Below are 64103 nucleotides of genomic sequence, written 5' to 3' on the forward strand. Positions count from 1 at the left end.
CCAGGATCCAGTTTCAGAGGGAGGTTTTCAGTCCCAGGGTCCTTAGCTTAGTAATGAGCTTGGAAGGCACTATGGTGTTGAATGTTTGCTGTATAAGGACATCTTCAACAGACCCAACAATCTGTGTTAATTAAACTAGTTAGTTTTGAAATAGAGTACAAAATGGTTTGTTCTTTTTTAACGTTACATTGAAATGCCGGCATGATGCTCTGACTAAGCTATGATCAGAAAGTGGACATGTGCATATCGATGCATTATGAATATCTGAGTTTGCAGTGTTGGAAGATAGAATGTAATCTATTCTGGAGTAGGATTTATGTCGAGCAGAGTAAAAACGAAATTGTCTAGACATAGAAATATGTCAGTGAGATTAAAATCCCGGACCAGGTTGCTAAATGCCACCGACACGGGTGTGAAAGCCATTTGAGATTGGTGGCCAAAGTTAATAAAATGGCATTCATATCCGCACGTATGATCAGAGAAAAACCTGTAATATTTGCCACCAACACGGTAAGATAAAAAAATAAAAAATAAAAAAAGTAGGCTCATACTGGGTTGGAGCATATACTGATTGTGAAAGTCATTTTCCTACCTAAGATTGCAGTTCTGTTATATGATACAGTGCCTTGCAAAAGTATTCGGCCCCCTTGAACTTTGCGACCTTTTGCCACATTTCAGGCTTCAAACATAAAGATATAAAACTGTATTTTTTGTGAAGAATCAACAACAAGTGGGACACAATCATGAAGTGGAACGACATTTATTGGATATTTCAATCTTTTTTAACAAATCAAAAACTTAAAAATTGGGCGTGCAAAATTATTCAGCCCCCTTAAGTTAATACTTTGTAGCGCCACCTTTTGCTGCGATTACAGCTGTAAGTCGCTTGGGGTATGTCTCTATCAGTTTTGCACATCGAGAGACTGAAATCTTTTCCCATTCCTCCTTGCAAAACAGCTCGAGCTCAGTGAGGTTGGATGGAGAGCATTTGTGAACAGCAGTTTTCAGTTCTTTTCACAGATTCTCGATTGGATTCAGGTCTGGACTTTGACTTGGCCATTCTAACACCTGGATATGTTTATTTTTGAACCATTCCATTGTAGATTTTGCTTTATGTTTTGGATCATTGTCTTGTTGGAAGAGAAATCTCCGTCCCAGTCTCAGGTCTTTTGCAGACTCCATCAGGTTTTCTTCCAGAATGGTTCTGTATTTGGCTCTGTCCATCTTCCCATCAATTTTAACCATCTTCCCTGTCCCTGCTGAAGAAAAGCAGGCCCAAACCATGATGCTGCCACCACCATGTTTGACAGTGGGGATGGTGTGTTCAGGGTGATGAGCTGTGTTGCTTTTACGTCAAACATAACGTTTTGCATTGTTGCCAAAAAGTTCAATTTTGGTTTCATCTGACCAGAGCACCTTCTTCCACATGTTTGGTGTGTCTCCCAGGTGGCTTGTGGCAAACTTTAAACAACACTTTTTATGGATATCTTTTAAGAAATGGCTTTCTTCTTGCCACTCTTCCATAAAGGCCAGATTTGTGCAATATACGACTGATTGTTGTCCTATGGACAGAGTCTCCCACCTCAGCTGTAGATCTCTGCAGTTCATCCAGAGTGATCATGGGCCTCTTGGCTGCATCTCTGATCAGTCTTCTCCTTGTATGAGCTGAAAGTTTCGAGGGACGGCCAGGTCTTGGTAGATTTGCAGTGGTCTGATACTCCTTCCATTTCAATATTATCGCTTGCACAGTGCTCCTTGGGATGTTTAAAGCTTGGGAAAAATTTTTGTATCCAAATCCGGCTTTAAACTTCTTCACAACAGTATCTCGGACCTGCCTGGTGTGTTCCTTGTTCTTCATGATGCTCTCTGCGCTTTTAACGGACCTCTGAGACTATCACAGTGCAGGTGCATTGATACGGAGACTTGATTACACACAGGTGGATTGTATTTATCATCATTAGTCATTTAGGTCAACATTGGGTCATTCAGAGATCCTCACTGAACTTCTGGAGAGAGTTTGCTGCACTGAAAGTAAAGGGGCTGAATAATTTTGCACGCCCAATTTTTCAGTTTTTGATTTGTTAAAAAAGTTTGAAATATCCAATAAATGTCGTTCCACTTCACGATTGTGTCCCACTTGTTGTTGATTCTTCACAAAAAAATACAGTTTTATATCTTCATGTTTGAAGCCTGAAATGTGGCCAAAAGGTTGCAAAGTTCAAAGGGGCCGAATACTTTCGCAAGGCACTGTGTATGATTTCCTACTGTCAGCGCTACCATATTTTCCCAGAACAGTTCATGTTAAACTACGTCTCATGACAACAAGGGAGCTACGAGTTTTGGGATCTACAGAGGATGACACTGCAACATAATGCATTTTTGCAAATCTTTGGGCATCAGACTATTTTAGGTGGTACTCTTGAATAAATATAACACAAACGTTATGTCTACAAAAGTAATCTAAGCAGGCCGCTTGTTTATTTTGGCAATTCATCCCATTAACATTCCATCTTGCTAGCTGTAGTGTTGTTAAGTGATATATTAGAAAGTAATCTTGTGCATGAAATTTTAAGAAAAGCTAAAATAAATTGCCTAGTCGCCAGACTCCCACTCTAGAAGCACAATGTTTTGCTGAAGCTCACCACTCTCATTTTTGACTTGAGTTTTCGGAGTGTGTAATTGATGCCACCTCAGTCAAAGAGTACAAACCACAAGAAAACAAATCTATAAGAGAAATGGAGTGTACATGAAGAGCACGAAGATGTGTTGATGAGAAACGGATAAATTAATCAAATAGAATATGGAAATGTAATCAGCACTGTAAACTTCACATCAGTTGAGAACTCTTGGCTGCATACGTCTTTCACAAAGTGTTGATGCTGAGTCATACTGTCTGTCCTGTGTTTCCTTGTCTAGCCCCCATGGCCTCTGCTCTGAGTGCTCGCTACAGCCACCGGGCCGTGGTGATGATCGGGGGTCTACTGAGCTGTGTGGGGATGGTGGCTGGGGCTTACGCACAGAACCTGGTTCAACTTTACATCACTGTTGGGCTCCTAACCGGTAAGTGGTCTGACAGTATAGATACAAACACACATAGATCAGGTATGCAAATGATTTAGGACCCAAAAAGTGATAAAACATTTTTTTCCACTTTTTTTAGTTTTTAGTTTTTGTTGTGAATAACAAGTAGATAATACTTGATAAATAATCTCAATACTCCTTACTTTCTAAACCGCAATAGATAGAGAAAATAGTGTCCTAGGGCAGGGGGAGTTGGGCTCTTTGGTCTGCTCTTAAGGTTTATCATGACATGTAATGTTAATCTCAGTCTCCCCAGACAGGAATACATAGAACATGATAATTAACATTATTTATATATTTTTTGCCAAATTCCATTTTCTCAGATTCGTTATTCCAGGTTTGGGATTTTTCCCAATTTTTTTCTGTTTTTCACTCTCAACAACACACTTTTTAAAAATGGAAAAATAACCACATTTGATATTATAGGGCCACAAGAATGTTTACACTAAATCAGGAGACTACTTTTGAGGTCTGGGGAAAATCATATTTTTGGGGGGGGGGTAAAGGTGAAGTTGACCTTTAATTCAACTGTGCACCAGCTAGAGGGGCGGCAGGGTAGCCTAGTGGTTAGTGCGTTGGACTAATAACCGGAAGGTTGCAAGCTCAAATCCCCGAGCTGACAAGGTACAAATCTGTCGTTCTGCCCCTGAACAGGCAGTTAACCGATTGTTCCTAGGTCGTCATTGAAAATAAGAATTTGTTCTTAAGTGACTTGCCTAGTTAAATAAAGGTAAAATATTATTTATTTTTTAAAGAGACCATTGAGTTTGGCGCTAGATGTCTGTAGCGGTTCTTGTAGCGGTGTTTCATGTGATGGGAAGAGGTTGCAAAACAAATGCCCACCCAATGATACAAATACTCATGAAATCATTCTGCTAGGTAGGCCTAGTCAACATTTCATTGAGAAGGTTTTCGGGGAAAGCATTTTTAGAAGTGACTGTTTAGGCATGCTAACTGGCTACACAACATCACATAGGCACATTGGAACAGACATTACTTCTTCAGAAAGTTGAAGGAAATACGAATCATTGATGCATTCTGTTCATGATTTATGAGAATTGACTGCAATTTAACTATGTTTCTAATAAGTTCAACCCCCCAATCCCAATCTTTCCTTAAATTAATTATTTCTCCAGTCCCACATACAGTGCTGTGGTCTTTACTTGCCCTGTAGGTTTTGGTTATGCCCTGACCTGGACCCCCACAGTGACCATGGTGGGATGGTATTTTGAGAAGAGGAGGCCCATGGCCAACGCCTTGGCCAGCGCAGGAGAGTGCATCATCACCTTCCTGTTTACTCCACTGTTCCAGCTGCTGGTGGACCACTACTCCTGGAGGGGGGCCATGTTGGTGCTGGGGGGCCTGCAGCTCAACCTGTGTGTTTGTGGGATGTTACTGCGCCCCCTGAACACCCCCACTAAGCTGCCTCCCAAGGAGGACAGAGAGGAGGAAGGAGACTTGACGTTGGATGCCTTGCCCCAGACTAAATCCAGCTCTGAGGGGACAGTGGAGCGGACAGGCAAAGCCCAGAAGGCCAGAAAGGCTGAGCTATGGAGCAAAGTCCTGCGCTACGTGGACTACACACTCATCACCAACCCCCGCTTCATGGTCTACTCCATGTTCGGGGTGTTTGCTGCTTTGGGCTTTTTTGCCCCGGCCCTCTTCCTTGTGCCCTATGCCCGGAGCCAGGGAGTGGATGAGTATCAGGCGACTGCCCTCATGTCCATCTCAGCGGTTCTGGACCTGACGGGCCGGTTGTTCTTCGGTTGGGTGGCCAACCTGCATCTAGTGGAGATGGTGCAGCAGCTGACTGCCACTGTGATCTTGCTGGGTATAGTCCTGCTGCTGTGTCCCCTCGCCTCCTCCTTCCTTGAGCTGGCTGCCTTCAGTTCAGCCTATGGCCTGGTGTACGGGGCCACCGTCTCCATCCACATCACCGTGCTGGCTGAGGTGGTAGGCGTGCAGCGGCTGGGGAGTGCCCTCGGCTTCTTCATGCTCATCCGCAGCAGCGGTGGCCTCCTGGGGCCGCCCATCGCAGGTGAGCTCATCTGTCATTAGCTCAAGGGTATTCTCTATGACCTTGTCTCTGGTTGTGCAATTCCAAAAGGCATTTGCTTATAGAAAATGTAATCTTAAGTTATGAACCGTGTGATTACCGTGTGAACCATGTTCTGGTTTTAATTGAACATCACTTCATGTAGCTAACCATTGAGGGATTTGAGCTCTTCCTTCGAATGGTCATCCTCCAGTAGATGATGGCTTTTACTAACATTCCTATACAGAGATCCTATATTCAGAGACGGTGCACAAATATACAGTGGGGAGAACAAGTATTTGATACACTGCCGATTTTGAAGGTTTTCCCACTTACAAAGCATGTAGAGGTCTGTAATTTTTATCATAGGTACACTTCAACTGTGAGAGACGGAATCTAAAACAAAATCCAGAAAATCACATTGTATGATTTTTAAGTAATTAATTTGCATTTTATTGCATGACATAAGTATTTGATACATCAGAAAAGCAGAACTTAATATTTGGTACAGAAACCTTTGTTTGCAATTACAGAGATCATACGTTTCCTGTAGTTCTTGACCAGGTTTGCACACACTGCAGCAGGGATTTTGGCCCATTCCTCCATAAAGACCTTCTCCAGATCCTTTAGGTTTCGGGGCTGTTGCTGGGCAATACGGACTTTCAGCTCCCTCTAAAGATTTTCTACTGAGTTCAGGTCTGGAGACTGGCTAGGCCACACCAGGACCTTGAGATGCTGTTGCCCTGGCTGTGTGTTTCGGGTCGTTGTCATGCTGGAAGACCCAGCCACAACCCCTCTTCAATGCTCTTACTGAGGGAAGGAGGTTGTTGGCCAAGATCTCACGATACATGGCCCCATCCATCCTCCCCTCAATACGGTGCAGTCGTCCTGTCCCCTTTACAGAAAAGCATCCCCAAAGAATTATGTTTCCACCTCCATGCTTCACGGTTGGGATGGTGTTCTTGGGGTTGTACTCATCCTTCTTCTTCCTCCAAACACGGCGAGTGGAGTTTAGACCAAGAAGCTCTATTTTTGTCTCATCAGACCACATCACCTCCTCCCATTCCTCCTCTGGATCATCCAGATGGACATTGGCAAACTTCAGACGGGCCTGGACATGCGCTGGCTTGAGCAGGGGGACCTTGCGTGCACTGCAGGATTTTAATCCATGGCGGCGTAGTGTGTTACTAATGTTTTTTTTAGACTGTGGTCCCAGCTCTCTTCAGGTCATTGACCAGGTCCTGCCGTGTAGATCTGGGCTAATCCCTCACCTTCCTCATGATCATTGATGCCCCACGAGGTGAGATCTTGCATGGAGCCCCAGACCGAGGGTGATTGACCATCATCTTGAACTTCTTCCATTTTCTAATAATTGTGCCAACAGTTGTTGCCTTTTCACCAAGCTTCTTGCCTATTGTCCTGTAGCCCATCCCAGCCTTGTGCAGGTCTACAATTTTATCCCGTATGTCCTTACACAGCTCTCTGGTCTTGGCCATTGTAGAAAGGTTGGAGTCTGTTTGATTGAGTGTGTGGACAAGTGTCTTTTATACAGGTAACGAGTTCAAACAGGTGCAGTTAATACAGGTAATGAGTGGAGAACAGGAGGGATCCTTAAAGATAAACTAACAGGTCTGTGAGAGCCAGAATTCTTACTGGTTGGTAGTCGATCAAATACTTATGTCATGCAATAAAATGCAAATTAATTACTTAAAAATCATGCAATGTGATTTTCTGGATTTGTTTTAGATTCCGTCTCTCACAGTTGAAGTGTACCTATGATAAAAATTATAGACCTCTACATGCTTTGTAAGTAGGAAAACCTGCAAAATCGGCAGTGTGTCAAATACTTGTTCTCCCCACTGTATATCATTGTGCTTTACAGTTAATTTCATGGGCTATTGACCCCATAATAAATGTATTTCTCTGGGATACACTCCAGCTCTTTGTCTGAATGTAAAATTATGTTTCACAGGTCATGATTCTTCAAAGACCTTGTGAACAACAAAAATATAAATAGCAAACATACTCTTAAATGTTAACTCTGTTGGATCACAAACAAAAAACACACAATACAACATAGTGGAAGAATACCAACAGTATAATAGACGTGCCCCACTGCCTTCAGAAAGGCTCTGATAACCATAGCATTTGGGGTTGATTACTAAGGTGGTGATATTTTGCCCCTCTGGTCTAAACAATAGCAGTAAATATAGGCTGCCAAATCAGGTCTTGGCTTAGCACCACACAGCTCGGGGCATGCCAGAAAGTGTTTTGCCTCAGAGCACTTTCAACACTACATCAGGTGGAAAAACCTCTTATGTCAAACTCTGGCCCGGTCACCAAAGAAAAAACATGACTTTAACTGTGGCTATAGCTATTCCAGGAGACAATTAACTGAGTTTATAATTTTCCTGTCAGTAATAGAGAAGAGACGTGAGTTGTTGAAGTTGGAGAGGCTGGATTTCAGGAGGAAGGAATGTAGTTCTCACTGTATCATAACGATCCGTGTAAATCTGTGTAAATTAATGTAGGCCTGATCCAGTTTGTAAGGGGGAACCATATTGTTTCTCGGACAGAGTTCAGTTCCACCCAGTTGCCGGAAGTCCTTTCTCTCTCTCTTTCTCCATTACTCCTTCCTCAGATTAAACACTACTGCTGAGAGAGAGAGAGAGAGAGAGAGAGAGAGAGAGAGAGAGAGAGAGAGAGAGAGAGAGAGAGAGAGAGAGAGAGAGAGAGAGAGAGAGAGAGAGAGGGGGGGCTTAGCAGAGAGACTACAGCCCAGGGATCATTATCAACACAATTAAAGCTCTTTGGATTAGCACAGTATCAAAATATCAGATCACCAAATTCTGTTTCAAGTTCATTTACAAGGCTATTGAGATACAGAAAATGTAGTTAAATCAAAGTGTTATGTTGATTATCCCTTCCCTTATGTTCCGGGGAAATTTGACCTGGAACAGAGTTTGATATCACTAAAATACTATTTTAAGTAATTTGTCCACCAAATCAAACCAAATCAAATCGAAATATTTGTCACATACACATGGTTTGCAGATGTTAATGTGAGTGTAGCGAAATGCTTGTTCTTCTACTCCCTCTGCTGTTTCCTGAAGTCCACGATCATCTCCTTTGTTTTGTTGATGTTGAGTGTGAGGTTATTTACCTGACACCACACTCCGAGGGCCCTCACCTCCTCCCCGTAGGCCGTCTCGTCGTTGTTGGTAATCAAGCCTACCACTGTAGTGTCGTCTGCAAACTTGATGATTGAGTTGGAGGCTTGCATGGCCATGCAGTCATGGGTGAACAGGGAGTACAGGAGAGGGCTGAGAACACACCCTTGTGGGGCCCCAATTTGGAGGATTAGCGGGGTGGAGATGTTGTATCCTACCCTCACCACCTGGGGGCGGCCCGTCAGGGGTCTACAAACTGGATCAGGCCTACATTAATTTACACAGATTTACACGGATCGTTATGATACAGTGAGAACTACATTCCTTCCTCCTGAAATCCAGCGATAGAAATAATGGGGTGCAAAGGAGCAAAATAAATAAATAAATATAGTAGGGGGAGAGGTAGTTGTTTGGGCTAAATTATAGATGGGCTATGTACAGGTGCAGTAATCTGTGAGCTGCTCTGACAGCTGGTGCTTAAAGCTAGTGAGGGAGATAAGTGTTTCCAGTTTCAGAGATTTTTGTAGTTCGTTCCAGTCATTGGCAGCAGAGAACTGGAAGGAGAGGCAGCCAAAGGAAGAATTGGTTTTGGGAGTGACCAGAGAGATATACCTGCTGGAGCGCGTGCTACAGGTGGGTGCTGCTATGGTGACCAGTGAGCTGAGATAAGAGGGGACTTTACCTAGCAGGGTCTTGTAGATGACCTGGAGCCAGTGGGTTTGGCGACGAGTATGAAGCGAGGGCCAGCCAACGAGAGTGTACAGGTCGCAGTGGTGGGTACTATATGGGGCTTTGGTGACAAAACGGATGGCACTGTGAAAGACTGCATCCAATTTATTGAGTAGGATATTGGGGGGTATTGGCTATTTTGTAAATGACATCGCTGAAGTCGAGGATCAGTAGGATGGTCAGTTTTACAAGGGTATGTTTGGCAGCATGAGTGAAGGATGCTTTGTTGTAAAATAGGAAGCCAATTCTAGATTTAACTTTGGATTGGAGATGTTTGATGTGAGTCTGGATGGAGAGTTTACAGTCTAGCCAGACACCAAGGTATTTGTAGTTGTCCACATATTCTAAGTCAGAACTGTCCATAGTGATGTTGGACGGGCGGGCAGGTGCAGGCAGCGAACGGTTGAAGAGCATGCATTCAGTTTTACTTGTATTTAAGAGCAATTGGAGGCCACGGAAGGAGAGTTGTATGGCATTGAAGCTCGTCTGGAGGGTTGTTAAGACAGTGTCCAAAGAAGGGCCAGAAGTATACAGAATGGTGTTGTCTGCAGAGATGTGGATCAGAGACTCACCAGCAGCAAGAGCGACATCATTGATGTATACAGACAAGAGAATCGGTCCAAGAATTGAACCCTGTGGCACCCCCATAGAGACTGCCAGAGGCCTGGACAACAGGCCCTCCGATTTGACACACTGAACTCTATCAGATAAGTAGTTGGTGAACCAGGCGAGGCAATCATTTGAGAAACCGAGTCTGCCGATGAGGATGTGGTGATTGACATAGGTATTCCTCTTGTCCAGATGGGTTAGGGTAGTGTGCAGTGTGATTGTGATTGCCTTGTCTGTGGACCTATTGGGGCAGTAAGCAAATTGTAGTGGGTCTAGGGTGTCAGGTAGGGTGGAGGTGATATGGTCCTTGACTAGTCTTTCGAAGCACTTCATGATGACGGAACTGAGTGCTACGGGGCGATAGTATTTTAGCTCAGTTACCTTTGCTTTCTTGGCGACAGAAATAATGGTGGCCCTCTTGAAGCATGTGGGAACAGCAGATTGGGATAAGGATTGATTGAATATGTCCGTGAACAGATCAGCCAGCTGGTCTGCGCATGCTCGGAGGATGCGACTGGGGGTGCCGTCTAGGCCTGCAGCCCTGCGAGGGTTAACACGTTGTTTTACTCACGTTAGCTGCAGTGAAGGAGAGCCCGCAGGTTTTGGAAGCGGGTCATGTCAGTGGCACTGTATAGTTCTCAAAGCGAGCAAAGAAGTTGTTTAGTTTGTCTGGGACCAAGACGTCGTGGTCCGCGACGGGGATGGTTTTCCTTTTGTAGTCCATGATAGACTGTAGACCTTGCCACATACCTCTCGTGTCTGAGCCGTTAAATTGCGACTTAACTTTGTCTCTATACTGACGCTTATCTTGTTTGATTGCCTTGCGGAGGGAATAGCTACACTGTTTGTCGGTCATGTTTCCGGTCACCTTGCCGTGATTAAAAGCAGTGGTTCACGCTTTCAGTTTTGCACGAATACTGCCATCAATCTACGGATTCTGGTTGGGGAAGGTTTTAATAACTAATTAAGTCGCTCACTGAATCAGCGTATTCATCAATGTTATTTTCCAATGCTATGTGGAACATATCCCAGTCCACATGATCGAAGGAATCTTGAAGCGTGGAATCCGATTGGTCGGACCAGCGTTGAACAAACCTAAGCACGGGTGCTTCCTGTTTTAGTTTCTGTCTATAGGCTGGGAGCAACAAAATGGAGTCGTGGTCAGATTTTCTGAAAGGAGTGCGGGGAAGGGCTTTGTATGCGTTGCGAAGGTTAGAATAACAATGATCCGGGGTTTTGCCAGCCCAGGTTGCGCATTTAATGTGCTGATAAAATTTAGGGAGCCTTGTTTTCAGATTAGCCTTGTTAAAATCCCCAGCTACAATAAATGCACCCTCAGGATATGTGGTTTCCAGTTTACATAGAGTCAAATGAAGTTCGCTCAGGGCCGTCGATGTGTCTGCTTGAGGGGATATACACGACTGCGATTATGATCGAAGAGAATTCTCTTGGTAGATAATGCGGTCGGCATTTGATTGTAAAGAATTCTAGATCAAGTAAACAAAAGTAATTGAGTTCCTGTATGTTGTTATGATCACACAACGTCTCGTTAATCATAAGGCATACATACCTTGTTGTCAAGAGACTGGACATTGGCGAGTAGTGTGCTTCGGGTGCGGTGCGCGATGTGCCCGTCTACGGAGCCTGACCAGAAGGCTGCGCTGCCTGCCCCTTCATGCGGCACCGTTGTTTTGGGTCGCCGGCTGGGATTCGATCCATTGTCCTGGGTGATGGACCAAACAGAGGATCCACTTCGGGAAAGTCGTATTCCTGTTGTAATGTTGTTGAGTTGACGTTGCTCTTATATCCAATAGTTCCTTCCAACTGTTTGTAATAAACTTAAGATTTCCTGGTGTAACAATGTAAGAAATAACACATAAAAAACTAAATACTGCATAGTTTCCTAGGAACGTGAAGCGAGGCTGCCATCTCTGTCGGCGTTGGAAGTAGTGACCCTTCGAAACTCAGCAAAAAAAGAAACGTCCTCTCACTGTCAACTGAGTTTATTTTCATCAAACTTAACAGGTGTAAATATTTGTATAAACATAACAAGATTCAACAACTGAGACAAAAACTGAACAAGTTCCACAGACACAGACACAGACTAACAGAAATTTAATGATGTGTCCCTGAACAAAGGAGGGGTCAAAATCAAAAGTAACAGTCAGTATATGGTGTGGGGAATAGCACTAGCCCTCACCCTCCGATCCAACGGGTCCCAGACGTGCTCAATGGGATTGCGACCCGGGCTCTTTGCTGGCCATGGCAGAACACTGACATTCCCACCTTGCAGAAAATCATGTACAGAACGAGCAGTATGGCTGGTGGCACTGTCATGTCAGGATGAGCCTGCAGGAAGGGTACCACATGAGGAAGGAGGATGTCTTCCCTGTAACATACAGTGCTGAGATTGCCTGCAATGACAACAAGCTCAGTCTGATGATGCTGGGGACACACCACCCCAGACCATGATGGACCCTCCACCTCCAAATCGATCCCGCTCCTTTATCTTTGAAAGACAGGGTCTTTTATTGCTGAGTTTATTTTCCTAAGTATGTATCTCAAGCTTGTAAAACACGTAATATATATGTATATACATATACAGTATGTATATTTCTCTATGATGCTCAGAGGTTGCGCAACACAGATTTGAATTTGACCCACAATTTTACCTTGGTCTACATAACATTTGAGCAGGAATGTTGCAACCATGCTGATCACATAGATATATGTTTGATTTCCCTATGATGCTCAGAAGCTCAGCAACACTGATCTGAATCCAATTTTAAGTCAATTTTACCTTGACCTTTGTGCTAGAGACGAACAGTCTTATGTGCAGTAAAGATATATCCATGATGATCATACGGATATAAGTATGTTTCCCTGTGATATTCAAAGGCCGAGGGACAGTGATCTGATTTTTGGCAAAAAATGTGCAAGAAATTACATAGATGTCATAAAATGTCATAATTTGATTAATTTATGACTTTGGTACAGTAATCAAACATTTAGGAAAAATAATTGAACAGCTGGTCTATCAACTCAGGGAAAAAAGCATATGAAAAAGGACATTCTCAGTTCCCAGAAAATACATTTTAGGAGATTAAAATCATACATTTATGAGCTTGATGTACAGTACTTACTGTACGGGAACATGAACGATGCAGGCCGAATCGAACATAAAGGAAGGGTTAAAAGCAAGATATGCGTTGGCCTGTGGTGTTCTTAAACGGCTTAGTGTGTGGCAATAGAAAGCAATCCTTAGTGAGGGGAACAAATTCCTTATCCCATAATTACAGAAGATGACAATACATGCATGGACATGGTAATAATTGTGTCCCATCTTTCATTCACCCAGGATTCCTTATAGACAAGATGAGTGACTATGGGTCAGGCTTCCTCATGGCAGGCGTGGCCCTCATCATCTCTGCCCTCTTTCTGCTCCTGCTGCACCAGATGAACCGCAGGGCTCAGGGATCAGCCAGGACGGGACATGTATGATTCGCCAATGGACAGGCAGAAGGGGGAGGAGCTGTGGAAGTGGACGGTAGCACAGCAAAAAGGACTGTACAGACTGGGAGTACGAGGATGGAGATTGTGTTTGTAACTGTAGGTGAGAGAATGAGGTGGAGAGGAGAGAAGACGGGGGGGGGGGGGGGGGTTCCAACAATGCTGAACAGACAAGGACCTCAACAGAATAGTGACAATCACATTCATTCTTCTGAAGATTTCTCATCTAAACTGTTTCTGCAGAAACTAGTGCCTTATTCCCTCTCACAGCACTGGCAGACACCTCTTTTCTTCACAGAGTTTAAATGAGCTAAGAAGGAAAACTCTACCAGATGGCCTCAAGTATCACAACAACTATGCAGTGATTCACTTTTGACTCATTACAAAACATAAAATGTGATAATGACCAAAAAGGTGCAATCCTCCACAACAATGCTTTGTAGGACACGTGTAGTGCTTCTGATATGACTCATTCAAATAGCTGGGACAAGTTTGACAACACTTACTCCCTCTATTGGAGCTTAGAGGTATTTTAAAGTAGAGTCTATGGCTAAACTCAGTGGGGATCATGTCTGAATATATTTATTGCTGGAGCTGGCACTAACTCAAATTAGTTAGATGATGAGTTTAGCTGTTGTAAATAGTTTAGTGGATCAGTAGTAATAGGGGGAATAACCTTTGCAGTAGTAAATTGCAAAATCTACAGCTGAACAAACATGTACATACACATTAACTCATTGTCATCCTCCCAACATGAGACATTTAAGGGGAAATTAGATTGTGTACTGTGAAACATTGCTCACAAAGGCAACAAATTAAGTGCTTTCCATTTACTCTGCTCTACAATGTTTTTTTGCAAAATATACATCCAAGATAAGTAGACTCCACAAAACTGCAATAACACAGGCACTCTGATAAAAATCTTACCGTTGGAATAATACAAATAAGCCTAAATAAAGTAGTCACCTTCCATAAACCTGGAATAATAAACTAGAAACTGAGGTTTAGCTAAAGCCAGCTGTTCCATAAACACTTGCTTGGGAATCTCCCACCACATGCAAACAAACACACACATGCACGCACGTACAAAGGCATACCGTCACGTACACAAGCACGCACACACACACCAGGACCCTTTGGGTGCGTGAAATGGCCGACTGACAAGTGATAGAGCCCACCTATTATCTGTTACCGAAGACTACCAGATCAAATAAACAAATTACCACAGCATTTCCATCCCATGGAACTAAAACTCCTATTCTCTGATGTAAGTGTCTGTGTCATCTTTTGATCACTTTCCAGTATAAACTATCTAAACCCACATCTCCCTTTCTTGTTTGAGCATATTGTATGCATTGTAAAAATACATGTTGATACTGTATCAGGCAAATATTCTTCAAGGTCCCACATGTGAAAACGTTTCTGAGCAAGCCCTCAGTGTTGTTCTGGAAGAAATGGTACAGTAGGCTCATACGGTAAATGAAGATAACTGTGGGAATCCGCTTGAATGCATACAGCCGCTGAAAGATATAGCGTGACACATATGCTTAAGTTATGATGAAGGGATGGTAAAAAGTAGGACAAATAAAGTTCTCACCTACAGGCCTCCTGCCTTGTCATTACAGGGAGAGAGGAGAGAATGATACCTTGGGAAAGTGGGACATGGGACCTCAGGTGACCTCAGTCTTCAACTCTTATAAAGCAGGAAGACCGAGTCCTTTGGTGTCCTAAAGAACTCAATAGGATCTCCGATCCATCTCCCCTCCCATTCCCCCCAGTCCCTACCACATCCCCAACCCTAATCAACCCCCCTTCACTTTGACCTCACTGTTGGACTCCAGGGAAGAATGTCGCTATAGTAACTACAAGTTTAAATGTTTGCTTTGACCATGCTTTCAGGGGTCACATTCTGGAATTTCGGGCAGCTACCTGAGTTCAAAGGGCCCCCGGCTGTAGCTATAGGGTGAGGGTAGAGAGGGACAGCTGGAGGCAGAGAGAGAGAGAGAGAGGAGGGGGGGAAGCAGTGGCAGAGTGAGGTTTGAGGAATGAAGGAAAAGTAAGAAACAGACAGAGAAGTTGGTAAGGAGATGAAAGGGAAATGATGGAGTGGAAAAAGGTGCGCAGAAAGGGAGGAAGGTTAATAAGGCGGAGGGTGAAAATGGTAGGTAGAGGCCTAGGTTAAAGGGGGAAAAGGATACTCCTCCAGCCCAGTGTGGATGGCTCCCTCTCTCCCTGGGGGTGGAAGAGCGGCACTGATTGGGGGAGGTCATGGGGAAATGGTCCTAATGAGTTGTGATTGGGCCAGCTGCAGGGGGTTAGGATAACGAGCAGCTACAAGCACAAAGACCCTCCCAGATGAGCAGTTTAAAACCAGCTATAGTGTCTTTCATTAGTCAACTTGGGGGGAGTGTTCTAAACAAAGTTGTAAAAATTCTAAAATGCTAAAGTTCAAAATCCTAGACTCAAAGTGAGTAAAGACTGAAAACTAAACAATCTTGAAAGCCAAGATGAAAAACTATTATTGACCTATTTTGTTGCATTACAACCTGTAATTTAAATTGATTTTCATTTGAATTTCATGTAATGGACATACACAAAACAGTCCAAATTGTTGAAATGATATGAAAAAAATAACTGGTTTAAAAAACAAAAAAACTTTTTTTTTTAATTAAAAGTTCTGGTGCAATCAATTACCTCTAAAAGTCACATAATTAGTTAAATAAAGCCCACCTGTGTGCAATCTATGTGCCACATGGTGTCAGTATATATGCACATGTTCTGAAAGAGTCCCAGAGTCTGCAACACCACTAAACAAGTGGCACCACCAAGCAAGCGGCACCATGACGACCAAGGAGCTCTCCAAACAAGTCAGGGACAAAGTTGTGGAGAAGTACAGATTAGGGTTGGGTTATAAAAAAATATCAGTAACTTCAAACATCTCACGGAGCACCATTAAATCCATTATTAAAAAATGGAAAGAATATGGCACCACAACAAGCCTGCCAAGAGAGGGCCGCCCACCAAAACCCAGGCAAGGAGGGCATTGATCAGAGAGGCAACAAAGAGACCAAATATAACCCTGAAGGAGCTGCAAAGCTCCACAGCAGAGATTGAAGTATCTGTCCAAAGGACAACTTTAAGCTGTTCACTCCACAGAGCTGGGATTTATGGAAGAGTGGCCAGAAAAAGCCATTGCTTAAAGAAAAAAATAAGCAAACATATTTGATGTTCACCAAAAGGCATGTGGGAGACTCCCCAAACATATGGAAGAAGGTACTCTGGTCAGATAAGCCTTAAATGGAGCTTTTTGGCCATCAAGGAAAATGTATGTCTGGCATAAACCCAAAACCTCTCATCCCCCAGAGAACAGTGAAGCATGGTGGTGGCAGCATCATGCTGTGGGGATGTTTTTCATTGGCAGGGACTGGGAAACTGGTCAGAATTGAAGGAATGCTGGATGGTGCTAAATACAGGAAATTCTTGAGGGAAACCTGTTTCAGTCTTCCAGAGATTTGAGACTGGGATGAAGGTTCACCTTCCAGCAGGACAATGACCCTGAAGCATACTGCTAAAGCAACACTTGAGTGGTTTAAGGGGAACATTTAAATGTCTTGGAATGGCTTAGTCAAAGCCCAGACCTCAATCCAAATGAGAATCTGTGGTATGACTTAAAGATTGCTGTACACCAGCGGAACCCATCCAACTTGAAGGCGCTGAAGCAGTTTTGCCTTGAAGGATAGGCAAAAATCCCAGTGTCTAGATACATACCCCAAGAGACTTGTAGCTGTAATTGCTGCAAAAGGTGACTCTACAAAGTATTGGCATTGGGGAGGGGGGGGGGGGGTAGTTATGCACACACAAGTTTTCTGTTTTTTTAAATATTTTTATTTATATATTTATTTTTTCTTGTTTGTTTCACAAGAATAAGAAAAAAATCATCTTCAAAGTGGTAGGCTTGTTGTGTAAATCACATGATACAAACCCCCAAAAATATATTTTAATTCCAGCTTGTAAGGCAACAAAATAGGAAAAATGCTGAGGGGGGTGAATACTTTCGCAAGCCACTGCATTTTCTAGTTGTCCCAGCAATGAGGTACATTAAAATTGGAAACAGATTTACTTAGTTTGGTGGAGACCCAAGGAACCTCGAGTTGATGTGAACAGGTTTCCTTATTTTACTTTTTTATACTTTATCAATGAATTTAGGTAAGTTGGAAGCTTATGTAGTAGAGCATAGAGCTTTGTAAACAAAACAGGAGTAATGAAGTGATCTACAGGACTTTAATGAGAACCAGCCAACCTTTTGATACAGGATGCAGTGGTGAGTATTAAAAGTGTCTCCTGTGATTGCAGTGAGACAGGAGCCCAACAGCTGTTTAGCCTCTGAGCACCACACCTTAGCAGTGTCCGAAATCTGTCTTGCCTGCTACTTACTTAAATGCCGAGTCAAAAACATTATTTTCCTGTGTTATATATATTTCCAGATTATGAGGTTGGAATAATACTGTGCAATTGTGAAATTGATGATCATGACCTTTTTGTGTAAGAGCTGTTTGAAAAAGCTGCCTGAAATACAGTCTGTTGTGGTGGGATGTAGTTTAGGCCTGCCTGGTGACATCACCAGGTGCTAAATAAGTTAATAGACCAATAAGAAAGAGTTCCAAACCTCTCAGCTGATAACAGTTTGTTTTCCCCTCCCCACTCCAAGACAGTTCTAGCAAAATTCTTGAAGCAATTTTTTTTTTACCATTTTAATTGAAAAAACATTCAAAGTAAGGTACTTAATTGTCACTCAGAACTGATTTGATATTGAGATAAAAGCGGCTGCATTGAACCTTTAAACTGCTTGCTGTGTACTAATTATACTACACACTATTAGAATGTACTGTTTAGTACAAACTTATGCAGTAAGCAATAATTATCAACATACATACTGAGAAGGCGTCATCGAATGCACGCTTGTTCCCTGCCATTCATTCATTCATTCATTCTGATCATCAGCTGTTGTCGAACACACATGGGTGTGAAAAGAAGATTCTCTTCCTCAATAGTATGCTGCAATTTCTACTGGATGAAAAGCTGAAATTAGTATGACATCCGATTTTTGAAATTTCACGTTCTATAAAACTTTATTTTTTGCATACTCAAACTGCCTTCTATTTAGGATGCAATATGGATATTCAGACACGGCCCTTGTCTGTCTCCACCTGTCGCCATCCCCTCCTATCTCACTGATCTGCACCGTCCTCATCCAGTACCAGCCCAGCCTGGTCTTGTAGACTAGACGTAACATAGTAAACATAAATCCTGGACACTCAAATGAATATGATATATAACATTTGGTATGGTTACATAAGACAGATGGTTACTTAAGTCAAAAACAAAGCAGGGTGGGTGGTTGGTCGGGGTGGATGGGTTGGTGTATAACACAAACTTATAGCAACCCAAAGGTTGTGAGGTTGGATCTCATCACGGACAACTTTAGCATTTTAGCTAATTTGCAACTTTCAACTACTTACTACTTTTTAGCTACTTTGCAGCTACTTAGCATATTAGCTAACCATTCCCCTAACCCTTTTAGCTAACCCTTCCCCTAACCTTAACCCTTTTAGCTAACTCTAACCTTAACCCTTTAACCTAACTCCTAAACTTAACCCAACCTTAACCCCTAACCCTTAGCCTAACTAACGTTAGCCACCTAGCCAGAATTCATAACATATCATATGTTTAGCGAATTTGTAACATATTGCACATTTTGCAAATTTGTAACATATTGTACATTTTGCAAATTTGTAACATATTGTACATTTTGTAAATTTGTAACATATAATACAAATTGTAATTCGTAACATATCATACGAAATGGTTGACAGACATCCACAAATGTATATACATATCATACTAAATGGAGTGTCTCAGATTTACATACAGAATAATACGAAATCCTCTGAAGCCAGGCTGGCTTGCCTCAAACAGATGTATTGCTCGGCCTCATCAGTGTTTTGGTGTTTCCAAGCTCTCCGTCCAACCCCCCCCCCCCCCACACACACACATAATAACCATAGCATAAGCACATAATAGAGCACTCTCACCATGCATACTGCAATCAAGGCATTTGTAGGGAGAAGAGAGAGAGGGGAGATAGAGATTTGTGCACACATTTTTGTTTTCATTACCAACTACGGAACATTTCCCATAGATTTATTTACTGTGAGCGATGTAAAGCAGAAAGAATGGTGCCGGGCCTCTTGGTTCCTGTATAATCGATAATAAAATTGCATATAACACACACATTATTACACCATACAGACTTACAATCTCTCTCTCAAAAACACAAGCACAAATAACGTGACATTTCTCACAAATACACACTCAAAAGAGCTTGTAAATCTGTTCTGCTTAGTCTGCTCAGAGATTTACATCTCAGCACTGACATGCATATTAATTACACTTCCAGAATTTAATTCATGCCTGGAGAACTTCTAAATGTCAAAAACTAAAACAGAAGAATGCACGACTTTCATTGCTCCTGATTTAAAAGGTATTAGAAACAATAATGTTGGAGTAAAGACCTCCAACACCTGGCTTCTTGACCTGCAGGATCGTCTGAGACCAGCCACCCGGTCAGCTGATGAAACTGTGGTTTTGCACAACCAAAGAATTTCTGCATAAACTGTCAGAAACCGTCTCAGGGAAGCTCATCTGCGTGCTCGTCGTACTCACCAGGGTCTTGACTCGTAACCGATTTCAGTTACGATGCTCTGGAATGTTCACCTTCGATGGCCACTGGCACACTGGAGAAGTGTACTCTTCACGGATGAATCCCGATTTCAACTGTAACAGGCAGATGGCAGACAGCATGTATGGCATTGTGTGGGCGAGCAGTTCGCTGATGTCAACGTTGTGAACAGTGACCCGTGGTGTGCCCCATGGTGGCAGTCGGGTTATGGGATGGGATGGCATAAGCTATGGACAACGAACATTTTATCGATGGCAATTTTAATGCACAGACATACCGTGACGAGATCATGAGGCCCATTGTCATGCCATTCATCCGCCTCCATCACCTCATGTTTCAGCATGATAATGCACGGCCCTATGTCACAAGGATCTGTACACAATTCCTTCCCAGAAGCTAAAAATGTCCCAGTTCTTCCATGGCATGCATACTCACCAGATATGTCACCCATTGAGCATGTTTGGGATGCTCTGGATTGACATGTACGACCGTGTGTTCTTGTTCCCGCTCATATCCAGCAACTTTGCACAGCCATTGAAGAGGAATTGGACAACATTCCACAGGCCACAAACAACAGCCAAATCAACTCTATGGAAAGGACATGTGATGTGCTGCATGAGGCAAATGGTGGTCACAGATACTGACTGGTTAAGGTATCTGTGACCAACAGATGCATATGTATATTCATGTATTGCATTTATTTCAATTGACTGATTTCCTTATGAATTGTAACAATAGAATCTTTGAAATTGTGGCATGTTGTGTTTATATTTTTTTCCGTGTAGTTTTGCAGAAATGATTTGCCTTCTATAAGTTGAAAAAATATTGCCTAGTGTCTTGTCATTCTGTTACCAAACCCCCCCCCCACCCCACCCCATATCTTTAAGATATTTTTATGAAACTTCACAGAAGTAGCAAGTAAAGGTAGACCTACCAATTAGTTTTGGAATTATTAACTGATTAAAACATGTCACTCAGTAACCAAATCAGTAACTGAGTGACAGAAAAATCAGTAACAGAATGATTGCAATTGAATTGGCCACAATGGGAAATCATAGTGGTCACAAACCACAGTTGCAGGAGAGAACAACACAGTACAGTACATAAGAGCACAGTACAGTACAGTAAAGTAGAGAACAACACAGTACAGTACAGTACAGTACAGTAGAGCACAATAGAGAGCCGTACAGTAGAGTACAGTATAATAAAGTAAAGAAAAGTAGAGGATAGTTCAGTACAGTAGACTTGAATAGAGTTCAGTATAGTACAGTAGAGCACACATGAGTAGAGTACAGTAATGTTTTATGCTCTATTGTACTGTACTGTGAGGTCCAAACTTGTGAAACATAGACTATGAATTGTACAGATTTCGTCTTGTTAGGGAGCAGAGCTCATTAGAATAATAAAATGTGTAGAATTATATCCAAACATGCAAAGGAGGATATTTAAATATTCTACCTTTGTGTACCTATTCAGGATACATCATCATGAAGAGAAGAACATTAATAATCATGCATTTATGTGTAGTCAGAGAGGAAGAGGCGACGTGAGAGGAGTTACTCCGCCCAAAATCTGTCCACGAAAATAAGACCACGAAGTGAGGAATTTTTTTATGGAGGTCAATGAAAGAGTGTCAAAATTGGTCCAGAAAAAAATTAATTGCTTATAGAGCGCATCTATAAGCGCATCTTTTTGTCAAATTTGAAGCGTTTATATAATTAAAAAAACACTACGCACATACATTCATAAAGGTCATGTTAACTGACTGATACTGTCTCATAAAAGAAAATGTATAAGATCTCATAAGCCTGTGTTAACCATATCAGCGTTTATTCCAACACCATATTCTTTCCCTATTCATTTTGTCAATAGGAATGGCTGAATGAACCAGAGGTAAATAATTTCAGTTTTTTAAGGACTACAAGCTGGCGAGCTCTATTTGATCAAATGTACGTTTTGTATTGGTTAGGTTGTTACGAATGCACTGATATACAGTGAAGGAAAAAAGTATTTGATCCCCTGCTGATTTTGTACGTTTGCCCACTGACAAAGAAATGATCCGTCTATAATGTTAATGGTAGGTTTATTTGAACAGTGAGAGACAGAATAACAACCAAAAAAATCCTGAAAAATTAAAAATGTTATAAATTGATTTGCATTTTAATGAGGGAAATAAGTATTTGACCCCTCAAAACATGACTTAGTACTTGGTGGCAAAACCCTTGTTGGCAATCACAGAGGTCAGACCTTGCAGGCGCTGCAGGATTTCAGTACTTCACGACGTAGTGTGTTACCAATTGTTTTCTTGGTGACTATGGTCCCAGCTGCCTTGAGATCATTGACTAGATCCTCCCGTGTAGTTCTGGGCTGATTCCTCACCGTTCTCGTGAAAATTGCAACTCCACAAGGTGAGATCTTGCATGGAGCCCCAGGCCGAGGGAGATTGACAGTTCTTTTGTGTTTCTTACATTTGCGAATAATCGCACCAACTGTTCTCACCAAGCTGCTTGGCGATGGTCTTGTAGCCCATTCCAGCCTTGTGTAGGTCTACAATCCTGTCCCTGACATCCTTGGAGAGCTCTTTGGTCTTGGCCATGGTGGAGAGTTTGGAATATGATTGATTGCTTCTGTGGACAGGTGTCTTTTATACAGGTAAAAAGCTGAGATTAGGAGCACTCCCTTTCTCAGCTCATTACCTGTATAAAAGACACCTGGGAGCCAGAAATCTTTCTGATTGAGAGGGGGTCAAATACTTATTTCCCTCATTAAAATGCAAATCAATTTCTAACATTTTTGACATTTGTTTTTCTGGATCTTTTTGTTGTTATTCTGTCTCTCACTGTTCAAATAAACCTACCACTAAAATGATAGACTGATCATTTCTTTGTCAGTGGACAAACGTGCTAAATCAGCAGGGGATCAAATACTTTTTTCCCTCACTGTAAGTGGATGCACGTGGCATTTCGGTGACTTTGAAAATAACTTTTTTCTTATATTGGAGTTGTGGCTGTCACACAAGAATCTGCCCTCTCATTGGCTAGAATGGTCCCATCTGATCTTGCCTCCTCCCATCTGCTTTCCATCTTTGAGGACATGTATTTCCATTGTTAGAGTGGTCACAATGTTTTCAATACTATGGATAACCTTTGGTATAATACAGATCATGTAATTCTTTTACTGGGGGGTTGATGCGCTTCACTTACTGTAGTTCAATAACCAAAAGAGATTTGTTCAAACTCAATGCATCATATCATAGCTGACACCCCATTATTTCTGCAAACATCTTTGAATCTTAATTCAGAGTAGATATTTAACAGAGTTTTTGGAAAACGTGGTCACATAAAAAACTGAGGGAGATTTTACTGTCCTTCTGGTATGCCCAACAGTTAATGTCAGGGGCTGCAATAGAAGCGGATTGGTTTAGCCCATCACTGCCAATCTCTGACCCAGTGGGGACCACCCTGATTGGGTCTCCCATTTGGGGAACAATATATTAGACTACTGCTTTAACATCATCCCTTCTTCCCCTGTCTATTATATCACCTCCACCTTACCTGTCAACCTAGAGCCACTTCAATTTGCTGACCCCCCAATAGGTCCACAGATGATGCAATCGCCATAGAACCTCAGGAGGCTGAAGAAATTTGGCTTGTCACCTAAAACCTTCACAAACTTTTACAGATGCACAATTTAGAGGAGGTTCACTAGTCACTTCAATAATGCCACTTTAATAATGTTTATATATCTTGCATTACTCATCTCATATGTATATAATGTATTTATACCATCTATTGCATCTTGCCTATGCCGCTCTGTCATTGCTCATCCATACATTTATATGTACAGTATATATTCTTATTCCATTCCTTTACTTAGATTTGTATGTATTAGGTAGTTGTTGTAGAATTGTTAGATTACGTTAAATATTGCTGCACTGTCGGAACTAGAAGCACAAGCATTTCGCTACACTCACAATAACATCTGCTAACCATGTGTATGTGACAAATACAATTTGATTTGATTTGTCTCATCACCATACTCAGGTCCCGAATGCCCTGTGACATGGCTATCCACCGTGGTTGTAACGGAGACACAGGGCGTCAGGAAGCAGGTGCAGTTGGTGAGTTTAATAGGGTTGAACATGGAGTGAATACAAAAACAGGAGCAGCGTCTAAACATGAAAACAGGAAACAATACTACCTAATGGGTGATACAACGGAGTGCTAGATAAAGGGGAAGTAATCAGGGAGTGATAAAGTCCAGGTGTGCCTCATGATGGGGCGCAGGTGTGCGTAATGATGGTTGCCAGGACCGGTGGTTAGTAGACCGGAGACGTCGAGTGCTGGAGAGGGGGAGCGGGAGAAGACGTGACAGTGGTCCATCTGGGCTGCATTAGAGCAGCAGCACACACTGAGATCTGAAGCATGTGATGTGTGCAAAAAGCCTTCTCTGCTCTAACAGAAACATCCCAATCTCCAGAGAACACTGCCTCAGATCAAAGGAATGTATGCCTCTCTCTCTCTCTCTGTGTGTGTGTGTGTGTGTGTGTGTGTGTGTGTGTGTGTGTGTGTGTGTGTGTGTGTGTGTGTGTGTGTGTGTGTGTGTGTGTGTGTGTGTGTGTGTGTGTGTGTGTGTGTGTGTGTGTGTGTGTGTGTGCCTTGCTTAATCGGCATGCATCACAGAATATCTGTTTGCGATATCTTTCTACACTGCCTGGGAAAACCAACACGATCACACTGTACTTTCAAACTGCCACCCATATACATACACACTGTGTAACAAGACCGGATAAGAATGAATTTAACGAACACAGAGACACTCAACATGGTCAGGTCCTGTTGCATGTGAAGGTGGCGCCCAGGTTCCGTGTCAAGGTTATCCGAGTCAAGTTTCTCTGTGCCCTTGCTATAGAAGGGGACAAAGAGTTGCGCTGTTGGTTGGGTGGTAGACAGAGTGGAGTGTACTTGGGTTTAGGCTAGTGGCTAGTGCAGGGATGGGCAAGTGACGAATGCAGGGGGGGATGTGGGGGAGGTTAGGCAGTCTGGGGTGACAGGTGACCGTGACAGGGGAAGTGACTCTCTAACCTAACAGTGCAGAAATGAGAGTGACTGTCATCTGCATGGAGCACAGCCACATGTCTACACTTAGCTGTCTCTAGTCTGGCTATAATCACCATGCCAATAAACACCACTTAACAAGTTTACCACTGCTGTGTTACGTGGTTATAATCAGCTTAAAGCGACAATCAACATGACCCAACCGTCCTGTCATGAATGGTCTGAGCTCCACATATTGTTGCATTATGGTTCTCTGAGGTATGTTATCATAGTTTTAGTTCCTAGCTCCATAATTTTTGGTTTCTGCTGTTATTACTGTAGCTACTGTATCACCTCCGCTATTGATGCAGTACCATTCCTGGCAGGGAACATCCAATGGTTACATCATCAGGGGTCTTTATAGTAAAACTACTTTCCCGACCCCATGCCCCATCCAGGCCCCGCTGGCGACAGACAGGCATGTCTTTCTCTCGCCATTCTCTCTCTCTTCATTCTCTCTTTTGTGTTACTATAGCTTGGGCCCCATTGTGGCATGGGCCTTGCTCCTGTAAAACTAATAATGACAGAGATTTTTGCAGGCTTAGCATTCTTTCCCCCTTTCAATGCAGGATACGGGAATGATGGGGGTTAGGGGGAGTTAGGGAGTGAGAGGGTGAGGGGATATGTCCTAGTTTGAGAGGGAACATGTTTTTTTCATAGACAAGTGGCTCCTTCCCTGGAATACGCAACATGCTTTTATTCTTTCTGGTTGTCCGTCTACATCATCCTTTCAATATATAACCTTCTCAGGAATGTAGAGTCAAGAATGACACAAATATTAATTTTCACAAAGTGCGCTGCTTCAGTGTCTTTTTAGATGTTTTTGTCAGATGTTTTGTTTTGTTTGTCCACCCTTGAGGATTGACCACAAGTTCTCAATGGGATGAAGGTTTTGGGAGTTTCCTGGCGATGGACCCAAAATATCAATGTTTTATTCCCCGAGCCACTTAGTTATCACTTTAGCCTTATGTCAATCATGCTGGAAAAGGCATTGTTCGTCACCAAACTGTTCCTGGATGGTTGGGAGAAGTTGCTCTCGGAGGATGTGTTGGTACCATTCTTTATTCATGGCTGTGTTCTTAGGCAAGATTGTGAGTGAGCCCACTGCCTTGGCTGAGATGCAACCCCACACATGAATGGTCTCAGGATGCTTTACTGTTGGCATGACACAGGACCGGATGCCCCAAACAATCGGAAAGGGGAGAGAATTACTTTACCCCGGGCCTCAGTAGTACCTTTTGCAGAATATCAGTCTGTCCCTGATCTATTCCTGGAGAGAAGTGGCTTCTTTGCGGCCCTTCTTGACACCAGGCCGTCCTCCAAAAGTCTTTGCCTCACTGTGCGTGCAGATGCACTCACACCTGCCTGCTGCCATTCCTGAGCAAGCTCTGTACTGGTGGTGCCCCGATCCCACAGCTGAATCACCTTTAGGAGACGGTCCTGGCGCTTGCTGGACTTTCTTGGGCGCCCTGAAGCCTTCTTCACAACAATTGAACCACTCTCCTTGAAGTTCTTGATGATCCGATAAATGGTTGATTTAGATGCAATCTTACTGGCAGCAATATCCTTGCCTGTGAAGCCCTTTTTGTGAAAAGCAATGATGACGGCACGTGTTTCCTTGCAGGTAAACATGGTTGACAGAGGAAGAACAATGATTCCAAGCACCACCTTCTTTTTGAAGCTTCCAGTCTGTTATTCAAACTCAATCAGCATGACAGAGTGATCTCCAGCCTTGTCCTCGTCAACACTCACACCTGTGTTAACGAGAGAATCACTGACATGATGTCAGCTGGTCCTTTTGTGGCAGGGCTGAAATGCAGTGGAAATGTTTTTTTGGGATTCAGTTCATTTGCATGGCAAAGAGGGACTTTGCAATTAATTGCAATTCATCTGATCACTCTTCATAACATTCTGGAGTATATGCAAATTGCCATCATACAAACTGAGGCAGCAAGACAGCAGATAAAATTAATATTTGTGTCATTATCAAAACTTTTGGCCACGACTGTATATCATGCATTTCCTATCTCCACAAATTAAACTCATTATGTAAAATGTATGCAACAATATATACAACAATGTATACAACAATCATAACTGAATACAGGCATACACACACATTAACTTGTCACGCCCTGGTTTTAATATTTTGTGTTTTCTTTATTATTTTGGTCAGGCCATGGTGTGACATGGGTTATTTTATGTGGTGTGTTTTGTCTTGGGGTTTTTGTAGGTCATGGGATTGTGGTTAGTGGGGTTGTTTTGAATAGTCTATGGCTGCCTGGAGTGGTTCTCAATCAGAGGCGGGTGTTTATCGTTGTCTCTGATTGGGAACCATATTTAGGCAGCCATATTCTTTGAGTGTTTCGTGGGTGATTGTTCCTGTCTCTGTGTTTGCACCAGATAGGGCTGTTTTCGTTGTTTGTTTTTTTCACGGTTTCTTGGTTTTTGTATATTATTCTATTTTCATCTTTATTAAAGATGTATCACAATAACCACGCTGCATTTTGGTCCGCCTCTCCTTCCTAGGAAGAACCGCGTTACATAACTCCATACTGGAAATGTACTATATGCTGTCAGAATTAGCCCTCAATGTTTTTCCTACTCTTTTTAACACATACAGTACATTCCCAAAGACAAATACTATATACCCAAACTCAAGGATGGATGTCTCTCTCTCCATCTCTCTCTCTAGTTACAGACACATGGGGCAACAATGTCTCATTCTACACATCTTTCGGTCTTCTGTTCTCTCCCCTCCCTCCTTAGGGCTCCCTCCTCCCGCTCTCCCTCCCTCCCTCCCTCCCTCGCTCAGTCATAGGCAGACGTGCTTGTCGTGCCAGCAGACCGATTTAACCCTCTCCTGATGCACAGACAGCTGCATTTCACTTCCTCTCCTTGACTCCCCTAACTATCTCTCTCTTTCCTTTTCTCTCCACAGTAGCTCTATTCATTCTTTCTCCTCCTTTCCGTTCCTCTTCCTGATTTTCCCTTGCAGTTTTCCCTGCTCACATGGCTATAAAGACTTGTCCTGTAGCAGAGCTTGTGTAATCGCTGGCTTCACAGGAACACGAGAACAGGAGCCCCTGCCTCAATACCGGCCCAATAAGGAATACCAAGCACTGGACTGAACAACACAGCGTTGGAGGGAAGGATAAAACATAAGACATACAAAGAAAAACAGGCCACCTTTTCTAAACTCCAAAGAAGAAGGATACAATACAGAATACAAGGAGTGTCAGAAGAAGAGAGGAAACAGTGTGAGGAGTACAGGAAGAGTTCCGTGTTAGACCATGCCTGGCTGTCATGTCCGGACACCGCTGGTGCTGGTGCTCTGCATGCTGGTGCTGTCCTGTGGGTCAGGAGGCGCCCGGCGGATCAGGAAGAGAGGGCTTAACCAAAAGGTGGGGGTTAGTTAGAGCTGATATGAGTACCTACACTGTTTCTGCAGCAGTGTGTGTGTGTGTGTGTGTGTGTGTGTGTGTGTGTGTGTGTGTGTGTGTGTGTGTGTGTGTGTGTGTGTGTGTGTGTGTGTGTGTGTGTGTGTGTGTGTGTGTGTGTGTGTGTGTGTGTGTGTGTGTGTGTGTGTGTGTGTGTGTGTGTGCGAAGAGAGAGGGAAAGGCTGGTGTAAATACAATACATACTCTGTTTAGCAGGGTGTCAGAGGGGTGTAGTTTGAAGGTTTCACACTGAAAACAGTTTTGGCACTGAGGTGAGAGGAGGGTGTAAACAGTGATGTGACTATGTCTCTGTTGTAGAGCTCAGTAGAGGTGTGTATGTCTGAAGATAAACGTACTGAGTAATGTTCTTGAACTCTATCAAAAAAACTCTCACAAGACTACAAAATTGAAGGTACAGAGCAGGATGCGTGTGTGTGCGGTACGAGTGTATGTGTTTGTGTGAACCTGGTGTAAAGGATGTTAGGGTTATTGGGGCAGGAACTCAGTGGGCCTTAGCTCGTTAACTCAGCTCAGTGCAGGTTTGATTGATCATAGTTAACGAGGGCCGGTGCACTATGGTGCCCCCCCTCTCTCCCCCTCCCTCCCTCCCTCCCTCCCTCCCTCCCTCTCTCTCTCTCCCCCCTCTCTCCCCCCCCCTCTCTCTCCCCCTCCCTCTCTCCCCCTCCCTCCCTCTCTCCCTCTCTCTCTCTCCCCTCCCTCCCTCTCCCTCTCCCTCTCTCCCTCTCCCCCTCCCCTCTCCCTCTCTCTCTCTCCCCCTCCCTCCCTCTCTCCCTCTCCCTCTCTCTCTCCCCCTCCCTCTCTCCCCCTCCCTCCCTCACTCCCTCTCTCCCTCTCTCTCTCTCTCTCCCTCTCCCTCTCTCTCTCCCTCCCTCCCTCCCCCTCTCTCCCTCTCTCTTTCTCTTTCTTTCTCTCTCTCCCTCCCTCACGACGGATGGCCAAACTGACATTCTTCAAGGACGCTGCTTCAAAGCCACTTTAATTGGAACATGCTGAGGTTGCTGTGACCTAATGCTTTATTCTCCAAGCCTTCCACCTCTTTCACTTCCTTCACTCTTCATTCACAACTCCATGTCACCAGCATGTGCAACACCTGTTGCCTTCCCTTCCCTTGCCTTTCTTTTTTGTCTGAATAAGCCAGTAATGGTTGCATGATGTTAGGTGAGCTTATCCGACTAGTTTAAATATTTGAGTTGTCTTACCGTACAGTGGATGGCAGTCGGTTTCAGGTTTCAAGTTGTATTAGTCGTACAGTATGTATGGGATACGCATAGTATACAACGTCCAACGAAATGGTTCCTTCAGTAGAACCTAATATTATAATAGAGGAAGGCACAATATATAGTCCAATATTTACACATGTATTGGGGAGGGTGGGGGTCAGTATATAAACTGAGCAGTGTAATAAGTGTCTGGTTACAGCAGTTGTGATGTGTGTGTAGCACAGGAGACACCCGGTGGATCAGGAAGAGAGGGCTTAACCAAAAGGTGGGGGATAGTTAGAGCTGAAATGAGTATCTACGTTGTGTGTGTGTGTGCGTGTGTGTGTGTTATGGTGCGGAGAATAAGAGCAGGTGGTCAGTCCATTTCAAGTATTCAGTCTGATGGCTTGTTGATAGAAACTGTCTCTGATGGCTTGTTGATAGAAACTGTCTCTGATGGCTTGTTGATAGAAACTGTCTCTGATGGCTTGTTGATAGAAACTGTCTCTGAGCCTGTTTGTGTCAGACCTCATCCTTTGATACATTCTGCCCGATGGTAAGGGATCCAGAAGTGCTTGTCGGTCAAAGGAAATTATTGCCCTGACATTCTGAGCAAACAAATTCGAACAGTAACCGACAAGACGCACACCCTCCTCAGTGCTGCAATCTTATCTTGTCCCATTAGGTCAGTAGTCGTGGTGTAGTGTTGGCTCAGATTAGTCCAGAACTGGGGCACTGGGTCACCTCAGGTCAGTAGTCGTAGTGTAGTGTTGGCTCAGATTAGTCCAGAACTGGGGCACTGGGTCACCTCAGGTCAGTAGTCGTAGTGTAGTGTTGGCTCAGATTAGTCCAGAACTGGGGCACTGGGTCACCTCAGGTCAGTAGTCGTAGTGTAGTGTTGGCTCAGATTAGTCCAGAACTGGGGCACTGGGTCACCTCAGGTCAGTAGTCGTGGTGTAGTGTTGGCTCAGATTAGTCCAGAACTGGGGCACTGGGTCAAATCCTTTTGGCACTTTGTTCCGCTGTAATTGCAGTTTAAACTGCAAAGTTCATAAGTGCCAAAGTTCTTGAGTGAGATGACTCAAATTAATTGGACTAATTAAATGATTTCATCCCATTGCCAGGCAGCCCCAAGTGACCCCTCTCCATTAGAGTGCCCACAGAGTGGTGTTTAATGGATGAGGCATGAACTCAGTATTGACTGCATGGACACCTTGTTGTGAGGCCATTTATAAGCTATTGTCAATATCATTGCCCTCGTCATTCAATCATTACACAGCTTTTAAAAGCCCAGGCATCTTATTCATGTAAACCCTTTCAGTGTGCTCAGTCTTAGCAATAGCAGCACTATGGTTTCATGAAGGCTGTGTGAGGAGTGGAGGAGTGACAGACAGTCATGCAGAAGACAGACCACAGAGAAACAGAGCATGGCCATTGTCACAGAGGGGCTCCTGTGTGAGAGCAGCAGACAGAGGGAGGGGAGGAGGGAGGGAAAAGATGGGAGAGGTGCAGGAGGCAGAGGGGCACAAGGTGCAGCTCTCTTTCTCCCTCCAGACCAGCAAAGTAGAATGAGCAGCCGGCCAGCACAGCCAGAAACATGCAAACATTCTGCTAGCGTGGGGCGAGCATTTCAATAACCACAGCTGCCACTGCTTAGACAGCACCCAGAGAATGTTGATGCAAATTTTGGAGTAACACTCCTCTTATTGTGTCCCATCCAGGGGGATGTAGGAATGTTTGTGATGTTCTCAACTGTACTAAATCTGTACAGTTCCATTAATTTCCCTCGATGGGGACAGGCTTTTGTCAGGTTCTGAAATTAGATTGGGCCTGCAGATGCTCAGCAAATCCTTGGCCTTCCTGTTCTGTTTCTGCTCTGGCCCATCTGCCTTGGCCTCTCTCAGCATTTTATGTCCTCCCCAGGTGATTCTTACACATCTGTTTACCATCTTACAGCTACAGCTCTTTATCCATGGGAGCTATAAGGGAATGAATCCCATGGAATTGGGCTGTCTGTGTGCTAAAACATCAGAATGAACCGAATTGGAACAGGCATCCTACCTTTGCACATTCCAGCATGGTGGCCAAGTTCATTTACAGTATATAGGCTATTCCAAAATGGCTGGACTCAATATATCCCTCTATTGTAGCCAGTAAATAACACTCTATGAGTAGGACAAAAATTGAAAATATTCGTAATAATTACAAAACATATGGCCTTGCCATACAGTAATATATTGGAAAAAATGTTCTGGAAGAAATCCACAGGAGGTAAGGTATGTTTTATACTTGGTTTGACGATACTGCTGGGTAGGTCAGAGTTAATACACTCAGTCCACTGGCAGAGGTGGTCAGGTGATGTGGACTTTGATAGGCATTCTGAACGTTAATCCCAGTCAGATGATGTGAGGACGTTACTGTACACCATCAACTAGATTCAGCCGCAGGCCAATTTTTTCATGAGTGGATGGTCAGGATGCCGGAACATAGCTACAATTCATTTATAGACTAAGGTCAGACCCTGCCAGCTGTCAGTCAGAGTCGGTGCAGGAAATGAACTAAGTGCCCAGGGGCCACACAAAGTCTAGAGCAAGGCTGGTCTAGAGACCTTTCACAGCACAGAGGAGAACTCTGCATGAAAAGGAGGCTGGATAATGCATGTAGTTATATTACATGAGAAAGGAGGAGATACCGATCCAAATAGCATGGCCATACGTGTGACTAGTATGAAATAATCAGTGCAATCCATTTGAGCTGTATGATAGTATCACATTACACATAGTCACTGGAGAGGCTGCATGGTGTGCTTCCTGGAGTTCTCGGAATCAGGAAGTGTCAGATCTAAGAACTAGATACAATACAGACCTCAATGGCCTGATCACAGTTTACATCGCAGTCTGCAGCCAAATTTGGTTTCTGATTGCTCTAGACCACAGCTGCAGCGCTCAGCTTTGAAAAACCTGCCCTGGAAGACAATGCTCCTAGTAAACACCAGTATAACAGGGCTGCCGGCATCTCTGTGGCACAGCAGGAAGATACCAATAAACAATAAATAAACAATGTGGGACTGAACATAAAACAGACACATGCAGTACGGCACAGTGCATCGCAGGGTAGGGCAGCTTGGCACTCAGACAGGTAGACTGATAGACTGACAGACAGGATCCAGACACTACTTCCTCTGTTACTGAGATCTGATGGTCACTGTAACTCACATTAGCCATTCACAGAGATAATCAGTCTCACTCTTGTACTTTAAACGTGGAGTTGCATTTGTAAAGATATAGGATGACATGAGGATGAAAGTGAATGGCCTACTTTGCATCCCTGGTTAGGGTGGGTAGCCTAGTGGTTAGAGCGTTGGACTAGTAACCGCAAGGTTGCAAGTTCGAATCCCCGAGCTGACAAGGTACAAATCTGTTGTTCTGCCCCTGAACAGGCAGTTAACCCACTGTTCCTAGGCTGTCATTGAAAATAAGAATTTGTTCTTAACTGACTTGCCTAGTTAAATAAAGGTAAAAAGAAATTAGTGAAAATACTTATTAGTTGGAGAAACATTGGTCTGCCTAGGTGGCGGGTGATAATCATGTGTTTATAGGATTAGAATCACTTTGTAGACTGAACAGCATTATGACATTTGATTAGCTTCTCTTTCACCTTTCCACTGGTTTTGAGATACTATAGGTTAGGTTAATATGACTAGGCCTAGAAACCCTCAGGAGACAGTCAGAAGATCTGAGAGATGCTTGTTCCAATCTGGCCAACGTAGACCATGGCTGCTAAAAGCACACATTCTCAATATGAAGAGAACCCTGATGAAGCCAAGAGCTCAAAAGATTAACTTTGAGGAAGGTGAATCACTGTAAAGTACATAAACAATCTGGAAGTGGTGCTAAGACGTAGTCAATTGGCGTCAAATCAAGATCAATACCCTAACCAAGGCACAGCCTGAGGACGCACTGTGGTCACACTGACAGGGAGGGCCAAAAAGTAGTGCCTCTGTGTGTTGCCACACCAACGCCACAAGTTGATTCAGTCACTAAGCCATGGTGAGACCCGGCACCCCACCCACCAGGCTGGCAGCTGATGAAGCAAACGATTTGTGTGTTTATTACAAATATGCATTCTGTGTGTCACAAACACCCATACCAAACATTTGCTTTCATTTTTACGATTGATTTGGAAGAGCAGTTGCTTAGTCTGCCATATAAACATTGCAGTTTTAACTATTTTGATCAGTCTGCAAGCACATTAACTAATTAGTGAGGGGGCATCCACTACGTGAGTAGCAGAATGCACACCTGAGTTTACAGTATCTGCTATGGAGCTCCATGCTATAGATGGGCTTTGGTTCTCTCTAGGCCAGACAATGCGGAATATTTGAATTCTGATTAACTACTGCTTGATGAAGGATGATAGAGCAGAGGAATTTGTATTGGCAGAGTGAGCCTCCCAGATTGAGTCTGGTTGGCACTGTACAATACCTCAACTGGAAACCTGACCTCACTGGATCTACTGCTGGGCCAGAGCAGCTCCTCTGTGGAATAACACTAGAAAATATGAGGAAAGTGGTGTGGTTGAATGCACATCACATACAGTGACCACAAACTTAAATAAACCTGTGTTTGACCTATGACCTCCCCCAGAGTTTACAGGAAATGCAGCCTCTAATGGGTGAAGTTCACCACATGGGTGCATGGAAATAGTTGTAGCTAATTGAACCAAGCAAAGCAGTAAGCACAGTCATGGCTGTATTACAGATCTGATTATGTAAGTGTTTCACAAGCTCTTTACGAGCAATCACAGACCACCACTGTTCCGGAGAGGGGGAGAATGTGTGTGGGTTTGAGGCACAATCACAGACCACCACTGTTCAGGAGAGGTGGAGAATGTGTGTGGGTTTGAGAAACAATCACAGACCACCACTGTTCCGGAGAGGGGGAGAGTGTGTGTGGGTTTGAGGCACAATCACAGACCACCACTGTTCAGGAGAGGTGGAGAATGTGTGTGGGTTTGAGAAACAATCACAGACCACCACTGTTCAGGAGAAGTGGAGAATTTGTGTGGGTTTGAGAAACAATCACAGACCACCACTGTTCAGGAGAGGTGGAGAATGTGTGTGGGTTTGAGAAACAATCACAGACCACCACTGTTCAGGAGAGGGGGAGAATGTGTGTGGGTTTGAGGCACAATCACAGACCACCACTGTTCAGGAGAGGTGGAGAATGTGTGTGGGTTTGAGAAACAATCACAGACCACCACTGTTCAGGAGAGGTGGAGAATGTGTGTGGGTTTGAGGCACAATCACAGACCACCACTGTTCAGCAGAGGTGGAGAGTGTGTGTGGGTTTGAGAAACAATCACAGACCACCACTGTTCAGGAGAGGTGGAGAATGTGTGTGGGTTTGAGAAACAATCACAGACCACCACTGTTCAGGAGAGGTGGAGAATGTGTGTGGGTTTGAGGCAGGCAGGACCTCCTTGACAGTGTATCACTTGTGGAGATCTCTGGCTCATGTTCACAGCCCCATTTCCCTCCATATTGAGTTACTCTTCAATTCTTCATCCCCCCACATTTTTAGAGTACTGGCAGGCATGACAGCTACATTACACTGAAAACATAAGAAATAGAAGAAGCTGATGGATAATGTTGCACCAAGTATGATACATAAATCAGTTACTGCCACCTGCTGGTCAAAAGGATAGGACAAGCACACTTGCCATTATCTTTGTAGGCCTACAATAGCTATTATGTTGTAAAGGATCCAGGTCTCTTTATATTTCAGCAAATTTCTGTGAAAACAAGAAAGTAATTATCTAAATCATCTCAGGACTATGAGTATCCGAACCAGCAGTCCCAGTCCACCCAGCACCAGAAGAACGACCGCTGCCCACCCCCACCTCAGATGCTACCGGAGCGGGCCTGCGAGGTGCCCGGCTGCCGCTCTGACTCAGAGTGTGAGCGCCACAAACGCTGCTGTTACAACGGTTGCATCTACGCCTGTCTGGAGTCAGTGCAGCCACCACCAGGTGAGCACCATAGATCTAGTATACAGTAAACAAAATCATACTTATCGACCCATTTGACAACACACATGGTCATATATAGCATGGGCATGGTTCTAACCACAAGGATATGCATTAAAGTCCTGACGATATAATTAGGATCAAACTTTCTAATGACGTGTGTTTGTGTTGACCAGTGCTGGACTGGCTGGTTCAACCCAAGCCTCGGTGGCTGGGAGGGAATGGCTGGCTTCTAGACGGTCCAGAGGAGGTACTGCAGGGTGAGTAGCCTGGAACCATTAAACCCACCTGAAGTCTACATCATCAGTATGTGTTTAGTTGACCTCTGACCTGTGTGTCCCCTTCCCTCTAGCGGAGGCATGCAGCACCACAGAAGATGGTGACGAGCCCCTTCACTGTCCCACGGGCTACGAGTGCCACATCATCAACCAAGGAAACCCCGCCGTTGGCATCCCCAACAGGGGACAGTGCATCAAGTCGCGTGGTAACTCTGGTAAGGTCAGATTCAGTTAACACCCATGCAATGTAATTCTAAAAACTGCCATAAACTAACTGGAGGTGCTCGCTCTCTTCCAGACGGACGTCCCATGAGGCAAAAGTCCTACAAGGACTATAAGGATTACTTGGGTAGGTGTGATGACCAACTGTCCTGTATACTCAATCATTATTACTGCATTTGGATCAACTATTGGGGTCTCTTATATGCCTGTCATTTCTCCACCATAGGAACTGGAAGCAGCTCTAATAATGCTGTGGCCTATGAGAAACACCACCACAAACATCTGGGATGAGGTAGGTCTTACTGGGATAGAAAACTAGATGGCATTTAGAAAAACAAAAAGGACATAATATAGCCTATATTATTTGCTAGGGCTGAGAATTACCAGGGACCTCACTATATGATATTATCACCATATTTAGGTGCCAATACAATATGTATTATGATTTGATGTTCCAAAGATATTGCTCTCTGTATGTCTGCTGCAGAGAGACTAGAGAGAGTATAAGTACATTTGTTTTGATCAATCATGGAAATGAAATACCTGAAAACATGTTGGCTCACTATTTTAAAAGATGGAGAAGAAGCTATAGGATGAAAAATACAAGCATTTTGGCACAGGTACAGTCAATTTAGCACCAGCTAAAAATATATATTGTCCAAAATAATATTGCTCTATGTAACAGTATCGATTTTCCCCTCATCAAAATGTTTTGCCTATACCAGAGCTATCAGAGGACAATCTAACAATCTATAATAACAATTTCTGACAGATATTAAATGCTCATACTCATCACAACAGATCAATGTCTTTCCTTAGAGCATCGGATACCTCTCCACAGAACCTCAGCTATCAGAGCCCAGATACCAAACCTCTCGTCAACAGAACACAACCAGACCAGGTCAACAGAACACAACCAAACCAGACCTGGTAACCTCACGGAGCGTTACATTTCTCATGTCTGGCCTGGGAAAAGGAAGAAAACAAGCCTACATTTCCTACCTCTTCTCTAACTGTTATACTCACTTTTGTTGTAATAATGGTCCAGGCAGGATTAACACATAATACACTACTTTGAGAGAGTCACACACACACACACAGAAACGTGTTGTGATTTAGTCATGGGTAAAGAATAATGGCGTTATGGTTGAAGCAGAGAAAGGTATGACAGTAAACATCAAAGCACTTTTCTTTCCATCTCAAACTGGAAAAAAAAAACATTCCATTATTCTATACATAATATCTAAGTAGATCCACTGCAAAACACTCCACAACTTGATGCACACACACACCCGCCACCTAGGCAGATCCATGTTTATTCAACTAATAAGCATCTTCACCAATCAGATCAGCTCTGAAAAAGATCTGTGAAAAGAAATGCGATTGCTCAAAACTAGTGGAAACAATATCAAAATTGGGCTGCCTGTGTAAACCCAGACATTGAATCCTAACCTGAGGCCCATTGAGGGCTGGTCAATAGAAAATAAGAACCATGTGCTGCTGTTGGCCCACTCACCCTTCAGGCGAGCAGGATGAAGGTCCCATAAACACACAGGGTTTATGGTTCTCAGACTGAAAACCCAGAAACAGCTGGGGGTCAACCAGAACCACAAACAGACTCCATACATTCATGTAATAACTTCACAACTACCCTCCACTCTACTGACAGCTTGAACAAAGCCTGTATACCATAGTAGGAGAGCAAGCTAGGCCTTACACCAATGATCACACCACTTTCAGAACATCGAACAGTTCAAACTATCGAAAGTGAATCAAATTGATCCTATTCCATCCAGTATTTTCACAAAAATGTGCTTTAGTATCATAAACAGTGAGTGGTTAGGAGTCCATGTCTGTATTTGAGTACTAAATGAAATGGTGCTCAGTTCCAAGGCTGCCTCTTCAATAAGCGGGTCTACACACAAAGACTGAATCACACAACTAATAAGCTAGAGGTATGAACAAGATGTAACTCTGAGTGAAACAGTGATATCCAAATGTTGTCAAACTGGTGCTGTAATGTTGCTTTGTGTATTCTAAATAAACTTTGTTTGAGGCATGGTCTGCTATTCACATTATTGTACAGACCTAAATAACTGCGAAACGTTACACTAAAACCTAACCATTAACGCAAAAGCACGATTTACCATTCTTGCTAACCTTAGGTGACTACCTTGGGGTGGATGACAAAACAGTCTGTACATTACAGTAAATATTTCATTTATTAACGTATCAAACAGTCTTTACAAAGCAAGGGTCAGGGGTGAAGACACAGGCGGTGTTCCGATTCCCTCCCCTGCTCCCTGAAATGGCATTCTTTTTAAATCCAATGAATGTATGTCCACCTCGGGGAGAAGGTTAGAGAATTGAAGTGCAGCCACAGAAACATAAAAGCACACTTCTCGGCCATGTTTATGTTGCAAACTTTTTCTGTCGGACTGGAGCAGGCAGCTGAGATGTGATGGCCAGGAGAGGGCGCTCCACCACCACCAGAGACTGGTCATCCAACAGGCTCACACACAGCAGGTCCTACACAGGACATATCATAGGAACAGACACATGAATAAAACATACTGATTTGACCTGTTATATTTACTGAATTTAAACATCACTGTATATCCAACAGAATTCCTGATATTGTCCCAGTTTGGGTTCTACCTGGCCAAAAAGAGGAGACTCACCTGGAAGGTTTTGCATATTTTGAAAGCATGGAGGTGACTGGGCCTCTCCTGCTCTGTTAAGCTCCTGAGGGTCATCTGATTGTAAAACTGGGTCTTCTGGTCAGGGAGGGGCTGAGGGGGGAAAAGGGGACAGCGTTAACCTCACAGGCCACTTACAGCAGGTGTATTTCTAAATGATACATTCAGTATGATCCATACTAGGCCACTAAAACCAATAAGGCCATTATGACAAGGACATTGATGAATAAACACTTGAAAGAAAAACAAAAAGGGGGATGCCTATGGGAAATGCAGGTTTCTTACCAGACTTTGGTCGATTATGCAGAACATGTGCATGTCGTGCAGGACAACTTGATTTGGGTTTTTCGGGTTGAAGGTCACGTGGGTGACGGGTGTGTCCCGGTCCAACCACACGTTGTGGAGCCCCTGCTTCTGCAGCTTTCGGCTCCAGTCTGTGTACTGCTTCTCCACTATAGAGTACTCAAATAACTACAGACATGCACCACAGAACAGTCAGCATAACTACACGTGTCAAGAGTACTAAATCCTAAACCTACAGGGGAAATGACAACAATTTCAACAAGATCAATCGTGTAAAAGGTATAATTGAGAGATACTAATATCTACAACTGCAGTGGCAGCAATGTGAGGGGATGGCATGGTGTTTACCTGTTGGTCAGCGTGCACCACTGTCATGTTGTTGGTGGTGGGGTGGATCCCCATGGCACTGGGACAGGAACCATAAACAGGTACTATACAATGGAGCTGGAACACAAGAACAGGGCCATGAGCGGCTGTCATTGGTAGAAGATTATACAACTTTTACAGTGTTACTTGTAGTCTAACAAGCAGCTGTAGAGCTTGGCTGGAAAACCTACCCACCTTTAGTTTCTGTAGATTATACACGTGGATCTCACAGTCACTATTTGCGGCCGCCAGCCACTTCCCATCTACACTGGTAGTCATTAGGTGAATGGGCTGCCTGGACCCTGGAGAAGGAAACGTCAGAGTGAGACCATGCTGCCACAATCAGAGTTTAGAATCGGAATTATACAAAAGAAAGCTATGGTTTTCCAGTGAAGAACAACCAAACTGAGGTGACATATCGGAGGATCCACTGACCTGACTTGGGCTTCAGGGTGTGCACATACTTGCACTCAGACTGGGTAAGAGCAATAACGAGGACTGATGATTGGCTGGAGGCAGCAAACATCTTGGAGGAGTCCGAGGAGAAGCAGAGCTGGTGTGCAGAGCATAGAGCCTTTGGGAGTTTGGATCCCTGGGAGGGGAAGACAAGTGAGGTAGTTCAAATATATTCTAAAAATAAAATATTGCTGAACCTACACTATATATACACACAAAGGTATGCGGACACCCCTTCAAAATCAGTGGATTCGGCTACTTCAGCCACACCCGTTGCTGACAGGTGTATAAAATCGAGCACACAGCCATACAATCGGCAGAGACAAACATGGCAGTAGAATGGCCTTACTGAAGAGCCCAGTGACTTTCAACGTGGCACCGTCATAAGTCAGTTTGTCAAATTTCTGTCCTAGAGCTGTCAGTCAACTGTAAGTGCTGTTATTGTGAAGTGGAAATGTGTAAAATGTGTGTCAGTTGCAACACTCACTACCGAGTTCTAAACCGCCTTTGGAAGTAACTTCAGCACAAGAACTGTGTCAATAGCTTATCATAGCCAAGCAGCCGCACACACTCCTAAGATCAACATGCGCAATGCCAAGCGTCGGCTGGAGTGGTGTAAAACTCTGGAGTGATGAACCATAGTTCCCCATCTGGCAGTCCAACGGACGAATCTCAGGAGAACGCTACCTGCCCGAATGCATAGTGCCAACTGTAAAGTTTGGTGGAGGAGGAATAATGGTCTAATTGTTTTTTGCTTTCATTGTTCAGACTAGGACCATTAGTTCCAATGAAGGGAAATCTTAATGCTACAGCATAGAATGACATTCTAGACAATTCTGTGCTTCCAACTTCATGTGTACAGTTTGAGGCAGGCCCTTTCTTGTTTCACCATGGCAATGCCACCATGAACAAAGTGAGGTCCATAAAGAAATAGTTTTTCGAAATCGGGGTGGAAGAACTGACCTCAACCCCGTCGAACACCCCTGGGATGAATTAATAATGGCATAGAAATAATGGCTGGTCAATTTGAATGATTGCAAATATCACCGTCCCTGGGAAAACTAAACACAATCCATGATCAGATTCCACAAGCTCAAATGACAATCAACAAGAACAGGATCTTATGAATTAGTCAAACAATGAGAAATCAATCCTGGAATATTGACTTAGTTGACTTTAGATCACAATCGGGGAAATCAGTTCATAACCAGAGATTAAATAGTAGAAGAAATATCTCAATATTTGAATACATTTTGTTGTCATTGCCACTACTGCCAGAGCGACACGCATGATACAGTAGAGGCGAGGAAGGTTGACTTTATCCACTCTCAGGATTTGGTAATACCTTGGTAATACTGATGTTATTATTGTCCGTCTGCAGCCTGTAGATACGCACGCAGGACACGGTGGAATAAGCTAGCCATCCTCCACAGGAGGACAGGGCACTGCAGCAGATATGATCTTCACCCTGGGGGCAAAGGTCACAACAATACTACAGTTAAAAAGCATTTATATAACATTATAAACTCAGCAAAAAAATAAATGTCCTCTTTTCAGGACCCTGTCTTTCAAAGATAAGATATTTTGACTTTTTACAAGTCATCAGATCACATTGTAAAGGGTTTAATCAAATTTATTTATATAGCCCTTCGTACATCAGCTGATATCTCAAAGTGCTGTACAGAAACCCAGCCTAAAACCCCAAACAGCAAGCAATGCAGGTGTAGAAGCACAGTGGCTAGGAAAAACTCGCTAGAAAGGCCAAAACCTAGGAAGAAACCTAGAGAGAAAGCAGGCTATGTGGGGTGGCCAGTCCTCTTCTGGCTGTGCCGGGTGGAGATTATAACAGAACATGGCCAAGATGTTCAAATGTTCATAAATGACCAGCATGGTCGAATAATAATGAGGCAGAACAGTTGAAATTGGAGCAGCAGCACGGTCAGGTGGACTGGGGACAGCAAGAAGTCATCATGTCAGGTAGTCCTGGGGCATGGTCCTAGGGCTCAGGTAGTTGAAACTGGTTTCAACACTGTTTCCCATGCTTGTTCAATGAACCATAAACAATTAATGAACATGCACCCTTGGAACAGTCGTTAAGACACTAACAGCTTACAGACGGTAGACAATTAAGGTCACAGTTATGAAAAGTTAGGACACTAAAGAGGCCTTTCTGCTGACTCAGAAAAACTCCAAAAGAAAGATGCCCAGGGCCCCTGCTCATCTGCATGAACGTGCCTTAGGCATGCTGCAAGGAAGCATGAGGACTGCAGATGTGGCCAGGGCAATAAATTGCAATGTCCGTAACGTGAGATGCCAAAGACAGCGCTACAGAGAGACAGGACGGACAGCTGATCGTCCTCGCAGTGTCAGACCATGTGTAACACCGGCACAGGATCGGTACATCCGAACATCACACCTGCGGGACAGGTACAGGATGGCAACAACAACTGCCCGAGTTACACCAGGAACGCACAATCCCTCCATCAGTGCTCAGACTGTCCCCGCAATAGGCCGAGAGAGGCTGGACTGAGGGCTTGTAGGCCTGTTGTAAGGCAGGTCCTCACCAGACATCAAAGGTAACAACGTCACCAATGGGCACAAACCCACCGTCACTGGACCAGACAGGACTGGAAAAAAGTGCTCTTCACTGACGAGTCGTGGTTTTGTCTAACCGGGGGTGATGGTCGGATTCGCATTTATCATTGGAAGGAATGAGTGTTACACCGAGGCCTGTACTCTGGAGAGGGATCGATTTGAAGGTAGAGGGCCCGTCCGTCTGGGGCGGTGTGTCACAGCATCATCTGACTGAGCTTGTTGTCATTGCAGGCAATCTCAACGCAGTGCGTTACATCCACCTCCCTCATGTGGTACCCCTGAAATGACCCTCCAGCATGACAACGCCAACAGCCATACTGCTTGTTCTGTGCGTGATTTCCTGCAAGACAGGAATGTCAGTGTTCTGCCATGGCCAGCGAAGAGCCCGGATCTCAATCCCATTGAGCACGCCTGGGACCTGTTGAATCGGAGGGTGAGGACTAGGGCCATTCCCCCAAGAAATGTGGTGCAGTCCATGAGGAGGAGATGCTATGCAGTACTTAATGCAGCTGGTGGCCACACCAGATACTAACTGCTACTTTTGACCCCCCCCCCCTTTGTACATTATTAAATGTACGTTATTCACATGGCTGTGGAACTGGTTCAGTTTGTCTCAGTTGTTGAATCTTATGTTCATACAAATATTTGGTTTGGTGGAAAAATTACTTAAAATAGTATTTTAGTGATTTCAAACTCTATTTCGGGTCAAATTTCCCCAGAGCATAAGGGAAAACGTTGATTTAGCTACATTTTCTGTATCTCAATAGCCTTGTCAGAGGACGTTTATTTTTTTTGCTGAGTTTATAAACTCAAGACTATGCCACTCAGATTCACTGTATACTGTGCTCAGATAAGCTAAGAGGAAAGGCTAGAGGGTCGGGTGATCTTAGATGGTTCTACTGATCAAGTTGATATGCAGGAGCCACATAGCTACCTTTTTCTTCAGAAGGAGGAGTTTCTCCGGCTTCCTCTTCAGAGGCAAGCGGTCTCCTGGCTTCCCTGAAAAGAAGACAGATGAGTTGTCAAATACTGCACACAACAACTATACCTACTAGACAAGTGTGATGACCACTGCCTTTTGTTTGAAGGAGTCAACGATATTGACTCTATTTCTCGCCTCTTCCTAGACAGTGTGTGTGTGGTTCTCACCATGTCCATCACTATCTCCCAGTCTCCACAGCTCCAGCTGACCAGGGAACTGGAAGAGCAGTAGTCCTGCCTTCTTCGCACAGGATACCAGATTCCGCTGGGGAAAAAACAACAAAACAGGATCGAACCCAGCCTAAAGGCAATTCTATAATAATTAGTAATTTCTGCCATTTCTGTACTCACGTGGGGAAAGTGGATCTTCCGAAGTCCTGAAGCGTGTGACTTCTCATCAAACTTCTCCAAGAGGGGTCTCACTACAAGGTGGGTATCCATGCCTGAGAAAATAATGTATCCAGAATGAGTCTTTATGCAGTCAATATAAAGCAACATTTATTGTACTACAGTAGCATTTCATCTTCCTCCATTTGAGCAGTAGTACCGACCTCCAGAGACGATGGCGGTCTCGATCTCAGCCAGGGCTCTGACATCATGCGTGTGGTTCTTGAAGGTCCTGGTTCTGACCCACTCCTTGTCCTGCTGCTGATGCAGAGTAGGTGCAATGAACTGGAACTGGATCACAGTGCCTTCTGACGTCCCTGCCACCACACTGCTCTCGTCCTGTCAATCACACACAGCCAAGTCAGGAAGGAAGCTCCATTCTAGTGAAACATAAACAGTAGTTGTGTCAAACAAATACATGCCTTCAAACATGTCACCCTGCTCTCTCCCCTCTGAATAAAAATAGAGTGCGCCAATCCGGAAGGAGAGATAAGATGTTTGTTAACGCCAGGTGTCCATCACAGAGAATATCCTCTCACCTTAGAGACAGACAGTGCCAGCACATCCCACTTGGTCACCAGGTGTGTTTTGACAAGAGTGCCGGTGTGTCCGTCCCAGACTTGGACCTTCCCAGCAGAGTCCCCGCTGACGACAGTATGGTCTGACAGGAAGGCCACGCTCCAGACTACTGTCTCCCGACTCTTAGAGCCTCCAAAGCCCCGGTCCACCAGGAGCCTCTGTACGGCATGACCTGAGACAACAAACACTAGGGGTCAGGATCAAACTACAAGTAGCTACATGGACATCAGAGGACTGACAAAGACTGCAACATAACACCACAACCTCACTGGCCCATTGGAACAAGTATGAATTCAACACTACTTTTCGAATGTAAACTGATTATTCAAAGTAGATCATAGCTCACCAGTTGGAACATCAAAGACACGGATCATGTCCATCATGCCAGCAGCGATGTGTGTGCCAGAGGGGTGCCAGGAGAGGGATATGATGCGACCTGAAAGACAGGATTAGAATGTTTAACAGGGCTGCACTACAACAAGAGGTTTCATTGGCAATGTCCCTAATCCCATTGACAGTGAGTGAGGATGCCCATATTTTACCTTTATTTAACAAGACAAGTCAGTTAAGAACAAATTCTTATTTTCAATGCGGGCCTAGGAACAGTGCGTTAAGTGCCTGTTCAGGGGCAGAGCGACAGATGTGTACCTTGTCAGCTCGGGGGTTTGAACTTGCAACCTTCCGGTTGCTAGTCCACCGCTCCAACCACTAGGCTACCCTGCCGCCCCTTATATAGCATAAGAAAGGCTGCAATCTAAGGAAGGAACACATTTTTTGACAATTAAATCAGAAGGACCGTTTCTCTTACCTTTCTGTCTGTCCAGATTGCGCTCAAACTGTATGTGCTCTTCAAGTACTTCAAACAACTTCACTGTCCCATCTTCACATCCAATCTAACAGGTGAAAAACGCACATTTACATTGTTTTAATAGCAAAATAAATACATATACAGCAGGCATACTTGGAATATTTCTGAAAATACATTGATTCTAGAGGGGTAACTGACCGCTAATTGTGTCCCTTGAGTATTGCTGATTATGGTCCAAATGGGGCCCCCATACGCCTCCAGGGAGTACTTGGGTCTTAGGTTTTCCAGGTCATATTCTGTGATCTCTCCATTCAGGCCAGCACTGAAAAGGCGTCTTCCAACCCAACACAGAGACTCGATGGATCGGGAGTCTTTCCCTGGGATAACCTGCAGATCCAAAACAAGTGTTAATGGCAAGTTTAGCAACCACACTGAGGCAATTTCTGTCAACAATGGCCAAACGAGAGAGGTTCGAAGTTTTTTAAATGTGCTAGAATGTAATGGCCAAACAAAATGTTTCTTTACATTCTGAACATGCCATAAAATAATAAAGTAAGCTACTAACTTTTTCCTGGAAATAGTGGTCAGTGAAGTTGAAAATCTCGACACTCCCATCCATTCGTGCAAGGGCTAGTCTCTCTGTGTGGGCATTGAATGCCATGGCTCTGATCGCTGTGGGCATGTAGTCGAAAAACCGAACCCGGTGCACTTTGAACTCCCCCATTGTTGCGTATCTAAGAAAACAGATACATGTTAAAAATTAAAAAGAGGATGAACAGTTTTGCATGGAAAACAGTAATGTTAGCTCACGTTGATGGACTTAGTTACAATAACTAGTTAGCGGATAAACGACCATCATGTTAAATATATAATTTGAAATGTAAGCCGCAACAAGATAACTATCAACTACAAAACTAGCCTACATGGATAAAGATAGCTAACTAAAGTTAGATTGCTAGCTCACAATTTGGCCGGTTAGCTAGCTACGCTCGCTGTAACGTTACACTGAAAGACAAGAACATGCCTATCAACAAAAAATTACATTATTGGCAAGTACCGATATATATTGAACATAGAAAGAGTAAAACAAATACGCTTACTTGTATCACCCCCTTCTTTAGTATTTTCTTCACTTTCACCAAACGTTCATTGCTAAGAGTTTCAAACGTTGAATTACAGCAAACACCACGTTGGACACCTTTGAACCGGAAACCCTAGATGTGAGTGACGCGACTGTGCGCCGGAAGAAGGTGGTACATGTTGCTGGCGGGAAAAACATGAAAACGATCAGGATTTGTCAAAGACAGAATAAGCGTTAACGCATTATGATATGTACCTAACAATGTCTAGTTAACATTTACATTTAAGTCATTTGGCAGACGCTCTTATCCAGAGCTGCCTATGTTGCATCTCTCTTCTTATCCTCACCCCCTCTGTGTTTTAGTTATATTTCTGCGAGCAGTACGATGGTTCAAATAATCATAAATTCAAGGTAAGACTTGTCAATCATCTGAATTCTTATTACACGGCTTCTGTCTGTCTTGTCGCAGTATAAAACATTGATTCAGAATAGTGTACCTTACCTAGCTATGTATTTAATTTCATAAGATGTTAATGAACAGAGTTAGATCTGTCAGCAGTATACCACCCTGCATCCCACTGCTGGCTTTCTTATGGAGCAAAGCAGGATTGGTCCTGGTCTGTCCCTGTATGGGAGACCAGATGCTGCTGGGAGTGGTGTTGGAGGCACACTTTCCTCTGGTTTAAAATAATATCCCAAATGCCCCAGGGCAGTGATTGGAGACATTGCCCTGTGTTGGGTGCTGTCTTTCAGATGGGAGGTTAAACAGGTGTCCTGACTCTCTGTGGTCACTAAAGATTCCATGGCACTTATTGTAAGAGTAGAGATGTTAATCCTGGTGTTCTGGCTAAATTCCCAGTCTGGCCTTCATACCATCATGGCCACCTAATCATCCCCTGTTTACAATTGGCTCATTCACACCCCTCCTCTCCCCGGTAACTATTCCCCAGGTTGTTGCTGTGAATGAGAATGTGTTCTCAGTCAAATTACCTGGTAAAATGAGGGTTAAAAAAATAAAACATGTGTGTCAATCAGTCTGTTGTAGTGTGTTAAAGATTAATTTATGTTTAGTGACTGCTTGATGTCGAGTTATGTAATTGGTGAGTACGTCTGTTTCTACTCCCCTATCCATCCCTGTCCAGTGTGGATGGGGCTGGTCCTGCTGAGTGGCTTCTGGTTGAACTCCAGGGGGAGATGGTGTCCAGGCAGAACTCTGGACTGGCTGGGAACCTGATGGGAGATCTGCTCTACACCAAAGAGGTACAGGACAACATGGCACTATAATATAGTGTTAGTACACTCTTCTCTTACCTCACCTCTTTCCACTCTGAGATGTTTTTTGTCTTCACCTGTATCCCCTCCCCCAGGGTGTGCCTGTGCTCATCGTGGGACACCACATCCTCTATGGAAAGGTGGTCAAACTGGAGAAGCCCTTCGCTGTCCTGATGAAACACTCCGGCCTCCCGCAGGGGGACGAGGTTCCCATGGAAACCAACCATCAGAACCCCACCACCTACTCTGTCGCCGCCCTCATCAAGAAGAAGCTAATCTTCAAGACTCGCCCAAAGCCCATCATCACTAATGTGCCTAAGAAAGTGTAGTAAAGTACTTGGTCGTTTGCATTAGGGCTCACTGTCATTAGGGCTCAAAACCCTTTTTACTGACAAATTTGACAAGTTCAGATTGTCCCTCTTTGTTTCAGTGTTCCGTTTTGTGCCTAATGACCCTGGTCACCTCTTGTGGGAAGAAAGTACATGCTGCTCTCTTAATGACTTCAAATCCTCAAGTATGGAGCACACAGTGCAAGACTGTATTTGGGACACACTCCTCTGGCTTGAGGTTATCGACCACTGGAACTAGACTGTGTTTGTTTAGATATGTAAGTGGTTATGCTCCTCGAATTTGCTGTATGCGGTGGTGTATTAGTAAAGTCAAGATATTTCAATCATTTTTGCATTTTTGTGACATGATTTAATGTGTTGATATGCCATTTGTACTGTGTTTATTTTCAGATGGGAAAGAAATCAGTATGACAGTGGAATGAGCATGTTTTTATTCAGATACAAAAACATACAGTTTTTCAACCGCTGTACAAGTGTAAAAAATAAATGTTCTGATTGAAATTTAAATACAAAACCTTTTTCCAAAAACATGTATTTTATACTGTATTTAAATATGTTCATAATGAAATACATGGGTGGTTACAATACTTTATTTTCAGCTATTCTATACCAGTAAAACTATATGTGTTATGTTGTGTATCAATAGCCATATGCTGTTGCTTGATTCTGAGAGTTTTTTTAAATAGTTTTTTTTACCATGCTACTGTTAGAAATGTTATCTGTTGGTTAATTACTTCTACATGACAGTTATACCTACCTGTTCTAAATCTACATATCATCCCTAAATGGTAATATAAAATAAGTCTTATCTCTCATCCATGTAACTTCACAAATACAAGTGTAGCAATGTTGAGCTCTAGAGACAAACCACACTGAATTCACCTACCATGATGTGCTAGCTACATCATACTATAAACATGATGTAAACAGCTGTTTCATGAAATGTCAGAACTCCACAATTCCTTTTAAATATAAGCCTGTTCTTCACCCCATCATTCTTAATGCATCTTCAAAATATCTTTGTAAATGTTCAATACAGAAAATATATTACTTTGCAAAATTCTTTGAAACATTGCCTTTTGTAAACATTGAATGATGTATGAGCTGAGCTGCCATGGCTTTTTGGTTAGGCTCAACAGTTGTTCTGCGGCATTGAGAGAATGCCTAGAACATTCTGGTATCGATTTTAAGTCACGTTAAGACTTATTGAATAGTTCTATAATTATATTCAAACAAGTTCTATTATAATAAAGTTTTTCCATGTAAGATATACCTACAAAATATGGGTGGACATCTACTGTCACTCAGCGTTATGAGACCCATTGACTTATTGTCAAACACGAGTGGTCGGAAACTGTCACAGCTCAAGGGTCTGAGTGTACATCAGAGGCAGGAAGTATCAAGGAAATCAAAAACGGCATGACAAATATAACTATAACAAATACTATAACAAATATTGTATATGATATCTACACACCATACAACATCAATCGCAGTCATCTCTGTATTTGATTTATGCCTCTAATTTCTTCATGTAATCCCAATATCTATACCACTGTGAGTCTTATTACACAGTCACATTACATACACCCTTGAAAGTAGAGGGAAACATGATTCCTTTGGCTAATGTTGAGGTTGCAGTTTTGAGCCCCAACAACAGCAATCAGGAAAGAAAGTCATATCACCTTTGATCTCCTCTGTGTGGTCATGGAAATATACTGTACCGTCAAATTGACCTACTGCGCCAGAGGCTGAGCAACCCTGTACACAAGCGTTGTTTCTTGTGTCTTGTTTGCACTTTCAAGTTATGCAATTCTCACTGAATAAAATAATATTGACACAACTTAAAAAGCACAAGAGTGGAAACTTCCACGACAGTATCTTCATTCTCCAACAACAAAAACATGTCAACTTAGACATGGCACCTACACTAATACCAATGGCCTTGTTAAAAGGGGATCATGGTTTTCTATTTTCTTATTCTGGATTTAACAACTAATAACAGCAATGTGGAGTTAGTACTTGCATTATACTAATGGTCAGGCATGCGTCAAAAAACAAGTGGTCTTTGGTCATAGCAGTTAACATGATGGAATGAATGGTGGATTATCCTCAGTTGGTAAATGATATCCTGTAATGAGCATTGATACTGTATGTAATGTGTATACAATGTGGCACTCATACAATAAAATGCCCACACAAAATTATCTGACTCATTCAATTGGATGTAAATATCCTTGCAGGCATTGGAAGATTAGACTATTACCATATGAGCTAAACTTTTATCTTGGGCACTGTTCAACAGCACCAAAAATGTATTTATGAGTTATGTATAAATATTGGATTGTCTTTAAATTACTGTATTAAAGAAATACAACTGTAGATCATTGTGTCACCTGATTGAGGCAAAGAGGGCCCTCCGTACATGTGTCTTACTGTCTCTATGTTCAGTCAAACAACTCAGGCTGGAGACATATCAACACTGCTTCATACTGACACATATACTTGTTTTGATAAGCCCAAACCCCCAGTCCTGTGTCATAGCTCTTACAATCTGTTGTAAACGGGTTGTATGATAATGTGCTTTATATCTATGGAAAGCACCATGCCCTTGTAACTCATGACCACTGGTAGAGCACTCTACAACACATTCATACCACATATGTCCCTTAGAACCAGAGGTTTAGCACCATGGAGACAGAATGGCATGAGAGGGGTGGGGCCAAAGACTGGCTCAGCTGTTCCAGCAGCACCATTGAAACTGATAATTGATTCATGTCTTATGCCTCTGCATACGACAGGTGGTATTGCTCCTCCCTCTTGTTGCAGCGTTTGGCTACTATAGCCAGGTAAAGAACCAGCAGGATGACCCAGTAGCAGGCGTACAGGATGGCCCCAGCGATGAGCAGGGCTTTCTCTGTCTCACTGAAGGGCTCCTGGGTCTCACAGTAGATGGTGTATGCCACCCCACCCAGCAGCACAGCCCCCCACACTGTGACAGGCACTGCCCCAATGAAGTTCACCACAATCTTCCTCCGCCCTGATGTTCCCCAGCCAGCCTTGTTGATAGTGAGCAGGGCAAAGATTTTGGCTGGCAGCAGGCTGGACATGTAGAGGAGGGAGTAGAGAGACATGAAGATCATGACCAGACTGCCCCTCAGGAAGCAGGCGTAGGTAGCCTTCACCATGCCAACCAGCTGCACTGTCAAAAGGAAGAGAAGGATGTTCCACAGGCGCCCACGGTAGAACAGGTGGACCACTGTGGCAACCAGGAAGAAGGGGAAGAAGCCTGTCACCACAGACTCGTAGGTCATCCAGAGGCTGTGCTTGTGGAACCAGAGAGCGTTGTACAGCCACTCCCTGAAGTAGGACTTGCTCCAGCGGGTCTGTTGGTTGAGCCAGCGGAGGTAGCGCGTTGGCGTTTCAGTCTGGCACTTGGAGCGTGCGGTGAACTTGGTCTTGTAGCCGAAGCTGAGCACGCGGTTGGTGAGGTGGCGGTCGTCACCGAAGCTGCACTTGCTGCCCAGGAAGGTCTGGTGATACCAGGGCTCCAGGAACTGCTGCAGCAGGGAGTTACGGTACATTCCCAGGGGACCACTGATACACTGCACACAGCCAAAGTAGGACTGGCAGGCCCGCTCCACGTTGAAGGCCATCCAGTAACGCACACTGCTCAGGAAGGAGAGCCACGAGTCATACTTATTCAGGATCTGAAGGGAAAACAATAAGAGGATAGGAGAAACTGTTGCAGATGATTGATTCAGTGTACTAGTATAGGAAGGAAGACAATAACACCATTGTGAAGGGTCTTCTTGGAGAAAGAAGTCTCTCACCTGAACATCTCCACCTACTCCCCCCACCTTTGCATCCTCTTCTAGAATCTTCAGCATCTCTATGGTGCACGCTGGGTCCAGAACTGTGTCTGAGTCACACACCTGCAATGGCACACACATGGAGGCCTTATTTCTACCCTTATATATATAACTGACATGAAGCCAAGTTGGTGGTAATGTGTATTGGTTTAGACAGTGGATTAATCTGATTTGATAATCCATCACACAATAGGGCATTGATCTTACTATTGACGTTACGATAGCTGTTGGGATCATACAGTATGTTTACAATACACACTGGTCTACATTAACAAACAAGTGATTAACTGTCTATTGATGATTGAGAAATACTCAGGACGGCAGCCTAGGGCCACAGCAGGTGTTTTAGTTCCATTGTGTTTCATCAGATGCCACTCAAGTTACCTGAGATAATTTAGAGACTGATGACAGCACACAGGTGTTCCAGAAGCACACAGGTGAGGGTCAGCTGAACAACTGAACTTTGACCCTGACAATGCAGTAATGCACTGTGTATGTCTCAATCTGCATCTTTGTTTTTATAACAATCCACAAGCCCAGGAGCAACACAGAAATATCAGTCTCTTGCTATAATGTGTAATAAAAGGGTGTGTGTTTGTGTGTGTGTGTGAGTATATGTGTGTGTCTGCATGTGTGTACGTGTTCGCAGATTTGTGATATTGTTCACTAATCGAAGAGCATCAAAACAAGGCCTTGTGCCAATGTCTGTGGAGACTCAGTCACAATGAGGTTAGATTACCTATTTCTATCAAGCAGGACAGATGACACACTGATGCAAAATTCAACCACTGAGAGAGACTTACCTGCATATAGTCCACAGAGTCTCCCAGGGCTTTGAAAGCTGTGTACATCACCTCTCTCTTCCCTCCCCACTCCTGCATGATACAGGAGTAGCGACAGTTTCTCACCAGCCTGGCCACACGTGCAGCCTCCTCCGCATGCAGGGACGCTGCTCTGGCCCCCCCTCCGCCCACCCCTCCACCCCCGCCCCCGTCACTGTGGTAGTTCCCCTTCCACACCACACTGCCGGCCTGTTCCGCTCCACCCATCACCTCCTGGAAGATGTCCATCATGTAGCCGTCCTCCGGCCTGTTCCCGTCCACCACCAGCACCACCTTCAGGCCGGGGAAAGAGATGCGGCGCACGCTGCGGAGGCACTTCCTCAGGTAGTCTGGGTCCTCCTGGTAGGCAGCGATGCACAGGGCCACAGAGCGCCGCAGGTGCTGGGGCTGGGCGGGGCTGCGCATGTGTCTGTGCTCCAGGAAGGCAAACAGGCTCTGGAGGAAGAGGTGCAGAGATAGGATGGCTCCGTACAGGCCGAAAGACAGGTGGTGCTGCTCTGTGTGGATGAACTGGTAGCCAGTCACGTAAGCCAGCAGGATCCCAAAAAGGACCACAGCGGCAAAGAGGGTGGTCGTCACGATATGCAGCACAGTCCTACAGCGAGAGGGCATCTGGAGGGAACAAGAGAGGGAATGGATTCATGATTCCAGAAAGAACTGATGGACGAAAGACAGAGCTCATCCACTGTGCACAGACATTCAAAGTCTAGTTTTTATTTACATTTGGTTGAGTTGTCAACTAACATGAATTCAATGTGAAAGAAAAAAAAATGGAACCACGTCAATGGATTTAGGTTAAAAAAGACTACATTTACATTTTAGTCATTTAGCAAACGCTCTGATGCAGAGCGACTTACAGTGCATTCATCTTAAGACAAGCACATTGTTCGTCAATAAAGTGTCTTTCAGCAAAGTCAGACCTATTAAGGGGGAAACAATGCCAATGTTAGTTCACAAGTCTGGGGGGCTGTGGGATTATTTAAGATATCCTTTGAAGAGGTAGGGTTGTTGCAGATGTTTTCAGAAGATGGGCAGGGACTCTGCTGTCCTAGCTTCAGGGGGAAGCTGGTTCCACCATTTGGGTGCCAGGACAGAGAAGAGCTTGGACTGGGCTGAGCGAGAGCTGCCCTCCAGAAGGGGTGGGAGGGCCAAGAGACTAGAGGTTGCAGAACAGAGTGCTTGGGTTGGGGTGTAGGGTTTGAGCATAGCCTGAAGGTAGAGAGGAGAAGTTCCTCTTGCTGCTCTGTAGCCAAGTACCATGGTCCTTTAGTGGAGTTGTCAACTGTGATGGAGAGGTCTTGGAACAGGCAGGTCTTCCCTGGGAGGAAGAGCAGCTCAGTCTTGATGTGTGACGCCACCTGGGTGTCAGAAGGGGGGGAAGAGAAAAGTTGTTGTGTGTCATCCCTTACTTTAATGACTTTTTTACAAATTCAATAAGTTCTCAACTTTGATTCAACGTCATCACATTGAATTTTCCTGTCTTATCTGTCACACTCTTCATAACCAGTCTTCTTCTGAAACATAAATAACTATATCCATTGTTCATAACACTAAACATGTAAATATGAAGATCTAAACATTATCTCAAAAATTCCAAATGAAATGACCCCACCTACAGAAAGCTGAATAAACATGGGGAAACAACATAGCCATTTACAACCTTTAAACATTAAATGAAAATGAGACCAGTTCACTGAGTTAGACATCTGCTGTTGCCCTCCCTCCCCCTCCCCCAGGTTAATTACTTTAATTAAAGACCAGACAGGGCTTGGAAGGCACTCAGGAGTGGCCAGAATGGAGGACAATCCCCCCGTTCATTGATGAAATTACCTCCCTGTGCCCCCTGCTTCGGTTCTGCTGGAGAAAGACGGCCTTCATTCACAGACCTCATATCATAACATCCACTTGTAGGGAAAGCATTGGCAGAAATGGAATTCATAAAGTGAATTTACATCATGGTCCTCAGGCAGTTTACCACTCATCTTTTCTATACAACCTGCATTCAATGTAATAATACTCTGTAAGCTACTTGTAGGCATTGTCAATACTGTACACCACCAGGATAAGTAATACACTACCTGAACAGAATTTCCATAATATTACGTTATTCCATTAATATTCCACCATGCCTGATATTGCATCTAGAATTGCTTATGTGAAAGTGAGTGCAGATTAATTCAGTGTCTACTGACAACACATATACAGTAACTATTCCCCTCTGAGGGCCAGTCTATGATCTGGGGACCATGGGGGACAATAAGAGTGTGAGGCAGCCAGCACGCCATTAATGCCCCCTGGGCATACAGGAGATGACAGGCAGGCAGACAGACTAATTAGAGGGCCACATTCACTTTTGTGGGGGGGGGGACTGCACGTTGGACTGCACAACCGATGAATAAAACAATGAATAAATGAAACAAAGAGTAGTTACTCTTTTTATGCCATCTTGAAAATGTAGAGTAGTTGAGTAGTGTCACTGATCACTGATGCAGAACTCCATAGAATTCCGGCCTTTGCAGTGGCTCATCACCAAACATACTGTATAATCACCTGGAATTTCTGGACCCAACCCTTGTTTTCAATCTCTCATTAACATCTTCTCAATGAAAAGAGAGAGAGAGAGAGAGACCGCACTGGGCACAAACTGATTCAATCATATGTTCTTTCAACGTAATATGTCAACGCATTGTGACATGGAATCTACATGGAAAATACATTGGATTTGAAAAAAGTCTTCAATGTAAACTGTTGGGAGGGTGAAATTTCAACCATAGTATTATGCCATCATGGTAACCAATTTACAAACCCTCTATAAAATATGTTGAATTTGTACCTTTGAAACAAAGCCAGATCTTCAATGTAATATCTGCTAAAAGCAAAAAAACAATAGGCTGTGAAGTACCTCCTACTTAATCTATCTACAGCCACCCTTTGGTCTCCCATCCAGGGTTTAACCAAGCCCAGCTTTGCTTCAATATGTATCACTGACTTTTACCCATGTGCTATTGTGAGGATGATTGCTGAGAAATATCCACTTATTCACTGTTGCTAACAGTCATTCCAAAAGGTAGATTTAACAAATTAAATGTAACTATACTTTATCACTCATATATCATCAATGATGCTATTAATCCTATATAGCATTTGGAAAGTCATCAACAGCTATTGTATAAATTCAACCCAGGGTTCAACTAAAAAGAGACAAGACAGATAGGCCTAAGGTTTCAAGCTTTGGCTGATTTCAAATGGAATCTACAAGTTAGTAGTCAAAAGTAATTTAGGAGACTCTTTACTCAGAGCGACTTACAGGAGCAATTAGGGTTAACCTTTACTGCAGTGGGCTAAGTCAAGGTCACATAGAGTGATTCTTGGTAGTCCTAAACACATCTACTTTGAAACACACCTCACACACATGGTTATACGCAACAACAAAAAAAGAACACATCTGTACCATGTCAGATATGGAGTTGAAATGTATTACATTTTGGGTTTGCATCCCAATATTACACTTTATGTACAGTGTCAGTCAAAGGTTTGGACACACCGACTCATTCAAGGGTTTTTCTTAATTTTTTGTATTTTTTCCCACATTGTAGAATAATAGTGAAGACAGCGAAACTATGAAATAACAAATATATGGAATCATGTTGTAACCAAAAAAGTATTAAACAAATCAAAATATATTTTATATTTGAGATTCTTCAAAGTAACCACCCTTTGCCTTGATGACAGCTTTGCACACTTTTGGCATTCTCTCAACCAGCTTCATGAGGAATGCTTAGCCAACGGTCTTGAAGGAGTTCCCACATATGTTGAGCACTTGTTGGCTGCTTTTCTTTCACTCTGCGGTCCAACTCATCACAAACCATCTCAATTGGGTTGAGGTCGGGTGATTGTGGAAGCCAGGTTATCTGATGCAGCGCTCCATCACTCTCCTTGGTCAAATAGCCCTTACACAGCCTGGAGGTGTGTTGGGTCATTGTCCTGTTGAAAAACAAATGATAGTCCAACTAAATGCAAACCAGATGGGAATGTGTATCGCTGAAGAATGCTGTGGTAGCCATGCTGGTTAAGTGTGCCTTGAATTCTAAATAATTCACCAACAATGTCACCAGCAAAGCACCCCCACACCATCACTCCTCCTCCATGCTCCACGGTGGGAACCACACATGCCGAGATCATCCGTTCCCCTACTTTGTGTCTCACAAAGACACAGAGGTTGGAACCAGAAATCACAAATTTGGACTCATCAGACCAAAGAACAGATTTCCACCAGTCTAATGTCCATTGCTCGTGTTTCTTCATCCAAGCAAGTCTCTTCTTATTATAGGTGTCCTTTAGTAGTGGTTTCTTTGCAGCAATTCGACCATGAAGGCCTGATTCACAGTCTCCTCTGAAAAGTTGTGTCTGTTACTTGAACTCTGTGAAGTATTTATTTGGGCTGCAATCTGAGGTGCAGTTAACTCTAATGAACTTATCCTCTGCAGCAGAGGTAACTCTAGGTCTTCCTTTCCTGTGGCGGTCCTCATGAGAGACAGTTTCATCATTGCGCTTGATGGTTTTTTAGGTCTGCACTTAAACAAACTTTCAAAGTTCTTGAGATTTTCCACATTGACTGACATTCATGTCTTAAAGTAATGATGGACTGTCACTTCTCTTTGCTTATTTGAGCTGGTCTTGCCATAAGCCGGATTTGGATACAAAAAGATTTCCCAAGCTTTAAACATCCCAAGGAGCACTGTGCAAGCGATAATATTGAAATGGAAGGAGTATCAGACCACTGCAAATCTACCAAGACCTGGCCGTCCCTCTAAACTTTCAGCTCATACAAGGAGAAGACTGATCAGAGATGCAGCCAAGAGGCCCATGATCACTCTGGATGAACTGCAGATATCTAAAGCTGAGGTGGGAGACTCTTTCCATAGGACAACAATCAGTCATATATTGCACAAATCTGGCCTTTATGGAAGAGTGGCAAGAAGAAAGCCATTTCTTAAAGATATCCATAAAAAGTGTTGTTTAAAGTTTGCCACAAGCCACCTGGGAGACACACCAAACATGTGGAAGAAGGTGCTCTGGTCAGATGAAACCAAAATTGAACTTTTTGGCAACAATGCAAAACGTTATGTTTGGCGTAAAAGCAACACAGCTCATCACCCTGAACACACCATACCCACTGTCAAACATGGTGGTGGCAGCATCATGGTTTGGGCCTGCTTTTCTTCAGCAGGGACAGGGAAGATGGTTAAAATTGATGGGAAGATGGATGGAGCCAAATACAGGACCATTCTGGAAGAAAACCTGATGGAGTCTGCAAAAGACCTGAGACTGGGACGGAGATTTGTCTTCCAACAAGACAATGATCCAAAACATAAAGCAAAATCTACAATGGAATGGTTCAACAATAAACATATCCAGGTGTTAGAATGGCCAAGTCAAAGTCCAGACCTGAATCCAATCGAGAATCTGTGGAAAGAACTGAAAACTGCTGTTCACAAATGCTCTCCATCCAACCTCACTGAGCTCGAGCTGTTTTGTAAGGAGGAATGGGAAAAAATTTCAGTCTCTTGATGTGCAAAACTGATAGAGACATACCCCAAGCGACTTCCAGCTGTAATCGCAGCAAAAGGTGGCGCTACAAAGTATTAACTTAAGGGGGCTGAATAATTTTGCACGCCCAATTTTTCAGTTTTTGATTTGTTAAAAAAGTTTGAAATATCCAATAAATGTCGTTCCACTTCATGATTGTGTCCCACTTGTTGATTCTTCATAAACAAATACAGTTTTATATCTTTATGTTTGAAGCCTGAAATGTGGCAAAAGGTCGCAAAGTTCAAGGGGGCCGAATACTTTCGCAAGGCACTGTATAAAATATATTTTGATTTGTTGAACACTTTTTTGCTTACTACGTGATTCCATATGTGTTATTTCATAGTTTTGATGTCTTCACTATTATTCTACAATGTAGAAAATACAAACAGAAAGAAAAACCTTGAAATGAGTCGGTGTGTCCAAACTTTTGACTGGTACTGTACATCACAGAAAACTGAAATAAAACGAAACCCTTTGACATAGAAAGACTGGATTTTTCAGAGGGTTTAATTATTAATTTATTTGATTAATTATGAATAGCATTCCACATGTGAGGCCATTAGAGAGCGATTTGGTCATTTTACTATGGCCTGTGTGCCTTGCTCAAGGGCACATTAACAGATTTTTCATCTAGTCTGAATAGGGGTTCAAACCAGCCTCCTTTTGGATACTGACCCAATGCTCTTAACTGCTAGGCTCCCTGCCACTAGGCTAGGCTCCCTGCCACTAGGCTAGGCTCCCTGTCACTAGGCTAGGCTCCCTGCCACTAGGCTAGGCTCCCTGTCACTAGGCTAGGCTCCCTGCCACTAGGCTAGGCTCCCTGCCACTAGACTAGGCTCCCTGCCACTAGGCTAGGCTCCCTGCCACTAGACTAGGCTCCCTGCCACTAGGCTAGGCTCCCTGCCACTAGGCTAGGCTCCCTGCCACTAGACTAGGCTCCCTGCCACTAGGCTAGGCTCCCTGCCACTAGGCTAGGCTCCCTGCCACTAGGCTAGGCTCCCTGCCACTAGGCTAGGCTCCCTGTTTAAAGTTTGATTTGATTTAGTCCTATTAATTAACTTAGATTTTTGGTTGGAGACGTGAATCTAACATACTGTACCAATTATTAATTTGTAGACAAACTGGAATTCAGTGGCACAGACGGAACTATTCAAGGATACCAATCCTTCAAATGATGATATTTGGTTGCATTGACAACCAAACACAATTCAAAATCACTTTTGTAGTAGAGTAAATATTAACTTGTCGACCAGTTAACAAACAATATGTTGGATTCAGGTGGAACTATCCAAGCAGTAGATACATCTCCATTGTCAACCAAACACGATTCAATGTTACTCTGTAATACAATAAATAGCCTAAAGTTAGGTCTATTTTACAAACTAACATAAAACTATTTATTCAACTTTAAAATGATTAATACATCCTGGCCACATTTGGAGATTGTTCTGACAATAAATGTGTTACGTAATCATAGAAAGCGTGCATGTTCAAGTGCATGTAGGTCTCTGGAAATCTTCACAATTGCAATAACAATCTGCGCAGAATCTCAAACGACATTGATCACTTGCACAATGTACTTAAATAATCTCAACTGCAATTCAAGTAATTTAGTTGTGCTCGTAGATGAAGCACAGTGGTAACACATTAAGTTGTTGTTTTAACAAAATATCTAACATTGTATTCCCATTTGAACTTTGTTGTGCTTTTAATAGGTTGAAAGCGCAGTGATATCGCATTCAACTGACAACTATACCAAAAATCTGACATAGATTTCCCATTGGAATTAGTGTTTTTAAGTGCTTGAAAGCATACAGTACTGATAACACATTGGGAATTCAGCAAACATTTGACTGTCTTTGTGAGTGGATGAAAATAGTTTGTAATCTCATTGATCAAAGTATCAACCAAATATTACCCAATTATTGACATGGTGTGCCCAGTGGGACCCTTCTACGACAATGCACTTTCAAGCACTGAGTATAATTCTACATTTCGACAACAGAGTTGAGGGAATACCTGAACAATATTGTTAAGTCCTTAGAGTAGTGAGTGGTCAAAGACAAGTACTCACTGTGGTGGTAATGGTGACAGCTGGAGAAGCAGTATTTCAGTTCATGATCAAGGATTTTTCTGTCCCTGCTACCTAAACATACATCTCCTGGAGTATCTCCACTATCTTGGATGTCCCATTCAAATGAAGAATCTGCTGTGTAATCCAGTGGCTTTAGGGTGAGCTGCAGTTCAGCATTCACAGAGGAGAGCCAAGCATGGGCACAGGTATTCCCAGGTGAGTCCCAGGTCCCAGGTAGGTATTTGCAGGTGTAATGTGCCCCTCCAACAGAATGAATGGATTGTATTCTCAGGTGTGATGGCAGGCTGGTGCAGACTGAATGAGCATTTGGGCTGTGGGACAGGGGACATCTACAGAGGCTAGTGAAGAAGGGTATGAGGGAGGAGAGGAGGGAGGGATGACAGCAAGCAAAGGAGGGGGAGTGGATGACCATGTGAAGGGAGAGATGGATGGGGCAAGTGAGTGGAGTCTCTTGATTGCTGGGTTTCAACTTGACTCTTCATCAATCTACTCTATCAATACTGTAACTCCCACAGCCTTGCTTTCATGAGTCATGGTTCATCCAATCAGATACAAGCCTGTGAATCAAAGCCCTGGAGTTTTCTCTGAGAAACCCAGAGATCTTTCTGCTTCCATGCACATGAGACTCAGCTTCTTGCAGTATGTATTTAGTAATATTGTCACCATGACTCAGAATATAATAATATATCATCTTCAGTTAGGCCAATGTATAACAATACACATCTATTCCCCACTAGAGGGCTCTCTTTAATTCTCACAACACATTTACAATGAGGCACTTTCAAGGAGTACACAAAAAGCAGAGACTATATAGCAAAAATACTCATGGAAAATACATTGATCTCTTTTCTTAAATTATTGAATAAAAAGTCATCTTTCACGTTCCCCCATACAAAGAGACACGTGGTTGCAGAGAGTTTTGGTAAAGCAGCTTAAGCACCTCTGTGGCAGACTGAGCTGAGGTAGTTGGTAACTGGGCCAGTTAGTCAAATAGAAACCACTGAGAAACCAACACCGCTTCCCATAAGGCCTGATGGCAAATCCCAACAGGGCCTTTTCAAATGGCCACCAGACCCCAATTTGGAGTCAACCAGTGATGCCATGGAAAGTCAAACAATCAACGTTTTCCTTGGAGAGGTCACTTCAGAATTCTGAGGCGTTTCTGTCGTTTCTTTCTAACGTTCCACCAGCCTCAGGGAACCAACCACTGTGCTCTAACACAAAATACATAATTCTGTACCCTACACTTTCAAAACACTAAACTGACACAAGCCGACACGCACACGCACGCACTCACACACACACACACACACACACACACAGACAAAGACACAGACACACACACACACACACACACACACACACACACACACACACACACACACACACACACACACACACACACACACACACACACACACACACACACACACACACACACACACACACACACACACACACACACAAAGAGACATTCATCTCCTCATAAACAGAATGTGACTCATTCTTTACCCCATGACATCCTCCCTCTATTTCTAATACTTACATACAATTAAACATGCATATATTCTGAGATGCTAATGTTTGTTTCAAACCAAATGTTACTTTCTGCCTTTCGTTTGGCATCCTTTTTTGGCCATTAGCACAGTGAACAAGCACATTTTCTCCATAAAATATTCTGCATACATTTGCTATACACAAGGCTCTTTCTAAATTTTTATGTTCTTACTTACACAGTTTCACAAACGTACCACTCTTTCTTTCTTTCTTTCTTTCTTTCTTTCTTTCTTTCTTTCTTTCTTTCTTTCTTTCTTTCTTTCTTTCTTTCTTTCACACATAGTAACATAAAACATAGTATTGTCCCATACCTTCCTGATCCAGTGGACCGCTCAGGCTCTGTCTCCCCCACTGGAGTCACCCCTGCAGTTCCGTCAGGCCGCCTGTGTGTCCGTCAGTCCACCCCCTGCTCCCGGTCTGCCCCACTCCACCACACTCTGCAGCACAGCACACTACTTGTTCTGCTTCCCACTCACACTACATCTTTATTCCAGCTCGCTTATTTCGGGAGTCCTTCATCCAAAAATACAGCTCTACCTCACCCTTAGCCTCCTTCTCCCCCACCTCCCCTGTCCCACCTCCCCCTGCCCCTCCTCCTCTCCCTCTCCTCTATCTACCTGGACAGTCTCAGGGCATGAAGGCCCTCAGATCCCAGTCTCACCCAACAGCTGAGAGTGTTAGGCAGAGATAAGTGTACAAGAGGATAGCAGATGAGCTGATCCCATCCCTGATCCTGGTTGGATCTCACCCATCCGGTCTTGAGTCCATGTCTGCTCGGTGGTCTCTCCCATGGGCAAGCGGTCGGGCCACAATGTGGTAGAGGTTGGATGTCTGATACTGGGTCTCCGTAGCCTCCTGCTTGCCTGTCCTTCAGTCACCCTCTCTGTTTCGATCTCGCTTCCCTGCTGCAGTGGAAGCTCCACTCTGCATCCCTTTGTAGCACAGTCCAAATCCCTACTCCGCTCTCCTCTGTCACACTGTCCCGGCTCGGTGCATAGCTGCCGAGACTGATGCTGCTTTTCCTCCTCTCACCTTCAAGACCCCTCTACCCTCTCACTAGCTCCCCCTCCCTGTCCTAGCTCACTGCAGTGTAGCCAGCCTCCAACAAGACTTGGGACTGTTCAGGCAGACCCCCTCTCCCCTCCTCCACACTGCCTGGCTCAAAGCATCCTTTATGGGCTTATTTATTTACCCACCCCTCCTCTCCTGCGCCGGTGCTGCCGACAGCCTGCAGGTCTGACACAGGCTGATAGACTGAGAGAGAAACTGCAGAAAGCTCTGACACACACACTCAGTACATCCTGTAATCACATACACTACTCAAGTCATACCCTGAACACCAAGTTACCAATTATCTTATAACACATGTGTCTGTGTCTGGTCCCACTTACTCTCTCACCCCATCTCCTGCTCAGAGGGCGTGGCAGTACTGTAATTAGTGTAAGAGCCATTTCATGGATAGCAATGGCATGGGGCCTGTGGGATGGTATGCCACTTGGCTGGCTGTGTTTCAGGGTTACTGTCCTGCGGTGAGCTGAGGTTAATCAGAGCATAGCATCACACTATCAGAGCATCCCACTCACTGTGTGGATGTCCTTGGCAGTCAAGCTGAGGAGACAAACCCTGGCAGGCTGGCACACACATCATTTCTGCATTTCTATGTCCGGCTGCACTAGTATGACTTACCTGAACCTCATGTTGCTTAAAAAGGTAAACTCGGCAAAAAAAGAAACGTCCCTTTTTCAGGACCCTGTCTTTCAAAGATAATTCGTAAAAATCCAAATAACTTCACAGATCTTCATTGTAATAGATTTAAACACTGTTCCCCATGCTTGTTCAATGAACCATAAACAATTAATGAACATGCACCCTTGGAACAGTCGTTAAGACACTAACAGCTTATGGACGGTAGACAATTAAGGTCACCGTTATGAAAAGTTAGGACACTAAAGAGGCCTTTCTGCTGACTCTGAAAAACTCCAAAAGAAAGATGCCCAGGGCCCCTGCTCATCTGCATGAACGTGCCTTAGGCATGCTGCAAGGAGGCATGAGGACTGCAGATGTGGCCAGGGCATTAAATTGCAATGTCCGTAATGTGAGACGCCAAAGACA

General features: G+C 43.7%; 5 protein-coding genes across 6 annotated transcripts in view; 3 read left to right on the forward strand and 2 right to left on the reverse strand.

The window, feature by feature from the left end:
- Positions 1-14400, forward strand: part of si:dkey-246g23.4 (uncharacterized protein LOC559426 homolog) — a 19037-nt gene extending 4637 nt beyond the window's left edge. Inside the window, exons 3-5 of the mRNA XM_064930080.1 lie at positions 2917-3060; positions 4256-5119; positions 12983-14400. Coding sequence (XP_064786152.1) covers positions 2917-3060; positions 4256-5119; positions 12983-13125 — 1151 coding nt within the window. The 3' untranslated portion in view covers positions 13126-14400. The remainder of the gene's footprint in view (positions 1-2916; positions 3061-4255; positions 5120-12982) is intronic.
- A 13403-nt stretch (positions 14401-27803) lies between these two features.
- wfdc1 (WAP four-disulfide core domain 1) lies at positions 27804-38213 on the forward strand. Of its 2 annotated transcripts, none has more exons than XM_064928949.1 (7): positions 27804-28373; positions 35461-35659; positions 35833-35916; positions 36009-36149; positions 36233-36283; positions 36383-36448; positions 36958-38213. In XM_064928949.1, exons 1-6 carry the CDS (start codon positions 28263-28265, stop codon positions 36445-36447), a joined length of 651 nt encoding a protein of 216 aa, XP_064785021.1. In that variant the 5' UTR covers positions 27804-28262; the 3' UTR covers position 36448; positions 36958-38213. The 2 variants fall into 2 exon arrangements, with proteins under 2 accessions (XP_064785021.1, XP_064785020.1); XM_064928948.1 differs by having other exon boundaries at positions 36976-38213.
- A 146-nt stretch (positions 38214-38359) lies between these two features.
- Positions 38360-46533, reverse strand: LOC135509430 (U3 small nucleolar RNA-associated protein 4 homolog). Its single transcript, XM_064930081.1, has 17 exons — positions 46431-46533; positions 45896-46064; positions 45529-45717; positions 45331-45415; positions 44869-44958; positions 44483-44694; positions 44108-44282; positions 43908-43999; positions 43725-43821; positions 43510-43574; positions 41326-41448; positions 39960-40116; positions 39720-39826; positions 39507-39602; positions 39141-39326; positions 38838-38948; positions 38360-38685 (listed from the first exon to the last, which is right to left on the reverse strand). The coding sequence occupies exons 2-17, from the start codon at positions 46052-46054 to the stop codon at positions 38569-38571; spliced, it is 2061 nt and encodes a 686-aa protein (XP_064786153.1). The 5' UTR covers positions 46055-46064; positions 46431-46533; the 3' UTR covers positions 38360-38568.
- Positions 46534-46594: 61 nt separating this feature from the next.
- chtf8 (CTF8, chromosome transmission fidelity factor 8 homolog (S. cerevisiae)) lies at positions 46595-49093 on the forward strand. The gene is made up of 3 exons (XM_064930083.1): positions 46595-46822; positions 47554-47671; positions 47779-49093. Exons 1-3 carry the CDS (start codon positions 46797-46799, stop codon positions 48010-48012), a joined length of 378 nt encoding a protein of 125 aa, XP_064786155.1. The 5' UTR covers positions 46595-46796; the 3' UTR covers positions 48013-49093.
- Positions 48442-53359, reverse strand: has3 (hyaluronan synthase 3). Its single transcript, XM_064930082.1, has 3 exons — positions 52709-53359; positions 51867-51968; positions 48442-51743 (listed from the first exon to the last, which is right to left on the reverse strand). The coding sequence occupies exons 1-3, from the start codon at positions 53357-53359 to the stop codon at positions 50814-50816; spliced, it is 1683 nt and encodes a 560-aa protein (XP_064786154.1). The 3' UTR covers positions 48442-50813.
- Between the last annotated feature and the right edge of the window lie 10744 nt (positions 53360-64103).

The sequence above is a fragment of the Oncorhynchus masou genome, chromosome 22 (assembly GCF_036934945.1).
Source record: "Oncorhynchus masou masou isolate Uvic2021 chromosome 22, UVic_Omas_1.1, whole genome shotgun sequence".
NCBI classification, from domain to species: Eukaryota; Metazoa; Chordata; class Actinopteri; order Salmoniformes; family Salmonidae; genus Oncorhynchus; species Oncorhynchus masou.

Excerpts from the sequence above, each read along its gene's own strand:
- wfdc1 (XM_064928949.1), top strand. The coding sequence starts at position 28,263 with ATGCCTGGCTGTCATGTCCGGACACCGCTGGTGCTGGTGCTCTGCATG. Across the intron at positions 28,374-35,460 it reads AGAGAGGGCTTAACCAAAAG|GACTATGAGTATCCGAACCA; the intron begins GTGGGGGTTAGT and ends AAATCATCTCAG. Across the intron at positions 35,660-35,832 it reads GTCAGTGCAGCCACCACCAG|TGCTGGACTGGCTGGTTCAA; the intron begins GTGAGCACCATA and ends TGTGTTGACCAG.
- LOC135509430 (XM_064930081.1), bottom strand. The coding sequence starts at position 46,054 with ATGGGGGAGTTCAAAGTGCACCGGGTTCGGTTTTTCGACTACATGCCC. Across the intron at positions 44,283-44,482 it reads TGGCACTGTCTGTCTCTAAG|GACGAGAGCAGTGTGGTGGC; the intron begins GTGAGAGGATAT and ends TGTGATTGACAG. Across the intron at positions 39,327-39,506 it reads TGGTGCACGCTGACCAACAG|TTATTTGAGTACTCTATAGT; the intron begins GTAAACACCATG and ends GCATGTCTGTAG.
- chtf8 (XM_064930083.1), top strand. The coding sequence starts at position 46,797 with ATGGTTCAAATAATCATAAATTCAAG. Across the intron at positions 46,823-47,553 it reads CAAATAATCATAAATTCAAG|TGTGGATGGGGCTGGTCCTG; the intron begins GTAAGACTTGTC and ends ATCCCTGTCCAG. Across the intron at positions 47,672-47,778 it reads ATCTGCTCTACACCAAAGAG|GGTGTGCCTGTGCTCATCGT; the intron begins GTACAGGACAAC and ends CCCCTCCCCCAG.
- has3 (XM_064930082.1), bottom strand. The coding sequence starts at position 53,359 with ATGCCCTCTCGCTGTAGGACTGTGCTGCATATCGTGACGACCACCCTC. Across the intron at positions 51,969-52,708 it reads ACTCTGTGGACTATATGCAG|GTGTGTGACTCAGACACAGT; the intron begins GTAAGTCTCTCT and ends GTGCCATTGCAG. Across the intron at positions 51,744-51,866 it reads GAGTAGGTGGAGATGTTCAG|ATCCTGAATAAGTATGACTC; the intron begins GTGAGAGACTTC and ends TTTTCCCTTCAG.